The 71,317-nt window shown below is 48.8% G+C and overlaps 3 protein-coding genes across 10 annotated transcripts; 1 reads left to right on the forward strand and 2 right to left on the reverse strand.

Annotated features, from left to right (window-relative positions):
- The first annotated feature begins 1,834 nt into the window (after positions 1 to 1,834).
- Positions 1,835 to 51,148, forward strand: LOC135908474 (uncharacterized). 4 transcript variants are annotated; one of them, XM_065440255.1, is made up of 3 exons: positions 1,835 to 2,198; positions 33,857 to 34,210; positions 48,226 to 51,148. In XM_065440255.1, the coding sequence occupies exons 2-3, from the start codon at positions 33,906 to 33,908 to the stop codon at positions 49,853 to 49,855; spliced, it is 1,935 nt and encodes a 644-aa protein (XP_065296327.1). In that variant the 5' UTR covers positions 1,835 to 2,198; positions 33,857 to 33,905; the 3' UTR covers positions 49,856 to 51,148. The 4 variants fall into 4 exon arrangements, with proteins under 4 accessions (XP_065296327.1, XP_065296328.1, XP_065296325.1 ...); XM_065440253.1 differs by lacking the exon at positions 1,835 to 2,198 and adding an exon at positions 33,013 to 33,087; XM_065440254.1 differs by lacking the exon at positions 1,835 to 2,198 and adding an exon at positions 33,015 to 33,082.
- Positions 11,028 to 18,847, reverse strand: LOC135908473 (uncharacterized). Of its 3 annotated transcripts, none has more exons than XM_065440251.1 (3): positions 18,783 to 18,847; positions 17,664 to 18,017; positions 11,028 to 13,166 (listed from the first exon to the last, which is right to left on the reverse strand). In XM_065440251.1, the coding sequence occupies exons 2-3, from the start codon at positions 17,966 to 17,968 to the stop codon at positions 11,537 to 11,539; spliced, it is 1,935 nt and encodes a 644-aa protein (XP_065296323.1). In that variant the 5' UTR covers positions 17,969 to 18,017; positions 18,783 to 18,847; the 3' UTR covers positions 11,028 to 11,536. The 3 variants fall into 3 exon arrangements, with proteins under 3 accessions (XP_065296323.1, XP_065296322.1, XP_065296324.1); XM_065440250.1 differs by having other exon boundaries at positions 18,706 to 18,841; XM_065440252.1 differs by having other exon boundaries at positions 18,778 to 18,838.
- LOC135908510 (uncharacterized) lies at positions 22,115 to 31,501 on the reverse strand. Of its 3 annotated transcripts, none has more exons than XM_065440320.1 (3): positions 31,445 to 31,501; positions 30,330 to 30,683; positions 22,115 to 23,862 (listed from the first exon to the last, which is right to left on the reverse strand). In XM_065440320.1, the coding sequence occupies exons 2-3, from the start codon at positions 30,632 to 30,634 to the stop codon at positions 22,233 to 22,235; spliced, it is 1,935 nt and encodes a 644-aa protein (XP_065296392.1). In that variant the 5' UTR covers positions 30,635 to 30,683; positions 31,445 to 31,501; the 3' UTR covers positions 22,115 to 22,232. The 3 variants fall into 3 exon arrangements, with proteins under 3 accessions (XP_065296392.1, XP_065296393.1, XP_065296391.1); XM_065440321.1 differs by having other exon boundaries at positions 31,440 to 31,500; XM_065440319.1 differs by having other exon boundaries at positions 30,330 to 31,494.
- Positions 51,149 to 71,317: the final 20,169 nt, after the last annotated feature.

Genomic DNA, 71,317 nt, shown 5'->3' on the forward strand with positions numbered 1-71,317 from the left:
AGGCTAGGCGCTAACACAACTGCAAGGCGCTCGCTTTCTGTCCCCAGAGAGCCGTGTGCGACGGCCGATGTAAACACGCACCGTCCGGGCGAACATAACGGCGTGCGTATGTATACAGCGATCGACGACCGCATAGAGCGCATCGGTTGTTTGCTCACAGAGGAATTCCACCCGCACGGTGGTAAAGCGGATACGGCGTTCCACTTATAAACGTATGCACACAGGACCGACATTCCGAAAAGGAAAACTCATTCAGCACCATCGCTTTCCAAATCCGTTCACCCATTTTCTCACTCCCCCTTTTTTTTGTCAATCCTTTTGGGGTAGTCGAATAAAAAGCACAGTGTGAGGAAGGAAGGGTAGAGAAATAAATACACCGACGAGTCATTGAGCGCCGAAGAGGCCGCAGCAAGCCGCGCGGCCGAGAATGGGCCGAGGCAAGTATAAAACGCCGCAAATCCGCTTTTACGGCGAAGAAAGCTGCGTTGTCTATATAGTCCCGAGGCATAAAGAAGAGATGTACATAACTAACTGGAATGCGTGCGTAAGATAGGAACGATACGCTTGAAAGAAGGACAAACGAACGGACATGAATGCGGTCAGCGCCGAACAAACCTGAGAGAAGAAGGAAAACAAGAAAGCGATAAGGCGCCGAGGAGTGACCTGGGGTATACACAGAATCAAAAGCGGCCAGCGTTCATGGCTCTGGATAGAGCGAAGAAACAGAAACAAATGGTCGTATAATCCAATTTTATCCGGCTGGAAATGGAATAGTAATGGCTGCAGGAGCCATCTTTAATGCATGGTACACCGCGCGTGGCTCTCTAGACGTCGGCACCGTTCTCCGAGCCGAAGGCGCGTTTCTACGGACCTTCCTGGCCGGCCGACGTTAGTCGATGACCGTGTGTTCTGCCCGCACCGCGCCCATAGCCAAGCACCTGTGTTTGTTGTGCTTACGTGCGCTGAGTGAGAGTTTCCCCATTGCGGCGCGTATACGGATGTGTAGGTAGAGTGAGCTCGAGCTTTCCGCATATACAGTACTGAGTGCAAGCCGAGAGGAGCATAGTAGCAGTTGGTGGTTTATTAAAGTGAAATGAGGGAAAAGAAAGGGAAGGAAAGTTGCTGCTGACATCACTGTAATATGGCGTCCCTGCAGCTAATAAAACGCTGTTCCCTAGTTTCCCGTAACGTCTCAAGGGCGATAGTTTGACGAAGACAAGAAATAAATTGCCCCAAAACGATCGACCACGATTGTCAATGTAAGCGCATAGCTGAGCGCTTCTAGAAAACTATTCGTTTTATTAACGGAATGGTGTACCAGAAGGCGTAGGTCTATTATACAGTGAGGATGAATAGGTACATACACGTTTCTTTTATTGCGTACTCCCACGGAGAACGTCACCGTTCACTATAGCGGTACTAAACGTGATCATATACTTTAGCGTACTAAAGTGGGACACTCAAGCGGTACTAAATGTGGCTATATACGTATAAGCCGGTTTGTCATAGGCGCTGTCCCCTGCGGCGAGAGCAACGGCATGGAAGGGTGACGACGACAGTGATGATGATGATGATGATGATGATGATGATGATGATGCGGATGAGAAAATTACGCCTGTCCTTCCAGAGCGCTCCGCCACAGCGTTTTAACATTCAGACGTACCAAAACGCTCGAGCGACAGCCACCACGCGTGCGTCTCAACGAAATGCAGCGCTCCCAACCTCAAGTTTGCCGACACTCCTTCTTTATCTCAGAACGGCGTCGCCATCTATCGGGAAGCCAGCACCGTGCAGTGCCAACACCCCCTACACACTTCACAAGGCCTGCGTCCAAAATTCTGTCGTCACAACCCGCCGGCCGACAGCGCAGCTCCAGCAGCAACGAAATCACTCTGCTCGCTTTCAACGCGGTCACTTCGTTTGGCTGTTGGTTGCTGCCGCTGAAAACGTGGTGTCTTCCTCGTACGTTGTGCTGCGCTTGCGTTGCGTCTGTAGCGTCTGCGGTAGATATTTGCTAGTATTGTCATGTCTCACGGCACGCATAATGCCGAACAAGTGTTGTGTGCTGGTGTGCCCCGGTAATTTCGATACTTGGAAAAAGGTGCGAGTCCTTCCTTTCCCCGAAACATGAGGACACGCGAACGAAGTGCCTGCGTGCCATTTCCCGGAAGGATTTCACATCAACTGCACATACTAAGGTAAAACATTTATATCAATTGTTTTCACGCTCCTATATTTGCTCAGCACGCATTTTTGTTTCTAGTTAGCAAACGACACAAAGCGTTGCGAACTTATCGCATTAGTGACTTTGCTATTTTTAGTATCGCTGTTTTTCTGTATGCGAGCGAATGTTCTTCTGAAACGAAGAATTTTATCTGTGCATGTATCGTGTAGCAGTTAGCCTGTGTAGGATTTGCGTAGTCATCTGTGTAGGTATATGTGTAGCAGTCAGCCAGTTTGCTAGGAAGCTGTGCGGCTAACATATTTTTGAGCATCCTTTGCAAGTAGAGTAATATGACCTTAATTGGACGTATTTCGAAAGAAGAGAGCATACACACAAAAAAAAGCAAAGTTAGTGTCCTTACTGAGAAATTAATATTGGCAATTCATTGTCTTGCAAGGCTAAGTTGCATATTTCATGCATTTTGGCTGTTGAAGAAGAATTATTGTGAATTTGGTGTACTTACCGCTTTTTTTTTCTGACTTGTTTGCTCGCGTTATCTGTAATGTGTGCTCCTGACGGCAACTAAAAGCTCGAGTGCACTAATGTTTTAACTGTACAGAGACTGTTTTCCTTTTATGCTCTCGGAATTGATGAACTATATATGAACGCTAATATGCCGGGGGTAGAGTGTTTAAAGATGGAACGAATTTGAATGTTACTCAAACAAATTGATAACCGAAAAAATATTATGGGGTTTAACGTGCCAAAGCCACTTTCTGATTATGAGGCATGCCGTAGTGGGGACTCCGGAAATTTGGACCACCTGGGGTTCTTAAACCTGCACCTAAATCTAAAGTACACGGGCGTTCTCGCATTTCACCCCCATCGAAATGCGGCCGCCGTGGCCGGAACTCGATCTCGCGACCTCGTGCTCAGCAGTGCAACACCATAACCACTAAGCAACAACGGCGGGTGTTGATAACTGAGCATCGTGCATTAAAGGATCACTATGTATCTAATCTAAATTGCGTATACTTTTGAATGTTTTGGATATGTTCATATCCTCACTCCCTATCTGAACAACCTTGTAGGTATGACTTAAACAATGAAGTAATTTGAATTGAATCTGATAGAGAAGAACATTACTTATCAGAGAACTCATTCTTTGGTGCTTAATTTGTAGATTGTGCGATTTTGAATACTCTTGTTGCAACGTGTTGGTGTTGTTATCACTAAAGCATTGTGAATAATCGAAATAAATGCTATGCAATGTGGTCGTGATATGATTGTATATTAACCAATGTGGTGATTATTCCGATAGTAAACAATATCATTGGCAAGAGATACTTCACCGAACACGTACCGCCACGTTTCAGTCAAGTACTGCACGACGTCTTAATGCTGCAAACAGCCTCTCGAGCTTTCATAATTGAATATCCTAGCCCCACTCAGGCACCATACGTGCAAGCGTGAATTGTTTTTATCTAATGCTAGGGCGGAACACAAGTGAGAGGCTGAAATTCTTGTAAAGAGGAAAAAAAAAAGAATCTTCTTGAAACCGGACGATACCACGCATTCAACGCATGAGTCGCAACGCACCGCACTCGACCAGAAGCGAGCCGGCCGGCCCACGGCGTCAAGTAGCATATACGTCATTTCACGTGACGCGCAGACGAAAAGCTGTCTAGGAGGTGCGCGCGATGCCCGCGATCTTTGAAAAATTTCCTATGCGCGTCGCTGTTGTCTCGCGATGGCTCCACGGTCGCGTAGCCAAGAAGCACGGTATACTGTTGCGTGGTGAACTGCCACAACAGTGGCAGGAAAACCCGTGGCCTGCAGCTGCCCGTCAAGACGACGAAGGGTTTTGTGATACAGCGCTGTTCTTTCTAGCTCCGGTTTATTTCAGTGAAAATCTAAGTGCATCCGCTGGTCCTCGCTCTCTGTTCGGTCGTGATGGAAGTGGACGACCCCGCACGTCTGCCGGCGGTGGCGGCGTCAGCGGCGGCTGCCTCCGGGAAGCGGATCGGTCAACAGCACGACAGCGAGAGCGAGAACACCCATGTTTACTCTCTCAGCAGTGAGGACCCTTCCGATGACAATTTCCAGCTCGTGCAGAGCCGCAGAGCGAAGAGAAGGAACACCAGGACGTCCTCATCGTCAAGAACGCAAACAGTGAGACACGCGCAGAGGCCGGATGCCAATGCCATCATATTTGTGCCCGTGCTTCCTACCGTCAACATGAAGCTACTTAACAGGCAATCTGCGTCAATGTCACTGGAATTTCTGGTGCCAAACGAAATATCGGACATTCGAGTGAACACCCGAAAATATCTACTGGCAGTTGATGTCCAGCATGCGGGTGCTATGACCACTCTACGCTGCGTAACGGACCTCGATGGCATTCAGGTGCGCTCTTACATCCCTCTGGGATCTGATGTAGTCACCGGCGTTATCTACGACGTAGATGTCTCCATCCTTAATAACGACTAGCCGATTCTTATCAAGCCAGCAAATGATGAGGTCATTGTTGATGTTACTCGGCTGGCAGTTCACGCTGCGTGAAGATTGCATTCAAGGGTAAATATATACCTTCGTATGCTAACGTGGAACACTTCACATATGCTGTGTGTCCTTTTATTCCGAAACCTCTTCAATCCCACAAATACATGAATTTGGGACACGTGTGCATTGTCTGCGAAAATCAGGCAGCATGCCCTTACTGCGCCGAGCTCCACGCTGCAGATAAATGTGGGGTGACTCTAATGAAGTGTTCGAAGTGTGGCAGGTCACATGAAGCTGCATCGAAGACTTGCCCATTCATTAAGAAGGCAATGACCATCTTGAAAGAGATGGTGAGAGATCATTCATCTCATCGCGAAGGCTCCGATAAAATCAGGAAGCAACGTTCCCGTCGCCGACGCGCCTCAAGGGAGGCTGTTTGTTGCCTCTGCGATGCGCATGCCCCTTCCTACAACACCACCTCCTCCTCTACCACCCAGGCCAGGCACTGTGGAAAGGACCGCGAAGAACAAGGCCACTGAGAAGACCACATCTACCGAATCTTGGTCGGCTCTACCGAAACGACAGTATTCACCAACAGAATCACAACAAACTTTTGCTATACAATCCCCGACGTCTACTGTCGTTGATCTGTGCGACCAAGGCAAGCAGGTGGCTGTAATGCTGCAATCGCTAACTCATACAATTCACATGATACTGACGAAGCTGCAGATACCAGCAGCTCGAAGTGTTCTGCAAATATTGGATGCACTAAATCCACTGCTTGCTAGCATCGTAGTTTCCTTCCGCACAGAAGCTAAAGGTGCGTCGATCTTTCAATGGAATGCCAGACGTCTCAGGACCCGTATAGCGGACTTTCGCCAATTTATTTTCACAAATCGCTTCCCCATACTGGTCATTTGGGAACCAAATACATAAACTCCACTCAGACTGTCTGGCTACAAATTTTTCGTCTCGTCCACATGCGGTGCGAGCACCAGAGCAATCATCTACATCTTCACTGACGTTGCATACGTCGCTTACGCGGTAGAGCCTCATGACGACAACGAATATGTCTGTCTGCATGTCAAAAAGAAGGCTGTGTCATTTACACTAATTGGAGCCTACATATCCCCAGCGGGTCACTTCGACGGCAACATACTTAAGAAAATAATACCAATGACCGATGACCCCTGGGTTACCACAGGTGACTTTAACGCTCATCACCAGCTATGGGGAAGCACTAAAATTGACTCCAGAGGCAGGAGTCATGGCTCCTTTGCTGCCGATTACGATATCTGCTTTGTGAATGACGGCAGCCCTACATTTCTTCGAGGCACGACATATAGTGGCTGTTTGGACTTAAGTTTGGTGTCACGGTGCTTTGCCTCGAGTGTCCAATGGTTTACACACATAGAAACACAAGGAAGCGACCATATTACCACACACATAAAGATTAGGGCAGTTGAGCAATGTTCCTCTACTGTCTTGCGTACATTTGATTGGTCAAGGTTTAAGAAGCATATGAATGACGCATGTCGGGAAGGCCTTTCCGACAATATCTAAGATGCAATCGCAGAAGCAATGACAGCATTCATCAGCTCGCTTACAAGGTCAGCAAGGCGACCAGACTCGGATATAGGACTGGAGAGGCTGCGTGCGGCACGCCGACACGCAGAGAGAAGGTATCTCTGCACGAAGTCGGTTTTGGACCTGAGGGCTTCACGGCGCATACAAAAGAAAGTCCAGCGTCGCATGGATAAATTGGAAGATAAGCGATGTAAAACTTTTTGTCAGTCGCTTGATCCCCGAAAATCGCTCTCACACATATGGAGAATGGTTAGGGGTCTTCGCTCATGTCCGCATGAAAGCCCTTTGCTGCTCTGGCCCTCTACCAACGCCACTCGCAGCTTGAAGTGGCTGAAGAGTTCAGTGCACGGGTTGGTGGGTCTGTGGTCATCAATAATGACGCAGCACTGAATGACGTCCCTGAGGCACGTGTACCAGATATGAACCTGATATTTTCACTCGAAGAGGTCGACGCTGCGTTGGCAACCGGCAGGCGTTCTTTGTCAACAGGACCAGATGGCATCACGTCACTGCCCTATGGCACTTTGGACATGACGTTCGTGGTGAGCTGCTCAACTATTGCAATGAGTCTTGGCACAACAGCGTCGTTCCTAAACAATGGAAATCTAGCCGCTTGATCCCCATTCTGAAATAGGGAAACTATACGCTTTATCTATCGTCATATCGTCCGATTTGGCTTTCAAGCTGCGTCGGCAAAGTTATGGAAAGAATGATTCTTGCTTGCTTGTAATGGTACCTAGATCGATCCAACATCTATCCGAACGCCATGGCGGGCTTTCGTCCAGGTCGCTCGTCCATCAACAACGTCACTGACGTCGTGACTTGGGTCCAAGAACAAGGAAGCCTCAAGTGCCTATCAATGGCACTTTTTCTAGATATCAAAGGAGCATACGACAACGTCGCCTACGATGCCATACTGAACTCTCTTGAGGCTGTTGGAGTTCGTGTCCGAGTGTATCAATGGATTCGAGACTGTTTGACTGAGAGGTGCTTCGGAACATTACATCTGCTGTGGTGTGCCGCAGGGTGGATCGTTGAGCCCCATATTGTTCAATCTCGTCCTGGTAGGACTAGTGGAGTACCTACCGCAGACAGTTCATGTCTCGATATACGCCGACGACATCTGCATCTGGGCCTCTTTGCTGATTGGCCCTCAGGTACGGGCCACGGTTCAGCGGGCAGCAGCCATGACGGCGTCTTATCTGCAAGACCAAGGCCTCGGTGTGTCTACCGAAAAGTGCGCAATGATTGGCATTTTGTGCAAATAAATGCCATTGTATCCCGTTTCCATCAGTGGTCAAGCTGTGTCCTATGTTAACACGCATCAGTTGACCGCCACCTCTCGTGGAGCTCTCACTGCGTCTATCTGAAGAAGTAGTTCATTGCCGTTGCTCGGGTTTCTAAATTTCTCTGCAGGAAAATCTGGGTTACATCAGCCCATTCTATGTTGCAACTGTACAGGATCTCGGACACCTACGTTACAGTCTAACAGTGTTGTCAAATGCACGCAAGACGAACTTTCACGCTTTGGAGAGCATACAAGGTCAAGCCCTACGCACGTGTTTAGGGCTGCCTTGGTGTACGTCAACAGCAGCAACAATTTCCATCGCTGGGGACCATATGCTACAGACACACGTAGCTGTCGACTCTCTCAGAGCGCACATTCGCCATCTGTCAAAGATCCCCGACCATCATTTGGCCTCCCTACCAGCCGAGAGACCTCAAGCGACTTTTTCAAGAGTGGTTAACGCTCATCAAGAGGGCATACCGTTATATTTGACACCGGCAACGAAGCCTTCATCTCTCCTGTGGTGCCTACGACAGCCTCAAGTGAATTTTGCTATTCCTGGAGTTATATATATATATATATATATATATATATATATATATATATATATATATATATATATATATATATATATATATATATATATATATATATATATATATATATATATATATATATATAGCGATGGTTCGACCTCACGTACCAGCTCAACTGCCGCATTCGTCGTTCCAGCAAAGCAGGTTATAGTTAAATTCAAAATTTTCACATGACTACATCTACGTCGGCAGAACTTGCAGCTTTCCATGCCGCTATTACGTACGTTACCGAAGAGCCGATAGAGGAATGGGTTGTATTTTGTGACTCTAAAGCAGCTCTTAATTCATAGCATCAAGTCTGCATTACATCACAGAACTTACGAGCAGATGATATCTGACCTCTGGGAAGCACACCACCATGCACTTGAAGCAGGGCACAACGTTATCTTTCAATGGATTCCTATTCACTGTGGTATCGTCGGCAACAACTTTGGTGACAGGGCTGCCCGGTCTGCCTTCGAAGACACCAAGATGCGTTCAATACCTTTGGCAAGGTCTGACGCTGCCAGGGAACTTCGCCTGCTTGCGCGCAAAAAGTGGCAAGAATTGTGGAGTTCAAGTGCCTTCAATTGCCGATTGAATAAACTAGACGCCATGCTACGGCTGCAACTGCCATCTACCCTTTCCCGCGGCGAGACAACCTTGCTGTGCCTCTTGTAGATGCGAGTGGCGTTCAAGAACGCCTACTCCTGTTGTATCGGAATGGCCAAGGGCCCGATATCCTATAGGTGCCAGGAAACCATCGAGCACCTATTGTGAACGTGCCCTCGCTGCGACGTACAACGCCTCTCTCTGAGGACATCTTTAAACCGACTGGACTCAAGACCGTTCTCCTAGTCAAAGATACTCGGACCGCGACCACACCCGTCACTGGCACGAAAAGCGATTCGTGCGCTAGTACACTACTTGAAGTGCATCGGCTTAAGATACCGTTTATAGTGTACCTGTACATCCTCCCACACGTACTCAGTGCTCACGCTCTCTCTTTTTCCTCTTTCTATTCCCCTTTCTCCCCAGTGCAGGGTAGCAAATCGTGTGCTCGTCTGGTTGACCTCCATGCCTTCCCCGTCCTTGCTCTTTCTCTCTCTCTCTCCCGGGTAAATGGTATGAAAAGGAACGCAGGCAGGCTTGAATCACCACATGAATCACCAATTACATAACATTGGTGGCGATGACTCGTTTACCAATGGTCACTGGTCGAGAGGGGTCGTTTATTTTTTGCTTACACCGTTTGAGGCAATTTCCGTTGCTGAAAGGTGCGGAACCAAGGCTAACAAAAGCGACATAAATATTCGCAAATGTAGACAATTTTCTGTAGCACACCCTGAATGAGAAATTAGTGAGACTCTCGAGGAATCGGTATCATCATTCAATCGAGATACTGTGGTCACAAGCAGCTTTAAGGCATCTCTAACCACTGACATTTTCACTTCACGGGCATGAGGAAGTCTTTAAAACTTGCAGTAAACTTTTAGTGGCTACATGATGTCAAGTGTTGATCAGCGTATAGCAACTCTCAAGAACTATTTCGCTTGCGTCACCCACTGCTACTTATGTGCGTGAAGTCATAGAGTTTCATTCAATTACTACGGGGAACTGTGGCGATAGTGTCTACGGGAACTGCAAACGGTGCAGTTCAGCCAACCTGAGGATGATGGGTACGTAGTACGTAGGTTTGCCTAAACTTCGTCCTTTTGCCTTTGAAGGGCTTCTAGACTTTGCAAAGTGATAATGTTTTACCAACGTACTGTGTTCTAAATAATTAAATAAACATGAATATTGTCCTACGGCAGGATTCGAGCAAAGGACCTCTAGCACAGAAGCCCGATATTGAAACCATTGCGCCATAATTGCACGGACAAGCGGAACCACTGTAGTTAGCAGCAATGGTGCGTGCTTGCAGAGTCTTATCACCCTCTGCATTTAAAAAGAAAGGATAAAGGATATTTAGGCCAGTGAAGGCCCAGATAAAGAACAACATTCGGCGGAGACACTTAAGACTGCTTGCGTGTGAGAATCCGAAAGCATTATACCCTCTGTAGACCTCGAAGCGTCATGAACGTGCTCATTTTATGCATTCATGATGTGGCGCCACCTCCTACCCATTGTCTGTGCAGTCACGTGCCCAATGACGAACGCACCAGGCTACACTTTTAGTCAGCCACATGGCTTCGACATGACGCATGCGCAAGCAGGCACGTATTAGGCACACTTTTAGTAAGTCAGAACCGTCGAGCTGCCGTGACACCCGGGCTCGATTTCCACCCAGACCAAAATGCACCAAATTTTCTTTTTGAAGCTATAAATTTGCTTTCTTTACAGAAACCTACATCGGAAATGTGAGGTTAATTCAATCATTTCTGTGACGTGTTTTTAGGACTTGCGGCATCGGCCATTTTTTGGCACCATCTTTCGGTCACTCCCACGCCGACGTATTTTTTGCATAACGGGGCATTTGATGCTTTCGCATTAATGAACTGAACGCCTGGAGCCCCAAGCACGAAGAACATACAAATACAAGTACTACACATCATTCTCATGGTGACTGAACGATCACAGCGCCAGTGTTCTCTCTAGTAATTTTAAGAAACTCTATGCGTGAAGCAGCGAGTCACTTCCCTAACGTCCTTGCAAAGCTAGCTGCGCGAACTGCGCTCAACAATGCAACGAATGTTCTGGAACGCAGGTAACACGTCAGCTTACATCCAGAAGAGCCGGAATGCCGATGAAAACGGAAACGGGGTCCTGCATGGCGGCAAAGATGGCAGTATGGCCGTGTTAGCATCGCTGACAGCTCCACCGATTAAGTCGGGGAGATCAACCGGATGAACTGGCAAAGCGGCTGAAACTGCAACAAAAGCAACAACAGAGAAAACGTTGATTTCGGCGCTGCAAACCAAACTAGAGAAAAACTTGTAGCAAACTTTAAAAATATAGAGCGGCAGCTTTCATTTCCACATAAAATTGAACGCCTTTATAACGAAGTGTTTGGGGCCTCCAAAATTATTTGTTATACAGGTCACGTCGTTGTAAAGGTAGACCATCGCACCACTAATTGTAGAATCGGGAAAGACTCCTTATCATTATACAGTTTATATCGCTGTATAGGCGTTCACTGTAGCGGAATTCAGCTGTTTATTTTCAACATACGCAAGTTTCGCATCAAGGTACGCAATAAGCACTCACTTTGTGCAATAGGAACCAAAACCTGCTATCCAATGATGCCGAATTGTCGCATTTCTCAGTACTCCGGCAAGCCGGACACGAAGCCATCGCTCTAATTAAACAATGTAGCTGTTCAACGTAACAGTTACTTGCTCTAAACATACAAATTGTCCATCTCTTTAGCTTTATCTATGACCTGTAAATAGCAAACCGGCTACGTAAGCAGGATCGAAATCAAACCTGACCACCGAAAGTACGGCGGCAGTAGCAATATTTTTCAAGCGGGCGTCCATACATGCAGTATGTCTGTGCCTTGAACCTGTCGCAGCGACTAATATCGTTCACCTTAATCACGTTGTCCGCGCTAACACGTACAGTGGCCTCTATGACGATATTGCCAGGCGACAGTTTGACGTCGACCAAGTAGTGACTCGTGTTCATTGCGAGCTCGGTCGGTGTCGCCTGCAGCAAAGTGACGTCAATCACTCGGAGCAATTGGTACTCGGCACACTTTCGCGTTGACCGCGCTAACTTCTCGTTGACGTCAGAAACAATCCGACCAGCCAGAGTCCTGGCCAGCGCACCGGACACGGCTGTATCACCCCGGACGCTGCACGCGCACCACTTGTGCTTAATGGACGCATTGCTGCACGTCCTCTCCTCCGGAACCTCGTTAAACAAGCTCAGTCCGTACTCAGTGCGCGGTCGCTTGCTGACGGGATAGTCGAGCAGCTCGACGAGCATCGCGTGCAGGTCGAAGGGCGTCGTCAGGCGGCGCTGGTTGACACGAAGATTCCGAGCAGCCTCGGGGTTCTTCTCTAGGAACCACGGCGGAAAGACGAGGAAGGCGAACGGCTGGATGTCTTCGAGCCTTCCGATGTACGTGGTGCGCACTTCGCCGAAGCGCAATCCGTGGTCGCTGAAGAACACGAGAACCGTGTGGTTGAGCGCGCCGGAAGCGTGCAGATGTTCGAGCAGGCGCCGGAAAGGTTCGTCCGCATACGCTGCGTTGTTGAGCCATTCATGCGTTAGTTCGATGAACCAGGCATAGGCGAAGAAAGGTCGCTCCGACATGACGTTCACAAAATGGGCAAGGTATTCTAGCAGCACTTCGGACGGCATAGTGGGCCCCAAGCAGCTTACCCGCAGTTCTTCTTTGGTGTTCTCGGCTAGCTCCTCCATTAGCATGATGGCGTGTCGCAGATAATAGTCAGTCGGCGCGCGCCGAAAACCTTTACTGTGAAAGCTGCTAAAGACGGAATACTCCGTCCACTCCTCGAGAAACATGGTCCTGTAACCCCGCGCAGCATATTTACGCCAGATCAACGAGGGATTGAGGTTGTCGTAGAATCCGGCCTGAGCCGCCTTGTCCGCTTCGAAGTCTTTGAGACCTGCGAGGAAGGCCATGTGGTTCGGGTAGCTGTTCTCCCCAACTTTGTTATATCCATGAAGTTCGAAAGCACCGAGTTTCTCCCGCACGAACTTGGCAGTCTCCGGAAGGTGCCTGTCGAGGTTCAGGTGCGACACCGAGTCGAGACCAAGCAATAGGACGCTGAGGTTGTGGGGCGTCCCTGTGCGCACACGTCGGCACCGCTTCTCCACGTTCCTCTTAACGAGCAGGTTCAGAAGAAACTGGCTGTAAAACGGCCTCTCCGGGGACTTCTTTGTGACGCACTCTACGAATACAAACTCCTCTCTCAGCGCCCTGTCGAACAACAATCTCGTCCGGGGTCCATACACGTACTGTCTGTCTGGAACCGCTAGAGATTCGTTTCGATAAATTTCCTTGTAGAAGCAGTCGAGGTCCTCAGGAAGCACACCGTGCTCCTCCAAGTTCCGCGGAAGTATCACTGGGAAACCATTCCTGGAATATACAAGGTTTGTGCTTCATGACGAGACAGAATTTCGCAAGAATATGAAGGCTCCAAGTAATCAATGGTTGAACAGCGAACGTTGCTGTCCTACAGCGACAGTCCTTGTTCATCCATTGCTGATCAGAATTTTGTGTTTCGTGATAAGAACAAGTATTCATGGTATTTAGTGCCTTTCAACATGTAAGCAGGAGGCTTCGAGAATGACGGTAAATAAACGATGCACCGTTTTATTATATGCTGTGCTTCCCAACTAACCAGAACTATGTCGTTACACCTATATGTTCTGCCCCAAAAATGACAGATAGTTTCCTACTCTGCGCATCATTCAGTACACTTATCGTGGCAGTGATCCTTGGCTTCGACGACGGCCGCGACAAGACTGCGCTTTTCTTGTGCACTGGAGTCGTTAACGTCGACTTAACAAAGTCGGTATACCGGTGGTTACCAACTTTGAAAGGTGTGTTTGGTATGCGTCTCGTCACTTGTCGCTCTTGCCAATAACCACTGCCCACGCCGAGAACTAGCGGAGCGATTGGCCAACGTTTTTACCAGAGGGTTCAAGACTTTCAACGTTTCTTGCTACGTCTTGCTTTCTTTTTTGACGCAAGCGCCGCGTCTCAGAGCATCAAAACAATACAGAAGGCTCGAGAAGATGCGAGGCACCAGTTAGTACGGTTCATCCTGAACCATAGTGTCAGTTCATCCATGATACGACACCTGTGTAAGCATGTGACATGGTGCTTCGGTTGGACTCACTTCGGCGATTAGAATCAATGACATTATACTGACAATACGCAACCGGCAGAATCTCCTAAAAATGGCATAGGGACATGGCCGGCAACGCAAAATACAAGCGTGCACGTGTGCTGGCCTCCAATAATGATATGTTACACTTGCGTCATCGCGTAAGGTTTACATAAACATTGCGTCTTTTCCGTTAGCACCACATACGTATACACATTCGCGTAACATTTGCGTAAACCTGGAAGAAAGAAAGCTTCGCATGACACCAATTCCCACTATATGCGTGGATGCGCCGGTTTTTCCAAAGAGAAACGCTTTCTTTGGCTCATCGACCCGTGTTTGTGTTGGTCGGTGGCTGTGGCCGGTGGTCGGAACCACCGATAAGAAGGCGATGCAAAGGGCACGTATACATTTGCCCAAACGATTGAGGTGCGTATCCATCGCCGCACGCCAACTATTACAGTCTTTTCGAGACGCTAGCGCGCGCTGTCGCGCAAAAGTGTTCATGCGTCTGAAGGTTTAGACAAGACTTGCGCGTGCGTAACGACTAACATTTAATTAATTATCTGTAACCAATTACATAATTTCCAGTTTTGTAACGGAGCTATTACTTCTTCAAGTCGGTAACGCTTACTGGAACTCAATCATCTTTGTAAGTAGCCAATTAGATATAACCAGTTTCTCTATTGACGAGAAAGGCGACTCAGTAGAACGCCTACGTTCTAGCCACGCAGCGGCCTCGCGAATGCGCATACTTAGACAGTCACAGCCGGCAACTCGCCATTTGCTTTTTCGACCAGCGCCTCTACCTAAGGGACTACCAGATAATGGCCAATGATTTGAACGGTCGCTGGGCCATGGCGCGATTTCGACGACCACTTCGGACGCTTATGCCGGAAAATATACTTAGGGTTGATTTTTTCCACCTTTACATTGGCCTTTCTGGGAACGTCTTTCTCTCAGCTGCAGCAACAAGCGCTGCGCTTCATAGACGACCAAGAAGCGACTGTCGAGGCATTAAGTAAACACAATCATGTGCGCAATGTGTTCGTATGTCACAACGGGGCCCTTCTATTGTATCTATCTTCTCTTCTGTTATGTTATATTGTATCTCACAAGTAACTTGCAACCCTGCCGAATGTGGGAGGTGGGCATAGGCAATATCCTTGCGCAGCGGAATATTGTTTCGGGTGTAACTACCCGATTAATGGGGGGGGGGGATTATTGAGTTTCATTCGTGATTGCTACATATTAGCTTACAGCAATACGTGAAATGCATGTCGTACACCACGACTTGGTGGTAGCTGTCGGCTACCGGGTGCCGGCGGTTACCACCGGTAGCCGTAATAGCCATCCAAACCATGATTTGGTAGCAACATGACTGCGCCCTTCAAGCCCAGAACCGCCCGCTTCGATCCGAATTCGCACTTGTCACAGGCTCTCCGCCTTGGCAGCAAGAAATACATAGTAAATGCATCATCGCTCAGTTTCATCTCAAGCTGAGGGCGAAAGCATTAAATATGATACGTCGTTATTGAGATCAGGTATTAGTGTTGACGCTGCTAAGACTATAGAGGTAGTGCCGAGCCGTACAAGTCATTTGATTTCCAGTTACCAGATGGGCGCCCCATCATTAGCAACAGTGATACGTTCACGATGCACAACGATATAAAAGTCTGATTGTTCACGGCATCATTAACTTATTACTCCGCTCTAGTATCGTACATGATGACGGTGGCGAAGAAACGCCAAACGGACGCCGAGCAGGCGTTGCATCGTCGGCGAACAATTAAAAGGGCGTTCCCTATTACTACTAGCTAAGGAGGCGGCAAAGAACGGCTGCGAAAGCGCACAGATGAAGCGAAGCCCCGCTGCTGCATTAATGTAAATGCAGCTGATGGTTACAACGCCAAAACATTTGTTGTGCCAATCCGCTTAACTTGTAGCATATGTCGACAGGATGGTAAGGCAGACGTGGTGAGCGGACCACGCGAAGCGCATGACCACATCTTGAGGAGTATTCGGCCTTCCTATTACGGCTAAGGAGTCTCGCAGCTTCCACAGTGCTGCAAGTAAATACTGAGGTGGAGTTTAGCTAAAACAGTCCGTGGAGTTTAGGTACGAAAATGCCTCTTTTTTCTCGCAGCAATACCAAGCCTGTGGCATGTTTCCTGTTTCGCGTCCAACCATCGAAACGACGACAGCGCACCGCCGCCAGTGGTAATCGAAGCGCCAACTAAGGCTTTGTGTTGTAAATTGTAAATTTTATTCGTAACACTTCAAACTAATACGTATACGAAAACATGTTAAATTTGAAGCTGTTTGAAGAAAATTTAGCGTAAAGGCTGAAACGTATTGTATCGTGCCAACCTTCAAAGATAAATGTAAAAAGCTATCTCCGAGAGTCATATATATATACATATATATATATATATGCATGAATCATGAAGCATGAACGCAACAAACGTACACACACACACAGCGTGTGTGTGTGTGTGTGTGTGTGTGTGTGTGTGTGTGTGTGTGTGTGTGTGTGTGTGTGTGTGTGTGTGTGTGTGTGTGTGTGTGTGTGTGTGTGTGTGTGTGTGTGTGTGTGTGTGTGTGTGTGTGTGTGTGTGTGTGTGTGTGTGTGTGTGTGTGTGTGTGTGTGTGTGTGTGTGTGTGTGTGTGTGTGTGTGTGTGTGTGTGTGTGTGTGTGTGTGTGTGTGTGTGTGTGTGTGTGTGTGTGTGTGTGTGTGTGTGTGTGTGTGTGTGTGTGTGTGTGTGTGTGTGTGTGTGTGTGTGTGTGTGTGTGTGTGTGTGTGTGTGTGTGTGTGTGTGTGTGTGTGTGTGTGTGTGTGTGTGTGTGTGTGTGTGTGTGTGTGTGTGTGTGTGTGTGTGTGTGTGTGTGTGTGTGTGTGTGTGTGTGTGTGTGTGTGTGTGTGTGTGTGTGTGTGTGTGTGTGTGTGTGTGTGTGTGTGTGTGTGTGTGTGTGTGTGTGTGTGTGTGTGTGTGTGTGTGTGTGTGTGTGTGTGTGTGTGTGTGTGTGTGTGTGTGTGTGTGTGTGTGTGTGTGTGTGTGTGTGTGTGTGTGTGTGTGTGTGTGTGTGTGTGTGTGTGTGTGTGTGTGTGTGTGTGTGTGTGTGTGTGTGTGTGTGTGTGTGTGTGTGTGTGTGTGTGTGTGTGTGTGTGTGTGTGTGTGTGTGTGTGTGTGTGTGTGTGTGTGTGTGTGTGTGTGTGTGTGTGTGTGTGTGTGTGTGTGTGTGTGTGTGTGTGTGTGTGTGTGTGTGTGTGTGTGTGTGTGTGTGTGTGTGTGTGTGTGTGTGTGTGTGTGTGTGTGTGTGTGTGTGTGTGTGTGTGTGTGTGTGTGTGTGTGTGTGTGTGTGTGTGTGTGTGTGTGTGTGTGTGTGTGTGTGTGTGTGTGTGTGTGTGTGTGTGTGTGTGTGTGTGTGTGTGTGTGTGTGTGTGTGTGTGTGTGTGTGCGCGCGCGCTCGCTCGCTCGCTCGCTCGCTCGCTCCGTTTTGCGGAGGATGTAGTTACTCGCTTATCACGCAGTAAGCCTGGGACTGATTCCTCGAAAAGAACCTAAATTCGTCAATTTCCTTTTACTCAGATCATCGTATACACAGAGGCCAGATCGACAGCCACACATGCCAGGCCAAAGTACGGTAAACGTACCAAAACGTGCCTGGCAAAGCATGCACTCGCACTAGTTGAATTTCACCCCATATTCTATCCCTCGATAAATATGTGTAGCTGCTCCACCTGATGGTGAGGAAGTTGGGCTTTCCGGGGCACTTGAAGCGCTCGGAGCGACGCCGGACGAAAGGCATGACGGTCGGGTCGAATGGGTCGAACCGGGGCAGCGTGCATCCCGTGGTGTGAATGCGATGACCTATCGGAACTGGCCGCTCCCATAGGTGGCCAGGTGAACGCGAACCTGCAGAAGGCGACAGGAAAGTCCACAGGCAGTGGCCTGCGCTGCACAGAAGAAGCGCCCGGAGGGCCGGTACGAGCCGGCACTGGCGCCGCAACATGCGCAGCAAGGGTGCGATCGCCATGGCGCTCATCTTCTAGAGTTGTGCCAGGAATCGCAGGAGTGACATCGGCCTGCAAAAGCTTTGCGAAGAGGCAGAAATGAGCTTCGTGTCGCCATGAATACATAAGTGACACTTTGACATACGCCTATCAAGGTCTCTTCGTCCCTTCACCATCATGGAAGCTGGCGTGTAGTTGTTGCGAGACATCGTCGCCCAGATGAAACAAAGAACAGAAGACCGAACATCACGCGTTCTCTATATGATGCACCCGTGATGTCTGGTCTACTCTTTGTTTTATTTGCGCTAGAATGGTGTCCCCAGATATCAACCAATTTGCCCAAGAAGAAGTTATTTCGGAGCTTGGGCAAATTGGCTCGACATTAATAACAACCGAGTCAACGCCTGTGCGGGCCTCACGTTTTCTTGCAAGTCTTTCGCGCTGATTTATCAGTTCTCCGTTTGTTTAAGGGGAACAGAAAGGAAGAAAAAGAAAGGGTATCGTGCAGTTCCTTGGGTGTACTGAAGACAAGTACTTGGCAGGAACTGTGGGATTAAGCGACTTGAAGATTTCTTTATTATAATAGGGGTCTGCAGATAAGTACAGTGGGCATGCGCACAACGCGACTAGTGCGAAACGTCACGAGTACACCGCTGGCACTCTCACTAAAATCATAGCGCGAAAGCCTCGGACGAACTCTGATGCCAGGTGAAGAGACAGACAACAAGCGCGGCTGATTAACACAAAAAGGCTAAAATGATAATCTAACCGGAAGGAATACGGGAGAGACAGGCAATGAAGCGAATAATAACAAGAAATGCTGTCGATCCTCGACCAATACTTCACAGGTTAGAGAATCCAGGGATCCGTCGTTCGAAGAAGGCACCAGCAGGATGCACGAGCTGCCGCTCTTAATGATGGTGATGATTGCTTTACCAATGGCACAATGCCGCTGTGGGGGATAGGATATGAACCGGGTGGTATTATGCTTGAGAAATATATGTGAAAGAAAAAATTAAAGCGCTCGTGAATCAAATTAAATTGCTTGCAATAAAGTAGTCAGCCCTGCATAAATGAAAATAAATTTGTGAAGAAGAAGACGCGCTTCACGGCACAGCCGCATTGCCAACGCGCGGCTCGTCTCGGCTCGCGCTGTTGATTGCTGGCGTCCGTTTGGACAGTTCTTCGGGCTGCCTCGCCGTTCCCGGTCGCTGTGCCTTCGCATTAGGCGCCGCCAATAAACCTTTTCTCAATTGGTGGAGGTGCTGGGACTCAAACCCCGTCGCTTGAAAACCTGGAGCTGAGATCAAGAACGCTACCGCCCGCCATGACCGACAGCTCACCCCAAACGGCACCGACGCCACAGTCCGTCACCTGCACCCGCGTTCCACGACAACGGGACCCCAAGATGTTCAGTGGTGCAGACGACGAAGACGTAGAAGACTGGTTTGCGTCATATGAACGGGCGAGCGCACACAACAAGTGGGACCGAGCTCCTAACCGTCATTCCATCTCATCTGCAACAGATTGTACTGCAGCAACTGCATGAGGTTCCCACCGCTGCACACCTTGGCGTCACGCGGACCTATGACCGAATTCGGCGACAGTTTTTCTGGCCCCGTCTCAACCCCTCCGTCCGGCGCTATGTTGCCGCGTGTGAGTCGTGTCAACGCCGAAAAAGACCAGCTGTGCCTCCTCCCGGACTGCTGCAGCCTTTGGATATACCGGCCGACCCTTTTTTTCGCGTTGGCCTTGATCTCCTCGGACCATTCCCTATATCCAAGGACGGAAATAGGTGGATTGGTGGATTGCCGTCGCAACGGACTATACAACTCGCTATGTCCTTACTAGAGCCCTACCGACCAGCTGTGCCACAGACGTCGCTGATTTCTTGCTTCACGACGTTATCTTGCACCACGGTGCACCTCGTAAACTTCTCACCGATCGCGGCAGATACTTTCTTGCCAAAGTCATAGACGACCTACTTCGATCATGTGCTACCAAACACAAACCTACTACCGCTTACCATCCTCAAACTAACGGTCTTACGGAACGCCTGAACCGCACAATAACTGACATGCTAGCAATGTATGTTTTCTCCGATCATCGCGACTGGGACATTGCTCTACCATTTGTCACGTTCGCCTACAATTCCTCGCGCCACGGCACAGCTGGCTATTCAACCTTCTATCTCCTCTTCGGCCGTGAGCCGACTTTGCCTTTCGAGACTCTCCTTTCGACCACACTCGACTCGCCGACAGAGTACACTCGGGATGTCACAGCCACAGCGACGCAAGCACGCCAGATTGCCCGCATTCGTCTTTCTGCTTCACAGACACGCCAGAAGTGCCGTTACGACCAGCGCCATCACGACGTCAACTCCGAACCAGGTGTTCTTGTGCTAGTTTGGAATCCAACTCGGCATGTTGGTCTTTCTGAGAAATTCCTCTCGCGATACTATGGTCCTTACCGCATCCTTCGCCAGGTGACCCCTGTCACATATGAAGCGTCTCCGCTGAATGCCACGGTGCCTTCACCTCTCTCTGACATCATTCACGTCAGCCGTCTCAAACCTTACCTTTCTCAGACCGATGAGCCGCACCAATAAGGTGCTTTTTCCGACGGGGTGATGTCACAGTCGGTAATATGGCAAGAAGAGGACGCTGAAGTGGTCTTGGAGATGACGAAGAAGTGTTTAGCAGTATCGATGCTCTACGCTTGTTGGCTCAGCCATTAAAAGCCATCTGTAAGTAGACGAACGCTTCTTCCTTCCCATAACAATATTCATTTAATATATTATCTTTAACTTTTACAATAATATCTTACAGCGACGCTGTTAGCCTTTCGGTGGTCGGCATTTTTCGTATCAATCTGTGAGCAGAAATTATCATCGGCAATGGCTCATACCGCCGAAAGGCAGAGGCTACAAGGGTCAGCAAAGTGCAGCAAAGTTTGTGTGTTTGTTTGTGTGTGTGTGTGTGTGTGTGTGTGTGTGTGTGTGTGTGTGTGTGTTGAGGACGTGTTGGGTGCGTGTGTGTGTGTTGAGGGCGTGTTGGGTGTGCGTGTGTTGAGGACGCGTTTGGTGTGTGTGTGTGTGTGTGTGTGTGTGTGTGTGTGTGTGTGTGTGTGTGTGTGTGTGTGTGTGTGTGTGTGTGTGTGTGTGTGTGTGTGTGTGTGTGTTACATTCATTTGTGTATTGAGGCCGTGTTGGGTGTGTGTGTGTGTTATATTCATTTGTGTATTGAGGACGTGTTGGGTGTGTGTGTGTGTTATATTCATTTGTGTATTGAGGACGTGTTGGGTGCGTGTGTGTGTGTTATATTCACTTGTGTATTGAGGACATGTTGGGTGTATATGCGTGTGTGTTATATTTATTTGTGGATTGAGGACGTGTTGGGTGTGTGTGTGTGTTATATTCATTTGTGTATTGAGGACGTGTTGGGTGCGTGTGTGTGTGTTATATTCACTTGTGTATTGAGGACATGTTGGGTGTATATGTGTGTGTGTGTTATATATATTTGTGTATTGAGGACGTGTTGGGTGTGTGTGTGCGTGCGTGTGTGTGTGTGTTGGGTGTGTGTGTGCGTGCGTGTGTGTGCGTGTGTGTGTGTGTGTGTTACATTCATTTGTGTATTGACGCCGTGTTGGGTGTGTGTGTGTTATATCCATTTGTGTATTGAGGACGTGTGGGGTGTGTGTGTCTGTTATATTCATTTGTGTATTAAGGACGTGTTGGGTGCCTGTGTGTATGTTATATTCACTTGTGTATTGAGGACAGGTTGGGTGTATGTGTGTGTGTGTTATATTCATTTGTGTATTGAGGACGTGTTGTGTGTGTGTGTGTGTGTGTGTGTGTGTGTGTGTGTGTGTGTGTGTGTGTGTGTGTGTGTGTGTGTGTGTGTGTGTGTGTGTGTGTTATATTCATTTGTGTATTGAGGACTTGTTGGGTGTTGGTTTATAAATACCAAATGCTTGGCAGTACAAACTTAAAATTAATACAAACGCCGGTCAATAGAAGTGCCCTACTGTTGACGTCATCACAGAAGCGAACCCTATTCTGCCCTCCTTTGTTGCTGCGCGGGCGACAGGTTGCCTAATGCCAACGCAGCATAACATCGGTAATGACGACGCTCACGTGTGAGCGGAATGCTTAGAAGAAACACTTCCACCTGCATTTGTTCGCTTCGCAAATTATCGCAAAATTTATTTCTGCCAAATATATCTGTAGCGAAGTTCTCGATCTACATTTCACTTTCTTTCACCTTCGCCGAGCTAACGCGCTACGGAACGCAAAACTCAGACCTGCAATTCGTGAGTGCGGCGGCAGTGGCAATATTTCCGAAGCCAGCGCGTGTGCGCGCAGTAGGACTGTACCTTGTACTTGTTGACACGGCTGATATGCATAACCTCAGTGCTGTGGTCGCCGTAAACCTGCACGAGACCTTCAAAGACAGCATTTCCAGGCGACAGCTTGACGACGATCAAGTAATCACTCACGTTCTTTTCAAGCTCAGCTGGTGTCGCCTGCAGCGACGTCACGTCCATCACTCGGAGGAGTCGATACTCAGCGCAGTTTCGCGATGCTCGCGCTAACGCCCCGTTGACACGAGCAACAAGCCTTTCAGCCAGTGCCCTGGCCAGCGCACCGGGCACGGCAGCAACGTCCCACACACTGCACGCGCACCACTGAGGCTTGATGAACGCATCGCTGCACGTCCTCTCCTCCGGAATCTCGTTAAACAAGCTCAGTCCGTAGTCGGTGCGCGGTCGCTTGCTGACGGGATAGTCGAGCAGCTCGACGAGCGTCGCATGGACGTCGAAGGGCGTCGTCAGGCGGCGCTGGTTGACACGAAGATTCCGAGCAGCCTCGGGGTTCTTCTCTAGGAACCACGGCGGAAAGACGAGGAAGGCGAACGGCTGGATGTCTTCGAGCCTTCCGATGTACGTGGTGCGCACGTCGCCGAAGCGCAATCCGTGGTCGCTGAGGAACACAAGAACCGTGTGGTTGAGAGCGCCGGAAGCGTGCAGATCTTCGAGCAGTCGCCGGAAAGGTGCGTCCGCATACGCTGCGTTGTTGAGCCACTCGTGCGTTAGTTCGGTGAACCAGGCATAGGCGAAGAAAGGTCGCTCCGACATGACGTTCACAAAGGTGGCAAGGTATTCTAGCAGCAATTCGGACGGCATAGTGGGTCCCAAGCAGCTTACCCGCAGTTCTTCTTCAGTGTTCTTGGCTAGCTCCTCCATTAGCATGATGGCGTGTCGCAGATAATAGTCAGTCGGCGCGTGCCGAAAACCTTTCCTTTGGAAGCTGCTAAACAAAGAATACTGCGTCCACTCCTCGAGAAACATGGTCCTGTAACCCCGCGCAGCATATTTACGCCAGATCAACGAGGGATTGAGGTTGTCGTAGAATCCGGCCTGAGCCGCTTTGTCCGCTTCGTGGTACTTGAGACCAGCGAGGAGGGCCATGTGGTTCGGGTAGCTGTCCTCCCCAACTTTGTTATATCCATGAAGTTCGAAAGCGCCGAGTTTTTGCCGCACAAACCTCCCAGTCTCCGGAAGGTGCCTGTCAAAGTTAAGGTGCGACACGGCGTCGAGACCAAGCATTAAAACGCTGAGGTTGTGGGGCGTCCTTTCACGCGAGTTTCGGCAGCGCTTCTCGACGTTCCTTTTAAGGAGTGGGTTCAGAAGAAACTGGTCATGAAAGGGCCTCTTCGGGGACTTCTTTGTGACACACTCTACGAATACAAACTCCTGTTTCAGTGCCTCTTCAAAGGACAGTGTTCTTCTGGGCCCGAACAGATACACTCTGTCTGGAACATTTAGAGAATCATTTCGGTAGATTTCCCTGTAGAAGCACGTGAGTTCTTCAGGAAGGACTCTGTGCTCCTCCAGTTTCTCTGGAAGTATAGTCGGGAAACCATGCCTGAAAAATACAAATTTCCTTGCGTTTCACGCGAGCATTTTTCATATATTGAATGGCCTTGAATTGCTATGCCCAAGGCTTCGAAAATGAAAATAAGCAAGTAAATGTTCTGCTTTTCCTGAATTATTAAGTATATCTTTTATCAACAATTTGTGCGCATGCTGCACGATGACTCGCCGGCTCGGGTTTTTTAGCCCCTTGCATTGAGAATTGCATGTTTTTTTAAAAATAATAATAATACTTTATTCACACAGGAATTCCGCCAGCAGTAATAGGCCTGCCAAAGCCTGTTACGTATTAGACATAATAGGCTTATTATGGCTTATTATTATTATAGGCTTATTATGGCTTATAGGCTTATTAATATGCTTATTATGTATTATGTATTAGACACGTTTCGGCAGTAGGTCTGATGACATGCAACGGGAAGTCACTTTTTCATTGCCGCGAAAGTTGACCTTGCGGGCTTTCATCGACTGTACGAGAAGGTGACTTCTTCAGTGTCCGAGACATGTACCCCACTGCGATTGCTTTCTTTATAGGTATTCACAGCACGGAATAATGGGGCGGAAGACGTTCATCGCTTAATGTTCTTTTTTTACATCCAGCACATGTGACTCGTTGGCGTAACAATGTTTACGTGAAGGTGTCGCAGCACCAAGACCTCAGATTGCTTAGAAGCGAATTGAAGCACATTGTGCCCGAGCGGGAACACCTAACTGGGCAATGTTCTTGTGGTTTTAGTAGATTCTAGCGTCCAAGGCGCACAAGAATGTTCGCTAGTTTTTGCTGCACACAAATCGGATACGGCTGATACTATGTGGTTGCCATTCGATTCCCTTTGCTATTCTAGTATAGGCAGTCTAGCAACAGCGCAGGTATCTCCGCAAGCACAATATGTTTAAAAGCTTCGTGAATTCAGTTTTTTACCCACCGTGGTTCCTCAGTGGCTATGGTGCTGGGCTGCTGAACAGAAGGTCGCGGGATCGAATCCCGGCCACGGCGGCCGCATTTCGACGGGGCCGAAATGTGAAAACACCCGTGAGCTTAGATTTAGGTGCACGTTAAAGAACCCCATGCAAGTGGTCGAAATTTCCGGATTCCTCCACTACGGCGTGCCTCAACTTCGGTCGAGCTTCGATAGGCAGGCATCGCTACTTCTCGGCAGCAGTACGATACGCTACCCTGGCGTACGCAACAATGGGTAATTGATCAAGGCACGTTTTCAGAGTCTTCACAGTTGCTCCCTTCCACAAGTCCTGAATTCTTTTCTACAACTGTTCGGAGAAGCATGCCTTCGTCGCATGGATTGATCGGGAGAATGGGTTTTACCGCGTCATGCCTGAGGGACTCAATCACCGGGGCTAACTTGCCCAAAGCCGTTTATTCGCACAGTTTTGCCTTGATGGTATACTGCTGTCCACGAAACCTTCGTGATGTGGATGAACTGCTACAGAGCTCTGTGTGAATTCATCTAGTGCCTAAATGCAATATAGTCATTCTTCACAATCACAAGGACGCCTCTGTTCGGAAACAAAATATCAAATTTCCCAGCCATTTTATAGTATCTGGTGACCATACAAAACCTTCTCTTTACTCTGCTCAGATCGTTAGACTGCAGAATGAATTGCATTCCATCGGAAATGCAACATTCTTTTTTTCTTTCAGAGTCGTATAAAATTGGTTCATTGCAATGCCTAGAAGGTGCTGTGAAGGCGGGCCAACAGAGTCCTTCACGTTGCATTTATTAATTTTAGCCGGTATATAAACCATGTTGCTTATAACGTATGCATGAATACACAGTAATCTTTTCGTTTATCTTGCCTTACTCTGGGAATATCGGATAATTGCGCACATAACATGTCTATGTGGCTTGCAATGTGCGCCGCGATGGAACTCGGGGTCAAATGCGTTTGCGGCGCACAAGAAGTCGCAGACGCTATCTCATCGTGTTGCTTTTATTCAGACAAAGCTAAAGTTCATCATCATCATCATCAGCCTGGTTACGCCCACTGCAGGGCAAAGCCCTCTCCCATACTTCTCCAAGTACCCCGATCATGCACTAATTGTGGCCATGTTGTCCCTGCAAACTTCTTAATCTCATTCGCCCACCTAACTTTTTGCCGCCCCCTGCTACGCTTCGCTTCCCTTGGAATCCAGTTCGTAACCCTTAATGACCATCGGTTATCTTCCCGACGCTAAACACCTAACTAGCGCAGTGTCTACACTCTTTGTCAAAAGTATGTTAAAAGTATGTCAAAAGATCATGCGCGTGACGCCTGCGGCAAAAAGGATGTTCCACATGCGCCGCCAAGGTTTGTAAGTGGTGGCCCTGGATAACACCCCCAAGGTTAATTCTTGTAGTAAAAACATAAATACCCAAGAAAGTGGATATGGAAACCGCGCCATGGTAGCTCGATCGGTTAGAGCATCGCACGCGTAATGCGAAGACGTGGGATCGTTCCCCACCTGCGGCAATTTGCTTATTCATCCACTTTCATTTCCATTAATTTATCATTTCTTTAATTCAATTAGTAAGTACAAGTAATTTCCCCTATGTTGTCCTTGGTGACTTTGTTTGTTGGCTTCTTATGATATGATTAATAAATATCGGTCCCTTCGGTTAACCTCCTTTCTTCTCACTTGTACCAGCATAGCGAAGACATCTATCCCTCACGTCGCGACCCAAGCTGAAAAAGTCAAGCTCGGTCATCTTCGGCAAGAGGGAGGGTGGTGTTGAGTATTCCGGGCCTGTCTTGAGGGTTACTTCGACTATACCGTGTGGGGATTTGGGGAATTCGACGCGCCAATGCGCGGGCGCATTTCACCCATGTCTGCAATCCTTAAAGCCACATTGTTCTCGCTCTGGACCAGTTCTCTGCGGTGGCGCTCCACTTGCGGTGGTTCGCGGTGAGGGCGGAGCTAGTGACGTCACGGAGCGGCCCCTGGTGGCTACTGCCGTGACGGTAGCGACTCTCTTGCTCCTTGGAACGGCGCCCGGTACGTACATGCTTCCTCTCGTCCGCCGACACCTTTGTGACTAGGACTGAGCTCACGCACGGTGCCTTTGCCCATGCGGGGAGCGCGTACCTCGTGTTGTTCCTATCCCGACGCTAAGCCGAAGAACGGGTGCCTAGTGCTCGCGCGAGGTCGTACCACGCCGAGCCGCACTCATCGGAGGCCCAAGCCGAAGGAGATTGCCCAAGCTCTCGCAAGTTGGCCCATCGGTTATCTCGAGAGCAAGTAGCATAACCGCCGGGACTTTTCCTAGCGGAGCGTCCCAGTTTGAGCCTGTGCTCTCGCAGCGACGTGCTACAGGCGCCCCTAACTGTATTTTTCGCCCTTGGTGCGGGGCCCCTTTGGTTCCCCGCCGCCCCGGGACCGGGCGTTCGTGCAGTGTTGGGTGCCGTTGGAGACAATAAACGGTTTCCGTCAACTTAGGGCTCGGTAGCCCCTTGTAGCCTGAGCTCGCGCGCAGCGGCACTAGAGGCTGACGGCTGACGCGGCCCTGTGGCTCGCTAAGCTCGAACCCGCGGTGGTCGGTACTCCTGTGAGACCCGAAGACCCCACAACCACTGCATGGAACGGATACTAATTATCTAGCTTCTATTCGTTTAGCCAAAAAAAGAAAGCATATCCCACGCACTATGGGAATTGATATGAGAAACAGTTCTCAAGCAGCTGTACGCAGAGCTGTCTATCGCTAGAATATTAGCAACTGGCGCGTGATCTCGCTCTCTCAAGTAACCTAATTCTTGATACGCGACATGACACACGCAAAAGACAGTGGTAAGGTTGACTATCGTTTGCGCGTTTCGTTAACGCGTCTGTGGCCTTGTGTAAACTGACGTGTATGTGCATGTGATCGTGCAACGCGACGTGACGCAGGAGGCAATCCTCTCCTACTTGGCATTGGCACGAAAGAACTATGCGTACTATGAGCGGCCTAATTCACTATAACGAAAAGAAGAGCGATTGTGCTCTCTCGTGCTCTCAGTATGTTGTACTTGGAGACCCAGCTTCTATCCGGACATCGGGCACTTGTATTTTCTTTGGTTATTGAAGAAGCCCGAAACAACGTACGAGGAAAGAACCTACCTATATATATACCCACAGCGAACTGTCTGGCATGCGGCAACGAGTAACTTCGCATTGGAAACAATATTCCACAGATCACGCGCACTGTGGAAACGGGTATCATACGAAGCCTTTTGCAGGTAGCGGGTAATCCAGAAATGTTTGCGGTTTCCGCGCAGCGTTACTAGGCGAATCAACGCGTTTGCGTAAATCGAGCAGCTGTGTGTTTGACGCGAGCGTTACGTGTTTGTGACGACAGCAGCAAGACGGCGGCGACGACGACCGTGCATACGACGGCAACGGCATGACTTCGACTGCGTCAGTTCGTCGCGAAATTATGCGATGTGCCGACTGTTGGGTTCTGCATGTGTATCGAACGAGCGTAAGCAATGGATGCACGGATCGCGATGTAACCTGCGACTGGGTGCTTTATAATATTATAATCACGTGTAGGTGTCACGTGATATATGTTAAACCGACGATGCCATTTGTACCCCGACGAAGAAATGTTAAACTGTGGTCAACCTGGGCCGGTGATGAAGGCGGTACAACGTCTCGCAGTTTCTACGTAGCTTGAGCTTTTACGATGAAAGCACTAAATAATGTGAGCCGATTCCGAAGATGCTCGCAAGCCGTGAGAAGTCACGAGGAAAGAACACGAGAAATTGGCACGTGACGCTCGCGCCAAACGTCTCGGAAGATCTAGTCCGTTTTGGCACAAGAAGAGCACGCGCATGATGCGCCTAATTGTTAGAGCATTGGGCTGCTCTGTTCGAAGGCACAGGTTCGATTACACTGTCGGTCACGCATTGCCTTTTACTACAAAAGCCCGAAATGAGGCGAGAAAGGAACATGTCTACCTACCGCAATGTGCCTGAAGTAAGGGACGCCTTGCTTTGAAATAAGTCAGGCCTGCAAGCTGCGTCAGGGACACAGCCGTATTGGGGCATATACGGGAAAACTTCTTCTCCGTGCTGCAGAGGGTGTATAGGTACTACAGCGCGCAGGAATGGACGTAAAGAAATGCGCAACTTATTTCCGCATTAGAAGGTTTACGTGCCTAACTTATGTTACGGATAGTGGGGATCTCACGGTCTAATTTTGCAATCGTGCTCGCGCTTCCGATTCGTAGTGGGTCCGTTTGTTTTGCGAGGGTGTTTGGGCACCGTAGAACACAAATGACTCCCTACTGGTGGCGCCCAAAACTGCCCCGGCACGCTCGAGCTCTCCGCAGTCGTATACGGTCGGGGCACCTACGATTGCCTCAACCTGTTGCGCTTGCTGCTCACCGTGGAGACGGACACATTCCGACGCGCTCAAAGGGGTTGGGCATCTTCCAGTCTTGCCCGGGTTTGTTTACATCATTTCTAGACCACATGCGTCGAACGCAGGGGTGCCATAGCCGAAAAAGCAGGATATTTCTGCAGCAAATTGCAGAAATGTATGCCTTATAACTTCTAATAACCACCGGTTTGATGTCGATGAAATATACCTGCTATGGCTGATGAGGTTGCTCGAACGCGACCACTACGGATCGGATCGACAAACGTACTGCCGAGCTACGCTTTTTCTGAACGCCGCGCGCGAAGCTACATTTTGCTGCGACTGCATGATGCGTGATGCGACAACGAGGACATATGTGCAAGCGACACGTGCATTATCGAGTAATGGCTTCTTTACTCTACGCAACGATATCAAAGTAAGGCGCATGACTTTTATTCACTCACTAGAAAGCTTACTTACGATACATCTAATAGAGGTCCTCGGATCCAATCTTGAAATCTTGCTCACTCCCTATCGATAGTATGCCCGCCGTGGAAAAAGGTGTCGGGCGCGAGTTGGCATCCCACCGTTTTGCCGCCCCGACTCTCTTCCCGCCATTTCTGGGCCTAATACGTGTCGAAATCAGGGGCACCAAAGCCAAGCGAGAAGTGAAATTTCTGAAGAAATAGCACATTTGTAGGTCTTATAACTCATGATGGGCACCGATTTGAGTTTGATGAACATGGTTACTCTGGCTAAATGAGCTCTCTAATAAGGGCAACCACTCACGCTTGGATGGACAAACCTACTGTCGAGCTATGCCTCTCCGAACGCCGAGCGAGGGGCCGAATTTAGCTCCAACTGAGTCATACGTGACGCAACAGCGGTTCCATGTGTGCACATGCATGATCGAACAACGACTTCCTTCCTCCACGTAACAATACCAAAGTAAGAGGCGAGGGCAGTACGGTCGCGAAGGTAAAAGCGATAATAGCATAACACGATTTAGTTACGTGCGGTTTTAGCAAATGACCTCCTACGCAGACCGAAATGAAAGACGATTCACGAAAAAAAAAATACTAATTGCGTACAACCAACTCCTTGTTAAAACGAACGGAATGCTGCACCTGATGGTGAGGAAGTTAGGCTTTCCGGAACACTTCGCGTGCTCGAAGCGGCGCCGGATGAAAGGCTTGACGGTCGGGTCGAATGGATCGAACCGGGGCAGCGTGCATCCCGCGGTGTGAATGCGATGACCTATCGGAACTGGCCGCTCCCATCGGTCGCCGGGCGATCGCGAACCTGCTGAAGGTGACAGGAAAGTCCACAGGCAGTGGCCTGCGCTGCACAGAAGAAGCGCCCTGAGGGCCGGCACCAGCCGACACTGGCGCCGCAACATGCGCAGCAAGGCTACGATCGCCATGGGGCTCATCTTCTAACGTTGTGCCAGGAATCGCAGGAGTGACATCGGCCTGCAAAAGCTTTGCGAAGAGGTAGAAATGAGCTTCGTGTCGCCATGAATACATAAGTGACACTTTGAGATACGCCTATCAAGGTCTCTTCATCCCTTCACCGTGATGGAAGCTGGCGTGTAGTTGTTGCGAGACATCGTCGCTCAGATGAAACAAAGAACAGAAGACCGAACATCACGCGTTCTCTATATGATGCACCCGTGATGTCTGGTCTACTCTTTGTTTTATTTGCGCTAGAATGGTGTCCCCAGATATCAACCAATTTGCCCAAGAACAAGTTATTTCGGAGCTTGGGCAAATTGGCTCGACATTAATAACAACCGAGTCAACGCCTGTGCGGGCCTCACGTTTTCTTGCAAGTCTTTCGCGCTGATTTATCAGTTCTCCGTTTAAGGGGAACAAAAAGAAAGAAAAAGAGAGGGTAATGTGTGGTTCCTTAAGTGTACTGAAGACAAGTACTTGGCAGGAACTGTGGGATTAAGCGACTTGAATATTTCTTTATTATAATAGGGGTCTGCAGATTAGTACAGTGGGCATGCGCACAACGCGACTAGTGCGAAACGTCGCGAGTACACCGCTGGCACTCTCACTCCGATCATAGCGCGCAAGCGTCGGACGAACTCTGACACCAGGTGAAGAGACAGAAAACAAGCACGGCTGATTAGCACACAAAGGCTAAGATGATCCTCTATCCGGAAAATATACGGGGAAGATTGCTACCGAAGCGAAAAATAACAAGAAACGCTGTCGATAGTTGACCAATACTTCACAGGTTAGAGAATCCAGCGATCCGTCGTTCGATGAAGGCACCCGCAGGAAGCACGAGCTGCCGCTCTAAATGATGGTGATGATTGCTTTACGCATGGCACAACGCTGCTGTGGGGTATAGGATATGAACGGGGTGCTATTATGTTTAAGAAATATATGCTAGAGAAAAAATTTGGCCCCGACTAACAGTTTCGGTTCACCTTTTGTTTTGAACAAGGAATCGGGCCATAGTAACAGTGAGATTTGCTCAGCCATCTTGGATTTCTTTATTCATTCTATCTGCTCTGTTGAATTTTCATCTGTTTTTTTTTGTGATGTTCAGTTAAAGCTCCCTAATTCATTTTCTATATGTCCGAATGCTTACATGTAATTTTATATTTAGTGCCATTCCACTCGGTGAAGACGGATGAAAAGCGAAGCTGTTGAGCACACGACGCATACGTGACCCAGAATATTGAACAAAGGAGCGAACATATTTATTGTCCTAATCTGCGGTCATCGTGGAGGTATAGGTAGCACAGGCATTCGCGTATCATCTATGTTAATAAATGCGTCCGTCGCGTAAGATAATGAATGGTTCATACCCCCTTAAGCAATAACTCGTACCCCCGTAAACGCGGCCTCCCCATTACGACGACAGAAAAGATGAAATTCTACGCTGGAATTATGAGCGGCAACGGAGCCAGCTGTGGAAGACGACGACGACGACGACGAACGCGCGAGCAGTGTGGCACGAGCACGTTTGCGTTGTTGGCGTCGATAGATAGAATAAACTATAATGTCCAACGGAAAAAGGTGATCTACCCACCCCCCGACGCGCAGGTCAGGGGGCGAGTGCCGCCGCCTCAGATGCAGGCTGGGAGGTCTTGGGTCCCAGCAGCATCTTCAGCGACGAGAACTTATTTAGCAGTCCTTTTCGAAAAAGTTGTTCAAAACATTTTTTTCAAAAAGCATTTGTTGATACCGTTGTGCCTGGGAACTCTTTGGGTCCCACACGTGACAGGTCCCCGAGCTCACAGGGGTATGTGCCATTGAGTTTGGACCGTTTCTAGCTGTACAAACACCAGGACCGGACCAAATGATGATTTGTTTTCGTGAACATCTCGGACACATTCTTGTTTTCAGATCATAGCCATAAGCAGCTTCGCTGTAACATTTCTTAGAGAGCTCAGTTTTCGCCATGTACTGGAACTTTATTTCCCTGTCACCGTTTTTAATAATCCATCCCACGGTTAGCCATTCCACCATTGCGGGTAAGAGTCAGTTGTTTTGACCAAGAACAAGATTGGTTTGGTTTGGTTTTCCTTGTGCGATGGCGCACACCCACTGTGGGGGATTGAACAGGGCAGACCTCTACTCTTTCTTTTACTTCATGTATAATCACTACTTTGAATTTACAGAATTTATTTTCGTTTATACAGGGCTGATTACTTTATTGCAAGCTATTTAATTTGATTCCCGAGCGCTTTAATTTTTTCTTTAACATACATTTCTTAAACATAATACCACCTGGTTCATATCCTATCCCCCACAGCGGCTTTTTGCCATTGGTAAAGCAATCATCACCATCATTAAGAGCGGCAGCTCGTGCCTCTTGCTGGTGCCTTCATCGAACGACGCATCCCTGGATTCACTAACCTGTGAAGTATTATTGGTCGACTATCGACAGCATTTCTTGTTATTATTCGCTTCGTTAGCAGTGTTCCCCGTATATTTTCCGGATAGAGGATCATCTTAGCCTTTGTGTGCTAATCAGCCGTGCTTATTTTCTGTCTCTTCACCTGGTGTCAGAGTTCGTCCGACGCTTGCGCGCTATGACCGGAGTGAGAGTGCCAGCGGTGTACTCGCGACGTTTCGCACTAGTCGCGTTGTGCGCATGCCCACTGTACTTATCTGCAGACCCCTATTATAATAAAGAAATATTCAAGTCGCTTAATCCCACAGTTCCTGCCAAGTACTTGTCTTCAGTACAGCTAAGGAACCGCACATTACCCTTTCTTTTTCTTTCTTTTTTTCTTCCCCTTAAACAAACGGAGAACTGATAAATCAGCGCGAAAGATGTGGAAGAAAACGTGAGGCCCGCACAGGCGTTGACTCGGTTGTTATTAATGTCGAGCCAACTTACCCAAGCTCCGAAATAACTTGTTCTTGGGCAAATTGGTTGATATCTGGTGACACCATTTTAACGCAAATAAAGCACAAAGAAGAGTAGACCAGACATCACGGGTGCATCATATAGAGAACGCGTAATGTTCGGTCTTCTGTTCTTTGTTTCATCTGGGCGACGATGTCTCCAGCAACTACACGGCAGCTTCCATGATGGTGAAGGGATGAAGAGACCTTGATAGGCGTATCTCAAAGTGTCACTTATGTATTCACGGTGACACGAAGCTCATTTCTGCCTCTTCGCAAAGCCTCTGCAGGCCGATGTCACTCCTGCGATTCCTGGCACAACGCTAGAAGATGAGCCCCATGGCGATCGCCGCCTTGCTGCGCATGTTGCGGCGCCAGTGCCGGCTCGTACCGGCCCTCAGGGCGCTTCTTCTGTGCAGCGCAGGCCACTGCCTGTGGACTTTCCTGTCGCCTTCAGCAGGTTCGCGTTCACCTGGCCACCGATGGGAGCGGCCAGTTCCGATAGGTCATCGCATTCACACCGCGGGATGCACGCTGCCCCGGTTCGACCCATTCGACCCGACCGTCATGCCCTTCATCCGGCGTCGCTCCGAGCGCTTCAAGTGCCCCGGAAAGCCCAACTTCCTCACCATCAGGTGGAGCAGCTGCACATATTTATCGAGGGAAACAATATGGGGTGAAAATCAAGTAGTGCGAGTGCATGGTTTGCCAGGCACGTTCTGGTACGTTTACCGTACTTTGGCCTGGCATGTGTGGCTGTCGATCTGGCCTCTGTGTATACGATGATCTGAGTAAAAGGAAATTGACGAATTTAAGTCCTCTCCGAGCAATCAGTCCCAGGCTTACCGCGTGATAAGCGAGTAACTATATCCTCCGCAAAACACAGCGTGCGCGCGCGCCTCACACACACACACACACACACACAAACACACACACACACACACAAACACACACACACACACACACACACACACACACACACGCACACACGCACACACACGCACACACACGCACACACACGCACACACACACACACGCACACACGCACACACACACACACGCACACACGCACCCACACGCACCCACACGCACACGCACGCACCCACACGCACACGCACGCACCTACACGCACCCACACGCACCCACACGCACACGCACGCACCCACACGCACACGCACGCACCCACACGCACACGCACGCACCCACACGCACACGCACGCACACACGCGCGCGCGCGCGTGTGTGCGTGTACGTGTGCGTGTGTGCGTGTACGTTTGTTGTGTTCGTGCAGGCGTGCGGGTGCACGGCATGCGTGCGTGAGCGTGCATGTGTGCGTGTTCGTGCAAGTGTGCACGAACACGCACGACCTAGATCTAGGTTGCCTGCAAACGCGGAAACGAAGTCGCGGGTTCGATGGCGACAAATGCAAATACGCCCGCGTACTTTCACATTCACCTGGTGCGTGATCCACAGGTGAAGTTTGAAGCATTTACTTTAATCATATACGGCATTGTATTTGTGCTATATATAAATTACTTAGGCGAGCACTCCAGGGCCTTGGTGTCAGCTTAGTGGCTTTCGAATTCTGCTAACACGAGGTCATGTGTTCGATTCCTGGCCACAGCAGCCGCATTTCAATGTCGGCAAAATGCGAAACACTCAGGTTTGTCGAATTAGTCCAGGCCAAAGGAGTCCAGGTGGTCAAAAATAATCCGCTGTTCTACAGTGGGACTTCCTCACAGACCCAGTGGAACGTTGATTAGACCACACGGATCAATGACGGGTTCGGTAATGTTAAGTCTTTGTCTTAGCTTTGCAAGAGAGGGACTAAAGCTACTCGTTTTATTAAACGTATGACGCGCCGGAAGGCATGTGTTTGTTGCAGTACGTTTGTTGTTTCGTTGCAAAATTCCGTCGAGAACAGAGCCGTTAACCAGCGCACATGTAGCGCTTCTGTAGGTTGCGGTAAATATTAGCCAATTCGTAATATTTCTGTTGCCCCCAGCGTAACAAGTGCTGCCGTTGAAAACGACGGCCTCTCTCCCCTGCCGCCGCCGGAGCCCTCTCCAACCGCGGTGAGTGGAGGAAAGGATGGCGGAAGGAGAGGAGGACTGTTTCCCGAATGCTTCACTACAGCATCAAAACCAGACTTGCACACGTTACTGAAAAACAAAAACCAAAACAAAGTAAACAATTACGCTATTAACGTGATAGCAATTGTATATATGGGCACGCCAAGCGAATTTTCGCAGTTCGTCGTGGACGTCGCTGTGAGTTTCCGTATAGATGTTTAGGCATGTGTATGCCACATGCTGTGCAATGACGTATGACATGAGGTGTATGCGGGTTATATTGCCACACCATTATATTACCAAAGTTGTTCGTACAAGGTCTTACATTCTTGACAAAATTATTCCCAAGAATATTGATAATGGTAGTCCGCAAGCAAACGTCATACAACAAAACACCGAGAGAGCATTATTTTTATCTTAAGTCTCCTCAGACTTAAATACTGAAAGTGTCAAACAATAACAGAGCTCAAACTTAAAAATGAAGTAGCTTTAATGGCGCGGCTGTGGACTACCTCAGGGATCGGCCCAGCAAAGAGGTTAGAAACGTACACGATCTAGAAAAGTGGTGGCAAAGTCCCTACGAAAGACGCTGACATTAATTATGTCAGAATTCAAACAGAAGACCCCCAGTACAACAGCTCGTTTTTATTTAGTCACTTCAATTCATACTGCCAGTACAGCTACGAGACTTACACTTCGTGCACGACTAATACTTTAACGTGTTGCTATCGCATTCATTGCTTCACCCTTACCGCGAAACTGGGATATCTTATGGTTACTATAACGCAATCACAAATAGGAATTACTAAAAAAAACACCGATTGCATTTAAGTCACTGTACTCCCGACATTTATCAACATTGCACAAATGCTGCGAATACAACGAGATGTCCTGGCTCTTTTTGTGGACCCTCTGCAGCACTTTCCACGTTGCTTATCTCCAGTAACAGTTGCTCTTAAAAATCATCGCTGTTCATTTTTTCCCCTATTTGCTTGTGAAGACATTTACAGCCGCGCAAAAGAAGTCGCATCCGAAGGCGAATCATTGAAAGTTACCGGAAGGTGTTGAGTTGCGCTGAACGCGTGTCGCAACGCTGGTAGGATGAAGAATGCCGACAGCCGGGCTGCAGGCGTACAGCCCCTCCAACATAGCAGGCCTTTGCACTCTCTTTCATGACGTCACGCTCCTTGGAGTAAAATCACCATTGCCAAGCCTTTTTATGCGAAGCATATTACTAGAGCTCAACCCAGCTCCTCAGGCGCGGCGGTGTCGCCTTCAGTACCACGTGACACCGTGACGTCACGACAGAGGAGAAACGGGGCTCCAACTCGCGCCGTCGCTCGCGGCGTCGCCCCCCGCATCGGACGCGGTGAGCGTCGTGCAACGCAGCGTTCGGCGCGACAACTAAATGTGCGCCTGAGCAAGCGCCGCACGCCTGAGCCGACGCCGACGACACCGGCTTTTCTGCGACACGAGCTCCTTAACGCTGTCGCGTTAAAATAAAGGCTAGTACGCTTCGCATCCTGGGCTTAACCTTAGCTAAGCCACAGCCATTTTTATGCGAAGCTTATTACTAGAGCTCAACCCAGCTCCTCAGGCGCGGCGGTGTCGCCTTCAATACCACGTGACACCGTGACGTCACGACAGAGGAGAAACGGGGCTCCAACTCGCGCCGTCGCTCGCGGCGTCGCCCCCCGCATCGGACGCGGTGAGCGTCGAGCAACGCAGCGTTCGGCGCGACAACTAAATGTGCGCCTGAGCAAGCGCCGCACGCCTGAGCCGACGCCGACGACACCGGCTTTTCTGCGACACGAGCTCCTTAACGCTGTCGCGTTAAAATAAAGGCTAGTATGCTTCGCATCCTCCATGGGCTTAACCTTAGCTAAGCCACAGCCATTTTTTTTTATATTATGGGGTTTTACGTGCCAAAGCCACCTTTCCGATTATGAGGCCCGCCGTAGTGGAGGACTCCGGAAATTTCCACCACCTGGGGATCTTTAATGTGCACCTAAATCTAAGTACACAGGCTTTTTCGCATTTCGCCCCCATAGAGATGAGGCCGCCGTGGCCGGGATTCGATTCCGCGACATCGTGCTCAGCCATTGTCAAGCCTGGCGTGACGAAAGTGGTGATGCCAACATCAGCATGGCGCTTCTCGGGAGCGTCACAATTAGATTTTATGGCAGTCGGGAAAGGTAGCATGACGTCACGGATCGAAGTGCCCCGGCCTTGTACTAGCTATACAGAAGGCGTTGAACCATCGCACTTCGGTGGTGCACGAGATGAGTCCGAAGGAAAACCATCGGCGTGCGTCAGCGCCCAAATGAGGAATTGAATGCATTTAGCTCGACGTTAACAGCTCGTTCCACTCAGACCACTGTATGCATCAAGGTGTGATATGCACACAGCTGCTGAACGAGAACATCAATGTGTGTGCGGCCAACGCGCGTGTCGGCAGTGTGAGGCAGAGCGGTGCCTTGGCTACGGTAGAGCCGACTTGAGTGGAGCGTGGCTGTGCGTCCACTTGGCTTCGCCGGTTTTGCAGCCAGACAGAAGGTATCTCGAGACCTTCTAACCCTCCAAATGTTAACCTGCTGTGCACGTCAAAATGGTCGTGCATTTAATCATATGGATTGGCACAGAAATACCGGACAAAGAGGCATCCGTTACCTTCTTTTACTTTTTTTTTTTCGTACTCCGGCAGGTCACAATGACACGCCGCACAGATAGCGCGGATGAGGAAATGGCGTTCTGAGGTATGTGAACACGTGATCGAGGAGGCCATTGTAGACGACGTCGGTTCATGGACTTTCATGCTGAGAGAGAAATCATGCTGGATGAAAATCTGAAGACAGTGTATGCGTTGCGGCGGCAGAATAGCGGCTGTGACTTCATCATGATATATTACAACAGAAACCATCCTCGAGGACTATCTATCTACGTGAATGCGGACCATTTGTCCCATGCATGTGGCGCAAAGCCCGAACGAACTGACGTCTTCCCAGGGAAACGCTCACTCGATGATCTCCACGTGCGCGGGTTCGCGACACCCTGCATGACGACGTCGATTATCGGAACCGCGTGCGGTCGAAGATGCTACGCGCCGCGCCAAATTCGTGATGGACAAAGAGCTTCCAGAAGTACGCGCAATACGTCCAGCAAGTGACGGTCCTCCAATCGGCGCCGCTTGGTCTCGGCGTCCTGTTCGGCTGCCGTTCGCTTGTCGTGCCGCGCCTCTGTACTTCGGCCGCGCGGGGCTTCTCTTGCTGCTCGCGCTCCACTCGTTAGGCCGTCGCTTCGCCTCCTGCGTCGCCACTTCGGCACGCATCGCACACCTCCGTAATATCCGCAGAGTCTTTGTACGCTTACGCTCCTCATCGGCTTTATGATTTTTCGTTTATTTCACAATACTGCAGGACAATGTGGCCCAAGCAGGAGTGGAATTACAATGAAATGGGAAAAGAACAGCACAGAAATAAATTCCAACAACATTTGCACGACAATATAATACATCGGTTTCACTGGGACGGTATTTATCATACATACACGTAAAAAGAACAGCACAGCAATAATTTACAACAGTACTTGCACCAGAAATAACAGTTTGGCTACGTTGATATTTAAGACAGGTGTAGTGCAAGGGCTTCGTCAAAATTTTCAGCCTGACAAACAAAGTCAGGTAGACTGTTCCAGTCCGAAACAGTGCGCGGGAAAAAACTCTGCTTACAAGCCTCTGTTCTGGCAAAAATTGGTTGTAGGGAGTGTTTGTGAGTGTTACGTGTTGGTCTTCTTGCGGTGGACTTTAAATATGGGGGTACCGATATATTTATTTTTCCAGACAAAATATTATGCAAGAGTTTTAGTCGACTGATTTTTCTGCGCGCAGCTAGGGGGCTTCTCTTACTTTCGAGGTCATAGTGTTGTGTCCGCAAGTAGGGGCCTACGCGCACCATAGCGTAGCTAAAGAGTCACGTCTATTTTACTGCGATAGCACATGGGCACTCCAGGCGGATTTCTGCCACCGTCCTCGGCGTCACCGCCGCCGTGAGGTTCCGTGTGAGGGGACGAGTGTGAGGGTGAGCGGGCGAACGCGGTTCAATCTCGCGTGCGCAAGCGAGCAGCGCGGCCCGGATCAACGCCACCCAGAAAAAAAAAAAAATTAGAGGACGCCTAAGCTTCGCCTTCAAGAGTGGAACGCGACAGCGTTCCCGTCGACCCGCCAAGGGGTCTAAGACAATGGTCTATGGCGCAGCGATCACTTACGAGGCGCCCCGCATCGGACGCGGTGAGCGTCGAGCAACGCAGTGTTCGGCGCGGCAACGAAACGTGCGCCTGAGCAAGCGGAACGAACCAAAGAACTCGGTGTCTCGGAGGGAGAAGCGACGCACGCCAGCCAAACGTCGTGATGGGCACGGGCTGAGAGATAGAGAGATAGTGATGTAAAGAAAGGAAGGACACTTGATTCTGCAACCCGTGAGGGAGCAAGGCGAAACGTCGTCAGGGGAGAGGGAGTCCGGGCCGCGACGCGCCTCGCACCGGTCCCCGCACAGCCCCAATGCTGAACCCCAATGCGCGCGTGGCACGCCACCAGTCGGGGCACCGCCGTGCATTGAGAGGAGGGGGTCTTTTGTGTTTGCCGCAAGATGGCTCTGCGTGTGCGGAAAGCGCAGAAGAAATGTAGCGGAAACGCACTTCGCTACTCGTGTAACTGCAACTTCTGTGAGTTACATATTCATAATTACCGATATACACCACAGTATAACTTTATACGGCTCGTTTCTAAGGCAACATCGCATTCACTAGAGGCGCTTTTGTACCGCTTTGAAGCATCGGACTCGTGGCTGAGTAGTAGCGTCTCCGTCTCACACTCCGGAGAGAGTGCTCCGTCTCACACTCCGGAGAGAGTGAGACGGAGACCAGGGTCTCACACTCCGGAGACCCTGGTTCGATTCCCACCCAGCCCATCTTGCAAGTTGTTTTTTATTCATGAGGTGCCTGCCGGGATTTATCCCTCACGGCCAACGCCACCGACGCCGACACCGACGCCGACGATACCGGCTTTTCCGCGACACGGGGGGTTGAGGCGAGGGAGGAGGGGCGTACTTCTCCGGCGGCTGCTACGCCCGGCGCTCTGTACACCGCGGCGTCTACTACAGCGTTGGCCACGCGAATGGCGGACGCCGTAGGGACGCGTTGCCGGTGCTCGTGTGTTTGAGAGCGGTCTTCGACGTGGCTAAAGTGCGCGCCTTCGCGGACCTCATCTTCAAAGAGATCTGTGATGTTTGCAGAGTGCGCGTAGTGCCGGTAGCTTCGTATGCGCTGTGCTTTCTACGTTTCGTACGCCTTGAAGAGACAGATCCATGGAGGTCAATTGGCTCGCGCCTGCTGCTGCGATTACTAACTCGAGCGTTTTCACAGACAGTTCCCGCTGTTATCGAGCGATGTGTGTTCATGTGTACCTGTGCGCGCGTGACATCGTGCTGGTTAATTTAGTTAAAACACGTTGACGGGTAGATGGTTTGAATCCATGATAGTATGTGCAAGCGCGACTGAACAAGGGCTTCGAAAGAAGCAGACACACAAAGACAGCACTGTTTCCGTGTGTCTGTTTCTTTCTACGTCCTCGTTGAGTCGCGCTTATACATTCTTTCATTTTTAACTTAGTTAGTAAGCGAATGTTTACAAGTTTATACGGCCGACAAAACTACTATTCTTGCTTTGTACAGCTATCTACTAATTTGATATCGCAATCGGCGCTCCGCCTTTCTAGCAGAACTGCGATCTTTTAAAATAATCGTGATATATTTGTGACTACAGCGAAACGCTCTGCGCATGGCGGCCATGCCGAGAACCAGCCGATCTTGCTTCCGCCGCAGGTTATCACATTACAGTGTGCGCTGCAACGTTTACGTAGTTCTCAAATTGTCGGTACTGCGCAAGGCTTCGTCTAAAACGTGCATGTGGCTGCACAGATAATGTGTTCTTAAAACAAATATACATCAAACGTATTCATTCATCCGTATTACATCTTTCAGTGACGTTTACTCACCTACAATGCAGAATCAAGCGAAGAAAACTCGAAAGACACCTAAGCGTCACCTTTAAGAGTGGAGCGCGATACCAATCAAAGATCCCTGACCGCTTCTCACGTTTCTCGGCAACTGCAGCTTACGTAGCCGCACTGTTTACCGGAAAGCGCTGGCGGCGAAAGCTATGCCCGAAGGCGAGCTTTCTGGTAGAAACGCGGCCTCTTCCATGCGCTGATCCCGGAGATAGTACACAGCCGCGCTAAAAGAAAAATTACAACATTTGCAGGTTTACGTCATTGTTTCGCACTTCAATATTAAAGTCTGAGAAGATTTAACATAAAAGGCATGCGCCGTCGGTGTTTCGTTTCATGGCATTTGTTTGGGCTGTAATTCTCAAAATTCTGAGGAATATAACTTTGCCAAGAATGAATGCGACAAGGTATAATCAACTTTAGTGATATAATAGTGTGGCAATATGACCCTCATATACCGCATGTCTTATAGCAAAGCGTGGCATATACATACATCTAAATATATACGGAAATTTACGCTAACGCGTACAACGCCTCCGACGCTAACACCGATACCGTAGTTCCTGCGAGACGGCGCCTTCGACACTGTTGCGCTAAACGCAAGAACGGACGCCAAGCTGTTCCAAAGCAAACGCACGCTGAATTTGTCGTCTGTCCTGCAACCTTAACGACCCACTGATACTTTTTACATTTCATATGATTGGACATCCAATCACAAGACCTCATAATTAAACAAACTTGTTTATGTGTAATAACCATGCTAGAACAGCTCTTCACCTGCTCTTTTCGTAGGAAATGTATGTGGCAGACGAAACGGTAATAGTCAGGCGCGTCCTCAAGGTATCCTGGCTCCTTGAGGATGATGCCAATCCGAAGTCACAATATGCCGGCATTCCCATGCATGCAACAGCGCAGCAGCGTCAGATTTCACTCTACGTAATATAGTGAGAAACTCTATGGTCCACAAGTGTTTCCGCAAGCGGGGTGCTTGTGCAATACATTCATCTCATAAATACCAAACAAGAACTGATTGCCGCGGTGACATCTGTCAACTGTTTGGAGCCTCTGAATGACCCGAATAATTAGTACAAGAAAACTACTTTAAGTTATCAATTGCTTGGAATACACTTAAAGGCACACTTGAATGCTTAAGTACTACGTTGCTGCACTTTCTTTCTTCCCTTCTTTCTCTCTTTCTTTCTTTCTTTCTTTCTTTCTTTCTTTCTTTCTTTCTTTCTTTCTTTCTTTCTTTCTTTCTTTCTTTCTTTCTTCATTCATATATTCAAGACATTCCTTGCAGAAATGCCTTGGGTGACGCTAAAAAAGGCAATGAACGTGCCTGACTTAGCAGCTGCGGTCACACAACCACATAATGCAATGACAAAAAATATAGATTAGAAATGCGGCAATTTGAAACATGGTAAATGTTAGAGGGGGAGGATAAACTTTTATTGTAGAACCAGCACTTTATGATGGCCGAGGCTAAGCCTCCCACGAAGGGACGTCAAGGGCTTGCCTCGTCGCCGTCTCGCGGGCATGCTGGGTCGCCCAGGTTTGGTCGTCGAGGGCGGAGCTCCGCAGAGCTTCATGCATCCTAGGCGAGAGGGTCGTGGTGTTAGTGTGCGTGTGCTGCGCTGGGCACTCCCACAGCATATGCGGAAGCGTAGCCGGGTGAATGCCACAGCACCGGCAGTTGGGGGTAGTGTAAACGTCTGGGAATATAAGGTGGAGGCGGGCGGGGGAAGGGTACGTGTTTGTAGCCGGCGCAGGGTGGTGGTCTCCGCCCGGCTGAACTTGGGGTGAGGGGAGGGGAAGGTTTTGCGACTGAGGTAAAAGGCTTTAACGAGGTCGTTATAAGTGGTCAGACTGTCCCTGGTGTTCAACTCGTCTCCAGTGACTCCGGCGCGGTTGACTAGGCCTCGCGCAATTGAGTGGGTGACCTCGTTGAGATTGGCGAGGTGTGGGTGGACAGGGCCCGCATGGGCCGGGATTCATGTCAGGGAGATCATGCTGTCTTTAGAGTGTGGTGCCTGGCAGAGGATGCGAAGAGCTTGGGGTGAAATACGACGTTTGCTGAAGTTAGTGACGGCTGAGCAAGAGTCACACACAATGGTGTGACAGGTGGAATCTAGAGTGGCCAGGGCGATGGCTCGTTCTTCAGCCGTCTCGGCAGTGGGGTGTAGTGACGTTGGAGGCGTGGCGTAGCACTCCATTGCGTGTGGCGACGGCCAGAAATAGTGTGTCATGCGAATATTGGGCTGCATCAACAAATGTGACTCCAGGTACGAGTGCAAGGGCTTTTATGATAGCTCCGGCCCGAGCCTGGCGCCGGGCCCTGTTATATTCAGGGTGAATGTTTCTAGGGATAGGGTCTGTGTAGATCGAGCTACGGATTTCAGTCGGGATCGGTTGTTTGGGGCTCTGTTGCTGATGGTAGGTGAAGCCAAGCGTGGATAGAATAGAGAGTCCCGTTTCACTAAGGCTAAGGGTGAGCCGTTCAAGCTGAGAGCGTTGTTGGGCTTCAATGAGTTCGGCAAGGGCGTTGTCAACTCTCAGTTGGTTGAAGAGTTCAGTGCTGGTGTAAAAGTTAGACATGAATAAAATTTTTTGTATCTTTTTTGACATCGGTGACATACGCATACAGGTACATACAGGTACATGATACAGGTATGTCGAAGCAGCAGTCGTCCGGGTACTTAATCGTTGGTGTCACAGAAAGCCTTGAAGAAACAACTTAGTAGAAAATGCACTTGCACCTTGACCTACAAGTATGATTGTGAAGCATGTTCCGCATGGAAAGACCGGTACTCACCCGCTCCGAATACTCCACTGTCGCAGTATTACCAAGCTGACGACCGACGTTTCCGTCGTCTGCTATTGCTGTTGCATTGCCAGCTTGCTTTGGCCACGTGTATACACATTTTATCTCGTCCACATAACATATATACACATATATATATATATATATATATATATATATATATATATATATATATATATATATATATATATATATATATATATATATATATATATATATATATATATATATATATATATATATATATATATATATATATATATATATATATATACCTTCAAAGATAAATGTAAAAGCTGACACCGAGTGTCACACACATTATATATATATATATATATATATATATATATATATATATATATATATATATATACAATGTGTGTGACACTCGGTGTCAGCTTTTACATTTATCTTTGAAGGTCGGCACTGCTGCATAGGCCGAGTGAAATCACAACACTAATTACACCAGTTTGTTGCCAATAAACATCCGTGCTATACAGCGGTGATGTCTCCATGATATAAAAGGCACCTGAATAACGTTTCAGAAGATATACTGCTGCTGCATAATATGCGTAAGCGCTTATGTGCAAAAAGGTACTACGTACAGTATTACCACACGTTCTGGTGAACACAAGCTGTCCGCCGTTGAGGGAAGAATTATGTACCACTGAAAAAAGCCATCGCAGGCTGGTATGTTGCTGAAGTTCCTACACTTTTGTAGCTGAGGATGTCACGCCCATTCGTTCACAATATTCAACAGCAGCTTCATTTAATCATAAACACGTAGCTTTCGCCAGGACGAATTCCATCGCGACTGTTTGCCTTCGGGTCCAGACTGCCTACGCTCTCTCTCTCTCTCTTGTCGTTACCCATTCGAGAAATTGGCACGATACAAAACGTTTCAGCCGTTACGCTTAATTTGCTTCAAACAGCTTCAAATTTAAAATGTTTTCGTATACGTATTAGCTTGAAGTGTTACGAATAAAATTTACAACACAAAGCCTTAGTTGGCGCTTCGATTACCACTGCCGGCGGTGCGCTGTCGACGTTTCGATGGCTGAACGCGAAACAGCATACATGCCACAGGCTCGATATTGCTACGAGAAAAAAGAGGCATTTTCGTACCTAAACTCCGCAGACGGTGTTTTAAGTATACCCTGTCTGAGCAGTTCCTTGCAGCACTGTGGAAGCTGCGGGTCTCCTTAGCCAATAGGAAGGCCGAATACTCCTCAAGGTGTGGTCATCCGCTTCGCGTGGTCCGCTCACCACGTCTGCCTTACCATCCTGTCGACACATGCTGCAAGTTTAGCGGATTGGCACACCAAAGGTTTTGGCGTTGTAACCATAAGCTGCATTTACATGAATGCAGCAGCGGGGCTTCGCTTCATCTGTGCGCTTTCGCAGCCGTTCTTTGCCGCCTTCTTAGCTAGTAGTAATAGGGAAGGCCCTTTTAATTATTCGCCCACGATGCATCGTCTGCTCGGCGTCTGTTTGGCGTTTCTTCGCCACCGTCATCATGTGCGATACAAGAGCGGAGTAGTAAGTTAATGATGCAGTGGATAATCATACTTTTATATCATTGCGCATCGTGAACGTATCACTGTTGCTAATGATGGGGCGCCCATCTGGTAACTGGAAATCAAATCACTTGTACGGCTCGGCGCTACCTCTATAGTCTTAGCAGCGTCAACACTAATACCTGATCTCAATAACGACATATCATATTTAATGCTTTGCCCTCAGCTTGAGATGAGACTGAGCGATGCCGCATTTAGCATTTATTTCTTGCTGCCAAGGCGGGGAGCCAGTGACCAGTGCGAATTCGGATCGAAGCGGGCTGTTCTGGGCTTGAAGAGCGCAGTCATGTTGCTACCAAATCATGGTTAGGATGACTATTACGGCTACCGACGGTAACCGCCGGCACCCGGTAGCCGACAGCTACCACCAAGTCGTGGTGTACGACATGCATGTCACGTATTATGTAGCAAGCAAAAATAAAACTCAATAATTCCCCCCATTAATCGGGTAGTTACATCCGAAACAATATTCCGCTGCGCAACGATATTGCCTATGTCCACCTCCCACATTCGGCGGAGTTGCAAGTTACTTGTGAGATAGAATATAAAATAACAGAAGAGAATATAGATACAATAGAAGGGCCCCGTTGTAACATACGAACACATTGCGCACATGATTGTGTTTACTTAATGCCTCGATAGTGGCTTCTTGGTCGTCTATGAAGCATAGCGCTTCTTGCTACACCTGAGAGAAAGGCGTTCCCAGAAAGTCCAATGTAAAGGTGGCAAAAATCAACCCTAACTATGTTTTCCGGCACAAGCGTCCGAAGTGGTTGTCGAAATCGCGCCATAGCATGCACAGCGCCCGTTTAGGTCGTTGGCCATTATCTGGTATACCCCGTTAAGGTCGAGGCTCTGGTCGAAAAAAACAAATGGCGAGTTGCTGGCTCTGTCCGTCCAAGTATGCGCATTCACGAGACTGCTGCGTGGCGAGAACGTAGGCGTTCTGCTGAGTCGCCTTTCTCGTCAATAGAGAAACTGGTTATACCTAATTGGCTACTCACAAAGATGATTGAGTTCCAGTAAGCGTTGCTGTGGTAAAAGAAGTACAGCTACATTACAAAACTAGAAATAAAGTAATTGATTACAGAGAATTAATTACATGTTAGTCATTACGCACAAGTCTGATTTAAACCTTCAGGCGCTCGAACGCTTTTGCGCGTCAGCGCGCGCGCACGTCTCGAAAGGACTGTAATAGTTGGCGTTCGCCGATAAATACGCCCCTCAATAGTTTGGCCAAATGTATACGAGCCCTTTGCACCGCCTTCTTATCGGCGGTTCCGACCACCGGCCACAACCACCGACCAACACAAACACGGGTCGATGAGCCAAAGAAAGCGTTTCTCTTTGGAAAAACCGGCGCATCCACGCATATAGTGGGAATTGGTGTCAAGCGAAGCTTTCTTTCTTCCAGGTTTACGCAAATGTTACGCGAATGTGCATACGTACGTGGTGCTAACGGAGCAGACGCAATGTTTATGCAAACCTTACGCGATGACGCAAGTGTAACATATAATTATTGGAGTCAACTCACGTGCACGCTTGTACTTCCCGTTGCCATTTCCCTATATGCCATACTTTAGGAGATTCTTCCGGCTACGGATTGTCAGTAATGCCATTCATTCTAATCGTCGAATTGAGTGCAGCTAAAGCACCATGCCACACGCTTACGCAGGTATCGTATAGCGGATGAACTGACAGTATGGATAGGATGGACCTTACTAACTCGTGCCTCGCATCTTCTCGGGCCTTTTGTATTCTTTTGGTGTTGCGAGAGGCGGCGCTTGAATCAAAAAGTGTGAGACGTAGCAAGAAACGTTCAAAGTCTTGAACCCTCTGGTAAAACTCTGGTGAGTTGACAAGCAGAGCATATTAAAAAAAAACGTGCATTGTTTATTTACCGTCATTCTCGAAGCCTCCTGCTTACATGTTCAAAGGCCCTAAATACCACAAATACTTGTTCTTATCACGAAACACACAAAATTGTGATCAACAGCGGATGAACAAGGACTGTCGCTGTAGCACAGCAACGTTCACTGTTCAACCATTGATGACTTGGAGCCTTCACATTTTTGCGAAACTCTGTCTCGTCATGACGCACAAACCTTTTATATTCCAGGAATGGTCTTCCAGTGATACTTCCGCGGAACTTGGAGGAGCATGGTGTCCTTCCTGAGGACCTCGACTGCTTCTACAAGGAAATTTATCGAAACGAATCTCTAGCGGTTCCAGACAGACAGCACGTGTATGGACCCCGGACGAGATTGTTGTTCGACAGGGCGCTGAGAGAGGAGTTTGTATTCGTAGAGTGCGTCACAAAGAAGACCCCGGAGAGGCCGTTTTACAGCCAGTTTCTTCTGAACCCGCTCGTTAAGAGGAACGTGGAGAAGCGGTGCCGACGTGCAAGCACAGGGACGCCCCACAACCTGAGCGTCCTATTGCTTGGTCTCGACTCGGTGTCGCATCTGAACCTCGACAGGCACCTTCCGGAGACTGCCAAGTTCGTGCGGGAGAAACTCGGCGCTTTCGAACTTCATGGATATAACAAAGTTGGGGAGAACAGCTACCCGAACCACATGGCCCTCCTCGCAGGTCTCAAAGACTTCGAAGCGGACAAGGCGGCTCAGGCCGGATTCTACGACAACCTCAATCCCTCGTTGATCTGGCGTAAATATGCTGCGCGGGGTTACAGGACCATGTTTCTCGAGGAGTGGACGCAGTGTTCTCTCTTTAGCAGCTTCCACAGTAAAGGTTTTCGGCGCGCGCCGACTGACTATTATCTGCGACACGCCATCATGCTAATGGAGGAGCTAGCCGAGAACACCGAAGAAGAACTGCGGGTAAGCTGCTTGGGACCCACTATGCCGTCCGAAGTGCTGCTAGAATACCTTGCCCATTTTGTGAACGTCATGTCGGAGCGACCTTTCTTCGCCTATGCTTGGTTCACCGAACTAACGCACGAATGGCTCAACAACGCAGCGTATGCGGACGAACCTTTCCGGCGCCATCTCGAACATCTGCACGCTTCCGGCGCGCTCAACCACACGGTTCTCGTGTTCCTCAGCGACCACGGATTGCGCTTCGGCGACGTGCGCACCACGTACATCGGAAGGCTCGAAGACCTCCAGCCGTTCGCCTTCCTCGTCTTTCCGCCGTGGTTCCTAGAGAAGAACCCCGAGGCTGCTCGGAATCTTCGTGTCAATCAGCGCCGCCTGACGACGCCCTTCGACGTCCATGCGACGCTCGTCGAGCTGCTCGACTATCCCGTCAGGAAGCGACCGCGCACTGAGTACGGACTGAGCTTGTTTAACGAGATTCCGGAGGAGAGGACGTGCAGGGATGCGTCCATTAAGCACAAGTGGTGCGCGTGCAGCGTCCGGGGCGATGCAGCTGTGTCCGGTGCGCTGGCCAGGACTCTGGGAGATCGGATTGTTTCGGACGTCAACGAGAAGTCAGCGCGGTCAACGCGAAAGTGTGCCGAGTACCAACTGCTCCGAGTGATTGACGTGGCGTTGCTGCAGGCGACACCGACCGAGCTCGCAATGAACACGAGTCATTACTTGGTCGCTGTCAAGCTGTCGCCCGGCAACGTCGTCTTTGAAGGCACCGTACGTGTTAGCGCGCACAACAGGATTGGCGTGAACGATATTAGCCGCTGCGACAGGTACAAGGCACATACCTACTGCATGTATGGACGCTCGCTTGAGCAATACTGCTACTGCCGTCGTACATTCGCTGGTCAGGGTTGATTTATAACACACTTACCTGGGCTGTTTGCTCTTTCACGGGTCAAAGATAAAGCTAAAAAGATGAAAAACTTGTATGTCTAGAATAATTGTAGGTATGTCTAGAACCTACGGGAGCTGCAACGGGAGCGGTTGTGCCAGCATGGAAAGTACATGGAACTGCGTCCTTCTGGCATCAAAATGGCTTTGTGACTTTCTAAACTCGTCATTTCCAACAATGTACTGCGTAATAAATAATGAAATAGACATCATTAAAGTTCTCCGAGGGCAGGATTCGAACACCGGAACTCTAGCGCAGAAGACTGATATTGAAACCATTAAGCCACGGACGCATGTGGAAAGAGTATGATGCTCTTTTAAACATGCGTACAATTAACGTACCGGGAGTTGGAGGGGTCTTGCGGCTGGTTCACTGGTGACAGCTTTAAAGCGCCAGGATGTGTGTCTGTGTGGAGGAAAAAAGGGGGGGGGGGAGAAGGGGCGGTAGCCAATTCAGGAAGACCTAAACCTGACCAATTAGCTCCACGCTGTGGAACAGCTGGAACAATAACAGGAGCACGCCTGCACAAGACCAAATATACCCGAATTCCAGCACAGGCCGAGCATACGTGTGGCACACCCTAAGTATAGTGCGCCCCTCTCCATACAAGAAAGTCGCTCAATGATTTTGCATAGCCCTACTACAAGTGCCGCCTTAGTTGCAACGTGGTATACATGACAACGCCTGTGGTCTTTTCTACCAGATACAACGTCCAGATACTTAGCAGAACTGTGTGCGTCACACGCCACCGTGAAAGTGCTGTGACTTTGGCCAAAGCAAAAAGATTACGTATAAGAGGCCACGTGTTATTTCTTGTTGGACGAGTTGTCTTAGTAAACGTTGCATTTTCAGATTCTGTCGAAGAAAGGTATCTGACTGGGCTGGCTGGCCATCCATGACCCTAACTTCACAACGAAGGAACCAGACCCGAACGAGGTCTTCGTCCTTCTTCTTCTCCATGTATTGTTTCCGCGCTGTGAATTTAGCGTTGTTGGAGACTTCTTATCAGTAACATATCTACAGAAGCCCATGGTCACGAGACTGGTCCGCGAAAGCGCGCGTATGAAATCTCTTCGGTGCTTAGACTAAAGTTAGCACCGCGAACTAAGCCGTTAGCAAGTTCGCAAGCGCATGCAAGAAACCCGAGACGAGGCAAGGTCTGTCTGCGTTAGTGTTAAGCCTCTTCGCACATATAAGGTCAGCGTTGATAGACACCAAGGCCTGTTAGGGTTGGCGTCTGACACCACGTGTTAAAAGGAATTTCAACCGACCATCTCTCACCCTGCCTCGTCGAAATGAGGCGTGACTTCGCCTGCTATTGTTGGCGCCCCGCACCTCAAGTAGAAAGAACTTTCTCTCACCCGACCTTCTTCCAGCACGCCTCTTCGAAATGAAGCGTGACTTCCTAATTCGCCATGACCATTTCGACTGTCTGCCAGAAGCCCCACAGTGTACAGACCTCTTTTGTGTGTGTGTGTGTGTGTGTGTGTGTGTGTGTGTGTGTGTGTGTGTGTGTGTGTGTGTGTTTAGAGAGACCCTTTCCTCGAATGGGGCCTGGAGGAGAACTTCCACGAACCCGCAACACGCAGAAGAGACGGACAGGCGTCTACAATTCCAGGAGGCGGGACAACCTCTTCCTCGCAACAGGCTCTGTATAACCAGATGAGGAGGGGCCCTCTTTCTGTGCCGGTCACGTGACGTCGACTGAAGCAAGATCCCGCCCACGATTGTAGAGAACCTATTGAAGGGGCTCCGAAATTTACTTTTGAACACTTCATGCTCTTCTCATTTTCTTTCACCAACTTTTGAATAAACCGTGCAAGTTTCGCACCAGAAATCGTCTCGTCCTCGCTTGGTCGCCATGGTCTACCGGATGCCTGCAGCCCGCCGACAACGCCACGCTACCCAATAAGTAACGTTGGTCGAGCTTCGATAGGCAGGCGCCGCTAATACTGGGCAGCAGTACGATACGCTACTCTGGAGTACGCAACAGGCCGTAGGAATAATGATGATGCCACGCTTGAGAAGTAAAAACTACTGCATCAGTTCCTGAAGAGAAACTGATGCTGACCACGGGACAAACCATGAGGCCAGGTGAAGAGACGGACATCACGCGACACTAATGAGCTCATAAGACAAACATGAAAGTACAAAACGCGGAAATAAAGAGGAAAACAATAAAATCTGAGCAAATGAATTAAAACAGGGAAGCAATACTTTACCAAACACTAAAGGCGGTACAGGCTAGGGCTTGTGCGTTCGGAGAAGCCACCAACAAGAGGTCATAGCTACTGATGATGATGAACCTCAAACATGGCTCGTAACCATGCTGAAGCGAAAACCTGGTCGTTACAAGAAACGCAGAAATGAATAGTGCAAACAATAATGAAACGAAAAAAAAAGAGAGAAAGATAAATAATTGAGCGTAATTAATCATTTTTCCTGATTCTCAACTGCGCTTTTCTTCTTTGCACATTCGCCTAATTAATTCAGAAGTGGATGGATGGAAACAACTTTATTCTGAATCCGGCAAATTTGGCGACCCGGGCTCAGGTCTCCCATGAGGGGACTTCGAGGCCTTGCCTCGTCGCCGCCTCGCGGGCTTGCTGGACAGCCCACTCTTGTGTCTTGAGGTTGGAGCTGCGCAGAGCGGCGGCCCACTTCGACGCAAGAGCCTCCGGAGCTACTGCCATTGTAGCTGATGTAACCCGACACTCCCACAATATGTGTGACAGCGTCGCTCTAGTTTCCTGACATAATTTGCAAAGAGCAGTCGGGTATTGCGCGGGGAAAATGTGCTGCAATCGCACCGGACTGGGGAAGGTTTGTGTTTGCAATTGTCGCCAGATGACTGCCTGGCGACGTTTCAACATGGGGTGAGGTGGGGGCAGCAACCGCCTGCCTAGCTGGTAGTGCTTGGTGATGTCATTGTACCTGACCAGGCGTTCTCGCGTGTTTTGAGCCAGCAGTTCTGAACTCGAAGAGGCGGTCTCCGATTCTGCGCGGCGGGTCAGTTCTCGCGCAGAGCGGTGTGCTACCTCGTTCAAGTTAATGAGGCCCTCATCGGTGGGGGTGGCGACGTGCGCTGGAAACCATATGATGGCGGTATTATCGAAGTGCTGTCGACCAGCTTTCCTTAGAATCTCGAGAGCTTCGGAGGAAATGCGCCCCCGCGCGTAGTTGCGAACTGCGGATTGTGAGTCGCTAAAAACTACCTCGCAGAGGGGTCGGTAAGCGCAAGCGCAATTGCTACCTCTTCTGCTGTTTCGGGGTATTCTGTTGCGACACTACACGCGTGCGTAAGCCGGGAGCTAACGTCTACGACTACCGCCGTGAACCGGTGTTCTCGTGTGTATTCTGCGGCGTCTACAAAGCGCGTAGTCCTCTCTCCACCCAAGGAGCGCAGCAGTGCCTTGGCACGGGCCTGGCGTCGGCCCCGATTAAATTCGGGGTGCATGTTTCGAGGTATAGGGGCGACAATCAGCGTGTCGCTGAGGTCAGGTGGAATGACCTGTTTCTGACCGTGTTCGACGTGGTAGTTAAAGCCCACTTCTGAATCAGAGGCATGTTCATCATCAAAGGCATGTCAACGTTTTCTGCGCCGTAAAATAAGCAAACAATTTCGTTCATAAGTAAAAAGAAGTCCTCTAACGAAATGTCCAACATTCCTGCCTTGAAAATGTATTTAATGGACATCGTCTGTGACGTATAAGCTATCGTCGTCTACATGAGGCAAAATTCGGCGTTCCTAGAAACAAGAACAAATCGCCAATAGCCGTAACCCCAGCTTGGAGCCAATTTTTCGATATAAAAGCTTTTCTTCGTCAGAGACATAGCAGACGAAACCAGTCCTCTTATGTTGGCAGTCTAAACCCTTATGGGGTAAAGTCTACTAGTCAGAAAGTTGGCTACATGTGAACAAATAACAAATATTTCTAAGCTAGCCGGCTTAAAATTTGCTGAGTATAAATATGACATATGGTGCTCTGATATCGTTGGTTAGAACCTCGATCAAAGGGCATATTACGGCGATCTGATTGCTTGTAAAGTTATTTCTGAAATGTTGAATTATCTTGTCGCATTGGTGTAAGTCAACAAATATAATTTCGACAAGGCGGGGGTCCAGGCCCACCGCACCAAGTCACAGGGCACTCAATATAGTTGTTTGAATGAATGAAATCTCTTGACGATGTTTTTATAACTGCAATGTACGTTTGCGAGGTTTGTTTGTATATTCGACATGTAAAACCGTATTGTTGTGGGTGCGATCTTGTGTGTTGTATTGTATGTGCGCGCTCGTATTTTTTTTTATTTCACTGTTCTGTGTTCATACATTGTTGTATAAGCTCCGAACATATTTGATGATACTTAATAACTATTGCAGCACGCTACGTTTACGACTAGTAACGAGCCTGTTTTGTTATAATATCCGTTGGTGCATTCGTGTTTTGTTGCTGTAATGAACGCCACTGCTTTGCTGCCATTGCATAGGTAAGTATTTGGATCAGGTCAAGCAAGTGAAGCTGCTTTACTGCAGCTTTTTCTCCTACTAACCTATCATGTATATCACACAAAAATAAACACATTCGATCCAATTCTGAATTTGCAATATCTCGCCCATTGCCGATCAATTCGCGTCTTCGTCTCCATGTGAATATTTTATGCAGAACAAACAGTCGCATCAATTGCAGCCGTACTTGTTCTTTAGCGTGAGGCTGCGTGAGCGATGGACCAGAGGTAAGCATTATGTATTTTACGGCCGCGCTATCGCAAATTCATGGAGCACATGCTGCACACATATGTCGTGAGTGACATGAAAGATTGTGATCCACTCCGACTGTAGCACAAAGCCACAAAGGACACTCAAAAGGGTTTCTGAAATAGAATAGCTTCGCAGTTTAAAAAAAAAATAACGTTCGTCCTGGTGTGGGGTTCGAGCCCGGTACTTAACTGAGCTATCCAAGAGACTAGCCGATTGCAGTTAGAGACCGAAAAACATCGAGAACTCGAAGCCCAAAGACAGTGAATATGGCGAATTAGTTGGCCAGTTATGAACTTCCCTCTACCTTGTGGGCTTTCGCAGGATTGGTCTGTCAAAATGTCGAGAAGTTCTTCAAGACAAAGCGGACGGCTTCGGACAATAATGGAGTCGGACACACATAATTAGCGCGCGTATACCAAGGAGACACAAACGACACGCTGTTTAAGGGACCAACTCCGATTTTCCCTTTTCAAATACATGTAAAAACCAGAAGTGATCTCACCAGACAACCGCCCAACCGATTTGAATGAAATGTATTTAAGAGAGAAAGCTGAATGCTAGCGACTGGAGAAAGCAGAATTACAGCGAAGCTGTTAGCCTTTCGGTGCTCGGCACTTTTCGTGTCAGTCTGTGAACTAATATTATCATCATCAGCAACGGCTGAACCCCCAAATCAAGCAAAAACGCAATGGCTCTTCCCCCTCGTAATGCAGAGCCTACACCCACTCAGCAAAGTGGAGGGAACAGCGCACACATTCATTGACGTCACCCATACAACACACAGAACAGCACACATCTCAATAAAGAACAAGCTCAAAGCAAGCATCGGAACCTTGAATAAAGCACTGCATACCCCCTTCAGCAGTTGTAGTGATGGTTTTGCAACAGCTTCGCGGGACATCCACTTACCTCAGGGCTGGGATGGCGAGTGATTTTTTTTATTCAGGATCTCCAATGATTTACAAAAACTTCCGAAATCCACTAAATCTCAATAAAAAAGTTTATACATGTAGTCTACAAACGTTCGACTCTGCACCAAGAACAGACACTGTAGTTCTGTAAGCTACATCTGCTAGAGCAGCCAGTGAGGACAAAGATAATTTATAAGTTTGCAGACTGGGTGAAATTCCACTATGCCCCTTATGAGGGTTTCGCAAAATCCTAGGGCGCTATAACGTAAAGCTATTCCAAGATTTTCTATTCCAATTCTGCAATCAGCCCTCCGCCATGGGTCAAAAACTTTTTTGAACCACCCCCACTTCACCTGTCTCTCACGCGACGTCACGAAAACCGCGATAGCTCCCCATCTGATATGGCGTGAACACACTATTCATGACTGGAAATAACAAAAAAATGGTTGTTTATGATTCGACGCTTTTTCGCCATTAGCGCTCGACTATTGGTCAAAAGTTTTCGGGTGACACCCACTTCACCTGCCTGTCACGCGAAGTCGCAAAACCGCGAGGACTCACCACGTCAAAGTGACGTGTACGCGTTAAATATGCATTAATATGCCGAACAAAACTGAGTTTTCTTCTGAATAGGCACAGGCTTCCCCGTTCCGAAAGGAATAAAAGATGGCTGCCGCCGATGGCTCAGGCACTGGCTACTCACACCAGCCGGAGAGCATGGATTTATTTGCTTAGAATAAAGCTTTTTGTGTGGCCGTGTAACGTTTTCGAGCACTTTCGGCATGTTTACAACCTCGTTCTGCCAACTCTTCTTTGCTGAGGATCCGTTTTAGCGGCATTCTTAACCTTCCGCTGCATGCCGTCGCAATTTCCGACCAGCCACCACAAGATAAGTATGGGAAAGCGGATCAATCAGAGACGCCGGCACCACCCTATTCATCCGGTTATCGATTTTCAGTGCACTGGCTCGGCCCCATCGAATCCCTTTCCACTTTAGCGTGCTCCTCGAACCTTGTCAGCCAATTAGGTAAGACAAGCCGCTCAGTGTAGGCAATGTTATTCGTTTTTAAAGCAAACAAAAGGGACCTCCTATAAACGAGGAGAGCGTTTTATTGGTCTACTCAGACAACCCTGCGGGTCACCGCCCGATGCTTGCGTGAGCGGTTACGCAAATTTGACGTCAGCAGATTGGGATAAAAACATATTGGAATAGTTTTACGATATAGGTCCCCTAGATTTGTATGCACAATTTAGCGGCCCATTTATTTCAGAGTGGTGTGTAATACATCGACTTTATCCGCTTTAGATGTCTCAGTAGGCGAGTGAGTGAGCAAAAACTTCATTGAAAATAAAGTAAGGCACAATGGCTGGGGCCCCTATTCCAGAGCCCCACTTGCACGAGCGGTTCGCTGGGCTTAGTCCAGAAGAGTCCATTGGCTCTCCCGACCCTCGTATGCAAGCCATGCCTCCCATTGGCTATTCCTCATTAGTTGATGTTGATGTTGGTGGATTATGCAGCTGTCTATGTGCGGAGGCCTCTTGGGGCACTACAACGCGATGTGTTTTAGTGTGAATGCGTCTGTGCGCCACGGACACTCGTCAGTGAACCTCGTGGAGTGTATTCTGTTAGGTTGTGCAGGTTGGGATATGTACTCGTCTGAATACGACGCCAGTCCCTCTCCTGTTGGCTGTTCAAAATGGACTGAGGATGCTCAAAACATCTCCGCTTCTGCGTTTTCTGTAAGAGGATCTCACGAGAATTCGGTGGAAGGTCGTCGCTGGGTCATGCCGTGGCTCGGATGCTTCATCATCGAGCAATAGGGTCTGCCCTCGCGTCTACTGTCAGTCCCTCGTGTGCCGGACAACATATAAAAATTGTGTGGTGCCCATCTAGTTGATTGCCTAAAATTTTGATTATTGATTGGGGTCCCGTTCCATTTAGAAACAGGCGGCAAGCCGCTTGTGAGTCGGACAATATGACAGCCGAATTGGTTTGGCGCTCGGCGTCCTGAATGGCCAAGGCGGTGTCTGCAGCCTCTGCCACGCAGGCCAAGGTGGTTTTAAAGGATACCGTTAAGGGCCGTTTATAGTCCGACGTAACGCACGCGCGCGCACGCTACGTCACGTCGGCGAAAACGACGCCTCTATAGTAGGGCGCACCGGCGCAGCTAACGTAACCGGCGGCGTCCGACGCGCCCCGACGGGCCCGGCGCCGATTTGGCTCCGGAGCCATTCGCGCGTCGAAGTCGGCGGAACTCTCGCACCACAATGCATTGCGCGCGAAGAAAAAGGCTCCAACACAACTCCGCAGACGGCTTTTGCGGACGGCGCGCGACTTGGGGAACCTTCTGCGCATGCTCTGAAGATAGCAGCCTACGGCGCGCGCGTTGAAGTATACACCAGAACACCGTGAATTCAAAGGGCGCCGCCATATTGATGAGCGCCGGTCGCGCCATCTATCCCAAGCGCCGCGAAGTAGCAGGCCTGGGCTGCCACGCCGGGAGATGCGACCCGGCGCGAAAGCGAAACTTGTGCTTTTTAGCTGGGCGGAAGGCGTGTTTCGCGTTTTTTCTAACCTGTCATTTTCGCTGTCTGGATTCAATCAAACTTCAAGACCTCATGCAAGTCCACAATGGCCACACTGCGTGCTGTGCAGACTGCAGAAGCGAATACATCGGGTAGGTACGCTATTACGTTGGTACAAACCGCGCGCTATATGCTAGAATACGTGTGAGCTTTTTGGCACGTAAACTGTGAAGGAATTTACAGCACTGTGTTGGTGCCATATATTATGAAAGCACGCAGAACACTGTCATCTGCACTTTCAGTTTGGTCTTGTTTGTCATGGTCTCTACTGAGTTGGCCGCGTTTGGCAACCAACTGGCGAGGTCGTTTGACTGCCTGGTTAGCAGACGCCTGCCCTTCACCACCTGCACATTGAAAACAAAATAGATGTTATAGTAAGAAGGGCTGTAGTTCTTTCCCATGCCATCACTGTTGCGAAGATATAAAGTCCTCTCAAAATGAAATAGAAAATACACCAGGCCAATTGTATCCTGCAACCACTTAAGAGTACAACATTCAGAACAAAAGCCTACAGCACTCGAACAAGCAGCATATGATGCTAAACCTGCACTCATTGGAAAATGAGGTACTACAGTAGTTATGATGTTCAACTACATGTGCATTCAGAGCCCGTATAACAGGGCGAGCATGACAGATGCAGGTGTTGTACAGTTGCACAAACCATGACAGGGCACGTAAAATTACCATCCCTACTTAAAGCTGCATCATCAGGACCCCTTTGGTAAGACAACAACCGCACCTGCATTCCAAGAAATTAGCCCCACCAACTGCAGCTACCTGGTACCAGACCTGTTTCGCTTGTGCGAGGCCATCGGATTGTTGGCGCTCCCTTAGAAAAGAAAACAGTAAAAAAAACTAGTGAGTACGATCAAAATTTTGTTACAAAATACAAGAATAATTAAGCAACTTATTTTCCTCGCCATATGAAGGGAAATATTTTGCGCTTTGCCCCGCATAACAGCCCGCACGCAGTTTAAAGCTCAGGAGGCTCAAATAAATTCGTTACGAATGACACCTGCAACACCAGCTCGTAAAGGTAGGTGCGCTGCAAGAACACCTTCGGCGACGAGTAGTCGTCCTTTACGTTTTTGTGGACGCATGCTACGTGACGAGCAGACTTCGGTTTACTTTCATTAGCAATAACGCTCACCAGCAAGGCCTACAACTTGTCGTTCACGCTTAATGGTCATTCCGTGCACCAGCTGCAAGTATCGCTAACCGCAAACTCAACTGTTCCGCTTAACCGTCGGGAGCTCTGCCTGAATGAAAACACGAAAAGGCTTGCCTTTTTGTTATAGTCAAGGCGAAGCACCGGCGCGGGATTCTGCTCTGTAGGCTTGTTGCCCAGAAAGTGCTCGGAGCAAACCTGTGTGTTACACGTATTACGTTCGTAGGGCGCAAAGTTGAACGTGGCACCAAAATATACACAGATCGAATACTCACTCGTGCATTTTCACTGGGTTGGTAGTTCTTCCTATTCACTGCAGCTATCCACCGGTGGCGCAGCTTGGCATTCTTCGTTGCGGATGGAAATCGGCGCAGGCTGAAAACACCGCACCGGCACGATTCCCTACGTGTGTTGTGCTCTTCGCAAACAGCGCTAAGCGACCTGCTCCTTTTCCGCTGGTTGTTTTGGCATCCAAACACGACGCAATGATGCCCAGATGACTTCTTCTGCTTTGGATCCGTGTGAACGGGCACATTTCCGCACTTTGGAGCCCTAGAGCTGGCGCTTGCCATGTCTACTAGTCGCCGGCGAACACACTTTGGCAGCCCAGTACAAAACGGCGCCGGTCGACCGGGCAACCCGGGTGCGAGAGTATGCGTTCGGTTAGTCTGGGTGCGAGACTAGCGTGTTCTGGTCTATAGAGGGGATGGCATCTCGGCTGGCGCAGCGCAACCGACGTAGCGTGACTGACCGCGAACGACGCTCGCCCGCGCGCCGATAACGTCGGACTATAAACGGGCCTTTACGTTGTTCTGGCACGTAGAGACTATGGTGAAGGTGTCTGAGCTGGTTCGACTGGCATCCTTATAATACACTCCCGGTCCCATGCCAAAACGTTTGTGAAAAGTCTTTACCCTTGCCCTGCGTCGTCTTGGATGGTACTTGGGGTGCATGTTTTGGGGAATTGGAGCCACCGCGATGTGAGATCAAAGGTTGCGGTCTATCTGTGCCTTTCCTCTCTGCAATACTGGGATCTCAGGGGAAAGCCTAACCTCGCCAATACTTCCCTGCCGTGAGTTGAAGAACTAAGTCGTTCTTTCCGAGCATATAACGTCGGGACGGCGTACTCGTCAAAAGTATCCTGCAGACCCAGTCTCTCGAATCTTTCTGTGCTGGCACATTCGGGAAGGGTTTGAAGGCTTTTCTTATTATTGTGTTTGCCTGTATGATCTATGGGTTTGTCAAAGTCTGATACGGAAAGGCGCATGTGATGCGGCTAATTACGAAAGCGCGGACCAGGCTGATGGCCTCTCCCTCAGTTAAGCCGTCTCGGCTTCTTTCCACTCTCCGGCCGCCTTTCCTATGACCCCATTTAGTTTTTGAAGGGCGTGCGGTGTTCCAGCGTTCTGCCCTGTCTACATCCCCAATATTCTGGGTGCTTCCACTTCTTGAATCGGCGCCCCGTCGAGAGTCAGAGAGATTAGCACGCAGTCCTCCTTCCTTGCGTATTTCGCATGCACCCGAATGAAATCCGATTTTTCGGATGCGCACGCCGTGTCCGCCGCCCTCGCCTATTCCACGAGTGCGTCTATAACCTTTTGAACAGTTTCTTGCTTGTCCCCATGGGACCCATGGTAAACCCAGATCGTGATGTGATCGGCATATATCGCACAGCCGAGATTCGGGTGTTTATCTAGCTCCAGAGCAAGATTTCTCATCCTCACATTAAACAGCGCCGGAGAGACTATATAGCTCCCTAAGGGGTGCCTCTGTCGAGACAGTTGGAGGTGTGTAGTTTACAGAATCGCGTGGTGTTTTTGTATGTTATTGCTGAGTTACGCAGCCTTAAACATGATTTCTTTCTCCTATTCAGTAGGGAAAAAAATGATGGCCCGAATTAAAATTCACTTCCTGTAGTCAGAAGATTTAACGATTGCTTTTGAAGGCGACAAGCGTAATTAAAATCGGTGCATGCCGATAAAAACGATTTTTGTGCTTTCGCGCATTTATAAAGGAGTTCCGGAGGTATCTTGTCCGCGTCCCTCAGCGGCACAAGCAGTGCGCCTTGCAAAGATAGCCGAATGACTATATGGCCGCGTGCCTGCCACAGGCGGTCGCCTCCACAGTCCGTCACCCGGTTGGTTGGTCGATCTTTATGGTCTCTGATACCATATATACAACAGTGATACGTATCCAATATTTATGCAGGCAGAACCCCAGAACCCCTTCAAGGGTTGCTGCAAAGGCCAGTCTGTTAACAAATGTGACTAAAGATGACCTGTAAGGCAAATAAAATAAATAGATACCTCACAATAACTTTTGTAACAAGTGCAAAATGACTTCTTTTTTTGCTAACATACGAGTTAATTTTTGTAAGGTAAACAGACGAAAGTGAACATGTTGATCATACAAAAGCTCCTAGGATACCTAAGCACTTCCTATTAGTTGTGAAGGCGAAAATATTAATGTTCAATTATGCACCTCCGAGCAGTCCTCCGAGTTAACTCCTCGCTTGCAAGCGAGTGCGTTGAGACGCTTCGCCAACGCCTCCTAGTGGACTTCGGTCCTTGACATCATGTTACTTGCCCGACTACCATATAATCTAATGGGGACGCTCCCGATTAAGCCGCTCCGATTTTGATGCCACCGCTTTCGTCATGCCGGGCTTGGCAATGGAAATTTCGCTCGAAGTGTCATGCTGTCACAAAACAGAGTACACAGGTCAGCAGCCGAGGAGGCGCTGGCTTAGCCCAGTGGTTGAGACACTCCGCTTCTGAGTGTGTGGTCGTAGGCTAGAAAATCCCTACTGCCACTGTTTTTCCTTTCGGACTCGTTCTGATTCTTTAATATATTTATTTCTTTATAGCTATTACCGAGGCGGAGTTAGAACGCAGGCGATTCACAAACAGGGACACTCACACACGTAATGTGGGAATGCACCTCGCTCCCATTTTCTCATTCCCCCGTCAGCAGCGAAACTGACTGGACAGCCTGGCTCAGTTCCGGGGACGTCGACCGACAGTTTGAACTGGTGGACTGGGTGGAGAAGGTCAAGCAGGCCCAGGGCCTTACTTGAGCCCGATCCCTCAGCCACCTCTCCCTTTCCCCTTCCGCTGTTCAAAAAAAGTTTACCATCACCAGAGCTTGCGCGGACAAGGAACGCACGCATAACACAGGCTTCCGAGAGCGATGGTGACGTGGCGTCGCTGCGATGTCCTCTCCCCTGACGCAACACTTGGTGCGCCAGCGAGGTAGCAGGTGTACCCTTTCGCCGGCTCTGCTCCGTTTAGGCGCGCACATGACGTGCTGTCGCAGGCACTGGGGAATTTAGGTGCCGTTTTGCTGCTACAGACGCCGACTTTTTGCTCATATAGTATGGATGATATAATGGCATGTGGTCAAATGCTGCACAGTTTCTCTGCAACGTAGTCCTCGTGTGGTATCCGTGTGGTGGTGCGGATGAGGCGGATGACAGCGATTACGTGGGGCTTCCATATGCTAGCGTGGCTGAGGGCACTTATTAGGCGTTATCCAACAGTTTGGAAGCATGCAGTAGAAACACAAAATCAAGAAGGGGGCTGACAGATGGTGTCGCACACTGTGGTAGAAAAATAAAGAGACAGAAGGAAGTGGAAAGGCAGGGAGGTTAACCAGAGCGGAAGATCCGGTTTGATACCCTTCGCTGGGGAGAGGAGGGAGGCGGGATTGTGGAGGCAAAGTAACAGGAAAGTAAAGAGATAGAAAGAAAGGGAACATGATACATATTCACAGTCGGTCAACGTCACCGCACACTATCACCGCACAGCACAGTAGTACTTGTAGCACTCTAAACATTAGTTCAGGCTACAGTCGCTTGTCCAAGTCTGTTGTCTTTAAAAGCTGCAACAGTGCCCTCGTCGCCCTCCGCTTCGATGGATTGTGATGTCGGCTAAGATGCCTCAGAAAGGCTGGTCAGCCTTTCCTGCGGCACCTTATCCCTGTTTGTAACTTTTATGCCTTAGTAAAAACACGATAATTGATGATGAACAAATTCTACCGGCGATGTCACTGATCGTTACAGTGAAAACGTAGTATTCTCCTTATACCGCGTGTTGGACGCTTGTATAGGCAAGTTGGCTTTAGTGAGTGGACTATCTCTTACGTATTTTCCTTAGCTCAGATTCTCCAAACACGCTTGTTTTGTTACATTCTACTGTATCCTCGCTAACGGGTATGATTCAGAACTCTAAAAAAAAAAAGTTCGCGACATTACTGAGTCCGAACCTCTAACACGATGGTTTGGGCGCTATCTAGACAGCAAACCTTCTAGACAGCAAACAGAGATAGATGATGCGTGAACAAGTTCCAGCAACCGGGCGTATTGAAAATCGGCCCGCAACATCTAAGTAATGATCAACTGTTTATACGGTTACCTTTATTAGGAATCCAGTTGTCGACTTGTGCGATGCGTATAGATAGTCAAAAACTATGCCGACTTCGCTGTACATGCAGTTCCTTATCTTGCAAGCTTCGTACTCCCCCCTCCCCCCTCAATTCTTCGTCTTCTTTTCTTAATGCTTGTTCAGAACCTTTGGAGAGTATTGGTTTGTAATGACTTCAGCAGCATATCGAAGCCTTTCCTCAGATCCTTTTGGAAAACATTTCGATTGAATTGGACAGAATGGGACGGCGCGCCCGCTACTTTGCCAGCCGTTGGCGGTCGACGGCGACGAACCGGTGGTGTGCGTTGCCTTATAAGTATATATATATATATATATATATATATATATATATATATATATATATATATATATATATATATATATATATATATATATATATACGTGACCCACCGTCGCCGAGGCTCCATGCGGACGCGTCTACGTGACTTACTTGCCGAATTCGGCAAAGAGCGGCAGGGAGACGACTCGACTTACAAGAATGTTGTCTCCGACGACGCCCGCTGAGCATTAATCAGACAGCTGGGAGCCTCTCGGTGGCGGCTTTGGCCACCGCCATGCCCGAGGACTGAAAGTATACGCTCTCACATCCGAGAGAGCCTCTCCGCGCCGGCATTAAGAATTTGGGAAGGAGGCGGGGGGACGATACACCAACAAAAAGCATGAGATTGAGAAGTGAATCATTGAGTGAAGCATGGACTCCTTTGCGCAGTGTATGTGTTTGTGCGCGTTCCTGGGTCTCCTTGCGGAGTTTTCGGGAGGACATTTGATCTCTTTCATTTCATCTTTAGGTTCTTCCATCTCTCATTTTTTCACTAGTTTGCGGACTCTTGTTGATGAACGTGTTTGTTTACAAAGACCAGTGCCGATCATTGGTTATTCAGCCGTGACACCAGCAGCTGGCGAGACTGTTAATCGAGGCTGTGCCGCTATAAGAATGAAACTGTGTGGAATGGAATAAAGTGGGTTGCTCGTGCAGGGCGCGTGCAGACGCAGGAAATGGCAACTGCATGTACGATGCACACGCGCTCGATTGTTGCTTACCGAGATTGTTAAAGAACACGCCAATCGAAGCGACATTTGTACAACCGTGGGGCGCCTCTATGTTCAAATTAAATATGTTTAAGAAAAATTAGAATGCTTATGACGGCGTTTGATAATTCGGCGGGATTTAACCATACGTCGGCAGAATAAGCGGATGCTCAGTTATTCTCACTCACCGACATTTTCTGGGCTATGTATTCACTCACACTCAGCGGTACTCGCTCGCGTATACGTATTACTCACGTAGCGCCACTTTGCAAGACTCCTGGTCACGAAGTGGTGCTGCTAAGTCTAGGGAAATTTCTCTAAATTTATAGCGATAGTAAACCTCGTTCAGGGATGCTATTAGTAGCTGCGGTCTCCTGCGTAGCGTAGATACCGCGGCCGCCGCGTGGTGCCGCCACGAGTCCACGGGCTAAGCGCACTGCGGCTCGCTGAGGACAACGGCGTCGTAGGCACCAAGGTCGGAAGTTGTGACGTCCGCGTTAACACGGAAGACCGAATTTGAACTGCGCGCCACGGTGACATTTAGAAGGCCGAGCGTTGTGGGCACGGCCCGCTCCGCCGTAGCCTTCGCAGTGCAAGGCATTGAAGAAGCTACGGAAGCACAGCGGAGGCCGTGTTTGATTGCCAATAACTCCGCTTCTGGTTGGTGAACGTATAGAAGTAACTTCTGCGGCAAAATATTTCTGAAATAGCCTATTTTCACTTCATATGCCTTTCTCCACTTCGAGAGAAAGCGGTTCAGGGCCCGGTTAATGCAATTGCCCCGGGGTAGCGGAAGCACGCTAAGTTTCGTAGAAAATATGGATTCACCAAGGACACGTCAACCTTAGAGGGTTTGAAAGCACCTAAAGAAACAAAACGATGAGATTACTTTTGTCATGAGCGCCGAAATCTGCAGTTTTTGGAATGGTTATTGCGCATAACGTTTCTCGCGTTGTGAAGATTCGAGGAGAGCGATTGCCGAATCGAAGCGAAGGCTTTCGTAATGACATGCGAATTTCTTACCAAAATGCGCCTATATTTGCAAAAGCGCTTTTTATGGGCAGTGAAAAAGCGGCGGGAAAGAAAGAGCGATGTAAGGCGATCAAATCGAACACCACACTGGGATTCTGCGATAAAATGTTTCCCGCCGGAATAATCGAGCTCATGTAGGGCGCATGTCAGCGCTTTAAAGCAAGATTCATGTTTATGTATTTATTTATGTATGCTGCGGATTTAAAACCTAATGACTCGACAATTTGCGATATATATATATATATATATATATATGTATATATATATATATATATATATATATATATATATATATATATATATATATATATATATATATATATATATATATATATATATATATATATATATATATACTTCAAGGTAGAGGTATATAACTTCGGTTACCGCAACGTTATAAGTGAGAGGTTGCTGCACTTCTGGAAATTTAAACTGTTTATTGTCGATATTCCGGCCGGATCGAGACTGACTTTTCTCACCAGCATATATATATATGTGTGTGTGTGTGTGTGTGTGTGTGTGTGTGTGTGTGTGTGTGTGTGTGTGTGTGTGTGTGTGTGTGTGTGTGTGTGTGTGTGTGTGTGTGTGTGTGTGTGTGTGTGTGTATATTGATACGTAGTAGTGCCGGTGAAGAAAGCAGCAAAACTTTGAATGATGAGGAAAGCGTAAAATACTTAAACACATACGGAACATGTCGTGGAGGATATGATCTGCCTGCTGTCGAATAGCCACATTGACTTTTCTCAATAATTCCGTAGCTAATTATTAATGGTTACCTGCTGGTGCACGTTCAGGAACGCCAGGTGGTGAATGCTAATCCGAAGTCCACCACTATACAGCGTGCCTCATAATGTAGACCGAATTGTTTTGGCACGTGAAACCCCGGAATATAATATTAAGAGTTATTTGTATTTAAAAAGTGTCGAATGCTTTTATTATTATGATTATTCTGCCAGGCTGCAAAAGCTACATGTAATAGGTACGATGTTGCATCTATTGAATGGGCATTACGGGAAGAGTGCGCGAAAGACCACACAGTGGTTATTTTTTCCCATCTAGCTGCTGCGACGCCGGAACTAACATTTCGGTCACGTCGGAGCACTCGCCTCGTTAGAATCCGGTCCCGGGAAAAGGCCTTTCATTTCAGCCCTTAGCATGACTAAAGCCTTCCGATGACTCATTGTATAGACGAATGGTTCGGAGATAAATCGTCACGCAGTGAGGTACATAAGCAGAACCGCAAGATTAATGCTTCGACAAGTATAGTTTCAAGGCAAACCTACATTCTCGAACAAGTGAAAAAAAAAAGAAAATTTGGAAAATAAAAAGCAACGCGCATGCGGAGATGTTTATCGCGTAGCGATGTTCGCGTATCGCACGTTCTTTTTTTTTTTCTCTATCTCTCTCTCTGTCTCTCTCTCCATTATACCTGCTCGAACAACCGCGCCGACGTTATAGCCAACCGGCTTAGCAAACTACCAGAGCGAAGCGAGAGCTTCGAAGGGGGGCACCATAATTTTTACATGTGGCTTTAACTACGCATCAAAGTACAAAGCGCTCTCCCAAGGTACACGTGAAAGATGTGCCACGCTGTACACTTGCGTGGCTGGCGGCGCCGTGTTCCGCAGCTTTAATGCTCCTCGGAATGCACTCGGCACCCCGTGGTCCTCTTCAAAGGCCGCCGAGGCTGACAGAGGGCGCTATCGATTACATGTCGAGGACGAGTCGTGCTCTCTCCGTGCCACCGTTGCTGCTTTTTTGTGCGCGAAAGACATGACCGCGGGTCATCTGTTCTTCGTTTTATGTCAGCCGGTGCTGCTTTCGTTTCGTTGGTTCGTGGCATCTTCTCCCCTTTCTTAGTTTATTTTTCTGCGTATCGGGGCTCGTTGGTGCCGTAGCGTGAGCGTACTTGAAGAAGTCCGTCGTTTCCCGGGACGGTATAGGCCACGCGAGGTACGACGAAATAATGGAGAGTGAAAGAAATGGCGATAATGAAGGGACCGAGTGCGGAAACGCCAGCTGCGTGCTCACGCGCAGGTTTGCCATACGCAGCTTCCTTGTCACGCAAAAGTATGTGCGTGGTAAGACAAACAGAAAGAAAAAAAAACTTTTTTTTTTGCAATAACATGGCAAAGAACACTGATGTACGTGTAAGGTTTTTGCTTCTCAGTGCACAACAAGCGAAAACGACTTTGGAATTCATGAACCAAGCTTAAGCTCCGGTATCCCGCCGGGATCGCCTTGTCTGTGGGTGTTCTAACAGAAAAAAAAAAATTACGCGAAAGAAAAGAAATTAACGTTAGAGAAACTAATAAACATCGCGAAGTAGCGCAGTTGTCAACGACGCACCGACGCAGCCCTCACTCCCGGTGTCCCACGTGTGTATGCACTGTATACACACACTCGAGGGCTGAGAAACGATATGGAAGGGCGATAAATCTGTCCGACTTCATCGCAGAAAACTTGCCGCGGCTGTTTGGCTCCTTAGTGTTGTCATTGTTATTATTATTATTCCTTATTTCCCTCGCGCACAACAGCGCAAGAATCCGAGAGACGAGAGAGACAAGCGGGCGTCGCGCGCGCGCGGCGTCTTGTAATCCGCGCCGACTTGTCAGGGCTAACGAGGCGTGCGTTTCGATAAGTGCCCTCAGCGCGCCATGCCACCACACGCGAGCGCGGAAAGGAGGAAGTGTACGGGGGGGGGGGGGGGAGGAAATGGAGAACTGCCCTGCGGTGGGGGTTCGGAACAAGCTTTCTTTGATTATTTCTTTTTTTTTAAGAAAAAATAAAATGGAGAATTATATAAGACGGAGAGCGAAATTCAGGAAACGCGACGTGAACACGAAGACGGAAGAAACCCGAGAAGAGCGACAGAAACAATAAAACGGAAAGTCAAATCGGCTGCTAATTATCCTGTCGTTGCCCCCGCTTTATACGTTCTGACTTATACGTTCTATACGTTCTGAACTTTATACGTTCTTACGTTCGAAACGTCTCGAACGGCTTGGAGACGCAGGCCGCGCTGTAGCAGGGCTGATGCAATCGCGAGCGCGCGCGCGCGCGCCTTATGGTTTGTGTATTGCCTCCTCCTCCTCTTCCCCGGCCTTCTGAGAGCTTCATCTTCTCGTTATCCCGCCATATTCGTTCATTTCCTACGTCCTCTTCTTAGTCGTCGCGTCCCATTAATTTCCGGGCCCGCCGCGCCCGTTCATCGCGCGAGTCCACTTTCATTTCCATTTTACTCCTGTCTGTCGCTCGTTAGCCACGCGATGCCGTAGTTTCCCGCTTCGAATCTTTTCCTTCCGCGCGCAACTTTTGTTCTCTTTCCGCGCGCCTTGCCTCCTTTTCTCTTTTTCCTTCGTTTACTTCCGATACCAGCGCGCGTCATTTAAGAAGGTTGAAAAGGATCGTTCCGGGTCGGCAGACTTGATACTGTGATAGAATCTGACAAATCCTCCGATGAGTGCTCGCGGAGAATTGAGAGAAAAAGAGAGAAGGAGAGAGAGAGGGGTGAGAGATATGGAAGGAGAGGGAGGGCCGTGATTTAGCGGCGCGTCGAACGCGGTTTCGAATGTCCCCGCGCGCGGCCTCTCTCTCTCTCCTTCTCTCTCTCTCTCTCTCTCTCTCTCTCTCTCGAGTCGGGGCGCTCGTGGGCCTGATTAGGATCTCGCGAACGATGGCTCATCAGTCTTGATGCTCCCGGGAGGGACGAAGAATGCGAAGAAAGACCGCGCAACGACGAACACGTGAGCTTCGGAGTAATACGGGACGAGCCGGTCGCGGCAGCCGCGGATTATGCGGAGAGCGCGCGGGAGCTGCGGGGGATCGAGGGAATGGTTGCGGGGCGAGATGCATGCGCGAAGCCGTGTCATCTGCGACCCGTGCGCGATCTGCGACCCGTGCGCGATCGGAACCGACGAAGAAAGATCAAACGCGGGGCGTGAGAAAGACTCTACGACTTCGTCGTGCTTGGCAACGCCAGGCGCACGCGCATGCGCGAGAACGAAATTCCGTGCGTGGTCCAGTGTGCACTGTAAAATAATTTATACACCTTAAAACGGGAAAAAAAGGTGTAAATGTGTCTATAACTCACGCCCTTAGGGTGTCCGTTATATAGATAACACCCTAATGGTGCGAGTTATAGACACATTTACACCCTTTTTTCACGTTTAAGGGTGTACATTCTTTTACAGTGTATATATGTATATATGGCAGCGGCACGAATTGTCGATGCTGCTTCTCCTTTCGTGTGCCTGCACGAAATGCTTCGGTAAACACTCCTCGTTGGTTATAGACATACACGTTCACACAGAATTCAATAAAGATCTGTCGTTGCAGCGATCGTGAATCCACACCAAGGCCAGTAAATGTGGGTTGTACATGGAAATGCCTGATCTTCGCGCTTGCTGCGTCAGCCCGTTTTGTGCCAGGACTGATTGCGCGCAATCCGTCGAAATTTCCAAGCAATTATATAGTTTGTAAACGCGTGCATGCCTTAAGTTTCTGCGCACGTATGTAATGATTGCCACTTGTGGAGTATATAAAGCAATATTGTCTTAAAGGTGATCAGTGTGGCAATTCACAAAGTTAATGATGTCATGAGAAGCCAACAAACAGAAACACCAAGGAAAACATAGGGGAAATTACTTGTACTTACTTATTCAATTAAAGCAATGATAAATTAATGGCAATGAAAGTTAATGAAAAATACAACTAGCCGCAGGTGGAGAACGGTCCCACGTTTTCGCATTACGCGTGCGATGCTCTACCAGTTGAACTACCTCGGCGCCGTCTTCCCATCCACTTTCTAGGGTATTTATGTGTAACTACTAGAACTAACTTTGGCAATGTTAGCCAGCGGCACCACTCACAAACCTTGGTGGCGGATGTGGAACAGCCTTTCTGCCGCAGGCGTCACGACTCACGAGTACATGATCTTTCTCATCATCATCCGCCCATTTCATGTCCGTTGCAGGACGAAGGCCTCTCCCTGCGATCTCCACTCACCCCTGCCCTGCGCCAACCGATTCCAACTAGCACCCGCGAATTTATTAATTTCATCGCCCCACCTTGTCTTCTGCCGTCCTCGATTTCGCTTCCCTTCTCTTGGTACCCATTCTGTAACCCTGATGGTCCAACGGTTATCTAACCTCCGCATTACATGACCTGCCCAGCTCCATTTATTTCTCTTAATGCCGATTAGAATATCGGCTATACCCGTTTGCTCTCTCATCCAATCCGCTATCTTTCTGGGCTGAAGGCAACTGGTCAAAAAACCCGCAGATGCTACCGGAAGGCATCAATGTTGCCGGATTCGAGACCCTCGTTATGTAAGAACAAGAAGGGGGGTTAACCGAGGGGCCCCATTTTTATTAATCATATCATGAGAAGCCAACAAACAAACACAAAGGAAAACATAAGGGATATTATTTGTACTTATTTACTGAATTAAAGAAATGATAATTAATGGCTGAATTGCTGAGCTTCCTGGCCGT

Source organism: Dermacentor albipictus, chromosome 3 (assembly GCF_038994185.2).
Source record: "Dermacentor albipictus isolate Rhodes 1998 colony chromosome 3, USDA_Dalb.pri_finalv2, whole genome shotgun sequence".
Classification (NCBI taxonomy): domain Eukaryota; kingdom Metazoa; phylum Arthropoda; class Arachnida; order Ixodida; family Ixodidae; genus Dermacentor; species Dermacentor albipictus.

Excerpts from the sequence above, each read along its gene's own strand:
- LOC135908473 (XM_065440251.1), bottom strand. The coding sequence starts at position 17,968 with ATGAGCGCCATGGCGATCGCACCCTTGCTGCGCATGTTGCGGCGCCAG. Across the intron at positions 13,167-17,663 it reads CCCAACTTCCTCACCATCAG|GAATGGTTTCCCAGTGATAC; the intron begins GTGGAGCAGCTA and ends TGTATATTCCAG.
- LOC135908510 (XM_065440320.1), bottom strand. The coding sequence starts at position 30,634 with ATGAGCCCCATGGCGATCGTAGCCTTGCTGCGCATGTTGCGGCGCCAG. Across the intron at positions 23,863-30,329 it reads CCTAACTTCCTCACCATCAG|GCATGGTTTCCCGACTATAC; the intron begins GTGCAGCATTCC and ends TGTATTTTTCAG.
- LOC135908474 (XM_065440255.1), top strand. The coding sequence starts at position 33,906 with ATGAGCCCCATGGCGATCGCCGCCTTGCTGCGCATGTTGCGGCGCCAG. Across the intron at positions 34,211-48,225 it reads CCCAACTTCCTCACCATCAG|GAATGGTCTTCCAGTGATAC; the intron begins GTGGAGCAGCTG and ends TTTATATTCCAG.